General features: G+C 37.5%; 2 protein-coding genes, 1 long non-coding RNA gene and 1 other non-coding gene across 10 annotated transcripts; 1 reads left to right on the top strand and 3 right to left on the bottom strand.

The window, feature by feature from the left end:
- Positions 1-7,084: 7,084 nt before the first annotated feature.
- LOC113358201 (putative SOS response-associated peptidase YoqW) lies at positions 7,085-10,504 on the bottom strand. The gene is made up of 8 exons (XM_026601732.1): positions 10,218-10,504; positions 9,940-10,108; positions 9,245-9,330; positions 8,995-9,107; positions 8,832-8,897; positions 8,634-8,743; positions 8,339-8,404; positions 7,085-7,897 (listed from the first exon to the last, which is right to left on the bottom strand). Exons 1-8 carry the CDS (start codon positions 10,310-10,312, stop codon positions 7,496-7,498), a joined length of 1,107 nt encoding a protein of 368 aa, XP_026457517.1. The 5' UTR covers positions 10,313-10,504; the 3' UTR covers positions 7,085-7,495.
- Positions 10,505-15,325: 4,821 nt separating this feature from the next.
- LOC113360404 (uncharacterized mitochondrial protein AtMg00310-like) lies at positions 15,326-15,676 on the top strand. The gene has a single exon (XM_026603913.1). It carries the CDS (start codon positions 15,326-15,328, stop codon positions 15,674-15,676), a length of 351 nt encoding a protein of 116 aa, XP_026459698.1.
- Positions 15,677-21,416: 5,740 nt separating this feature from the next.
- On the bottom strand, positions 21,417-28,800 carry LOC113358200. 7 transcript variants are annotated; one of them, XR_003364262.1, is made up of 6 exons: positions 28,595-28,800; positions 27,361-28,032; positions 26,880-27,060; positions 26,629-26,684; positions 25,667-25,722; positions 21,417-24,819 (listed from the first exon to the last, which is right to left on the bottom strand). It is a non-coding gene; the product is annotated as an uncharacterized LOC113358200 (long non-coding RNA). The 7 variants fall into 7 exon arrangements; XR_003364258.1 differs by having other exon boundaries at positions 21,417-23,437; positions 24,702-24,819; positions 25,667-27,060; XR_003364259.1 differs by having other exon boundaries at positions 25,942-27,060.
- On the bottom strand, positions 23,380-23,452 carry TRNAQ-UUG. Its single transcript has one exon. It is a non-coding gene; the product is annotated as a tRNA-Gln (tRNA).
- Positions 28,801-72,089: the final 43,289 nt, after the last annotated feature.

The raw sequence follows: 72,089 nt of genomic DNA, 5'->3' as shown, positions 1-72,089 counted from the left end.
ATCCACATCTTGATCCTAAACTAAGGAAGTTCTTATGCAAGCTATGTATTGTTCTTTCATGGAAGACTACAATGAGTGATTTACTAACTAATATCACTAACTTACCCCTAGCATCAACTGTCTTCTTACAGCACAGCTGATCACAGGCTTGTTTGCTCAACCAGTTAACTATCAATTCTAAGGCAATTAAGCACAACCCTTCAAATGGACTGAATTCTTAACCACTATCACTAACTTCACCCCTAGCATCAGCTGTCTTCTTACAGCACAGCTGATCACAGGTGAATTAGCTCAAATGGCTAATTATCAGTCCTTCTTCAGTTTAAACATTACAAGAACAACAACATGTATATTAACTATCCTAGCATGCAATCAAGAGTTTCATCTAAGCCCTAGCAAGTGATAAATTAAAACATGATGAATATGTGAAAATAAAACTGAATTTAAAAGTGAAACAAAAACAGAACATGAACAATTGAGGAACTGGCTAGTCCAGTCCTCTTGGTGGTGCACTGGCTAGTCCAGGCATGCCCAAAAACAACACCCAAGAACCCTATTTATACATGCAAACCAAATATCCAAAAATCCCCAAAATATAAAATTTAGGGTTACACAAAAAATCCGAAATTGACCTTTACCTAATCTCTGAAGTCAATCAATGGTCTCGACCCATTCTTCTATTGCTTCTCCTCTTCCGTAATTGGTGGTTTATTTCACTAACTCCGTTTCTCTTAAACCTAGTTTCTAGGTTCACTGTTTTTGAAAAGATAAAAGGGTTGAGAGAGAAGCAGCTAGAGGGTATCATGGTGGTGTCCTTTAGTGATGGAGGGGGTGGCTGATTGATGGGGTACAGTGATGGAGGTGGTTGAGCGGAGTTGGTGGCGGACATGGTGGTGGTGATGGTCGCTGTGAAGACGAGGGGAAGAAGAAGGAAGAGAACTCGATAGAGTTTCTTTTAGGGGATGTTTGATTTAGGGTAAATAGGTTAGGGTTCTAGAGTATTGAGCGGACCCATCGTATTTTGATGATCAGATGGTGAAAGACGATGGATGAAAAGATAAGAGAATTATCCAACGGCGAGATGGAAATGGGAGTGGAGCGATCGTTGGATCTGAGATACATCAAAACTGACGGTCTGAGATGGAGTTAGGTGCTAAAGTGTTAGACAGGAATTTCAGATTTTGATGTACTGGCGATGCTGAGACCATTGGATTCAGATGTGATCCAATCTGACGGCTGACGAAGGAGACGGGTATGGATATTGGAAATGGGTTTGGGTAAGGGTTTTGGGCCTTGGGTATGCCAAGCCCATATCTTCTTTAATAACAATTCTTCCTTGTTAAGCCCATTTCTAGCCTTTTGGTCTTGTGCACAACATTCCTCGCGGCTTCCTTGCGTGATTCCTATCGGCTTCCACCACTTTTCTGCTCTTTTCGCTCCGTAATTCCATCCAAACTTTATTTAGAACCTAAAAATACAAAATTAATTAAGAAAAGTATTTATTCTTGAAAACAGTGAAAATACAGAATATGGGATAAAATGGAGAATTAGAGCACAAAAGATGAGTTAATTGCCAACAAAAAGATATAGAAATATGCACTTTTTAGCACTCATCAGTGGGAAACTAGATAATTGCGGTTTATCTTCTGTTTTCGATTGATTTGATTTACTAACGGTTGTTGAACTTTGATTGCACCTAGTTTGTTTATGCTTGAGAATCTTCTCTTCTGATATTGCTGCAGTAGGTCCATTTTTCGTTGATCCATCTAATAGTTCTCGAGATGCATGTACGAATGTGGAGCCAATTGATACAGGGCAATTAACTTGGATTGTTGATTTTAAACCACTCTCCACTTGTTTAGCCCATTTTGCAGACTCTGATGACTCTATGCTAATTGACATTGTCAATGCATTTGATCCTCCAATGGGTAATATAGGTAACTTAACAACAGAAGTTATTTCCTCGGAGTTGTTGATTTTGATGAACTTAAAACACTAGATATAAGCTTAGATCAATTTGCTGAGTTTGATGGTCCGATGCCTATTGCTATTTCAGTGAAGATAGCTTGTCCACTGAAAATATTTCAGTTGATTTTGAACCAGAATTATTGTTTGCGCTCTGATTACATACCATTGAGCAATCTGTATTTGTTGGTGTGAATAATTTACTTGTCCCGACAGAGTGTGACACGATTATTATGGACTGTTTTGAATATGGAATGGGTTTTCGCATATGCTTGGCAGATTATAGTCTTCACAGGTTCTTATTTGCAGCTAACCTGATATGTTGGGTTGATTCCCAGCTTTTCAAACTCTATTTATATGCTTGGCAGGTTGTCATTGTGTATCACCTTCACTGTGTATGAGAGTACTTGTTGCGCGCAAGCTGGGAAACAAATATCCTTCGCTTCGTGGGAGTCAACCACCAGATTTGTTCCCTTTTCTTTATCTTTTATTTTTATTTGTTTGCTTGTGAATTTTCTATCTTGACTTTTGCGTTGGACGACTCAATTACATTGAGGACAATGTAATGATTAAGTGTGGGTGAGCGGTTAACACTTTAGATTTTTGCAGGTTATTCACTTTCATGTTATGACCAGCTGTTGAGCGGGTTTATTTTAGGAATTTTCATGCACGTTATGACCAGTTGTGGAGTGGGTCTGCAAAAAAAAGTAGTTTATTTGAGACTATTGCATTTCATGGCCAGCTGTGGAACATGTCTATTTTTTGTTTTCTTATCATTTCACGACCAGTTGTGGAGCGGGTCTCTAAAAAAAATTTTTTTTTAAAATCATGATGACCAGCTGTTGAGCGGGTCTTGAAGTTTTGTATATGATCAACTGTTGAGCGGGTCTAATTTTTGTTTTGCTCGGGACTAGCAAAATGTGGGGGAATTTGATAAGCACGCAAGTGAGACACTTTTATACCTACATTTACACTAGCTAGGTCTCGTTAGTTAGCTAATGATATTGTTTTAAGCTTTTTGTAGGGAACACAAGCAACTCCATTCACCCGGAGAATAAATGACTAAACAAGGAGCTAAACTTCGTCACTCACTGCACCACCTACTTGGCTACATTTCTCCATGGCCAGGGAGTTACAAAGTTTGCCTGTGTAGACGAGCCCGGCCCACCAGCGGCTAGTTGGAAACAGTAGACGTGGCACTTACTGCACCTCATTTGTGTAGAATTATTAGGGCATCGAACAACATAACCCCTGCTTTTTCACTTCTAAATAGGTAAAACTACTAAAAAAAACTTTTTAGAGTAAATAAAATCTAGTTTAGAGATAGCAGTTGTGCTGAGTTAATCCAACAGAATTGAAGTTGCAATACTTCTGGCTCAGCTGCTTTTAGGTTTTCAAGAGGTCTTTTGGATACTAAAAATATCCTAAGGACTTGGAATTATCACCACTTTGGTAATATAAGTACTTAGATAGATAAACTAGAATCTGAATTAGCTAGTATTTCTAAAAATCATAATACACAGTATGATGTCAGGATGGATGATTTGTCTAAGTATCTGAAATTCTGGTATGATGTTGAAGAGGATTTTTGGAAACAAAGAGGAAACAATGTTGCCATGAAATTGGATGATAGTAATACTGCCTATATCCATCACAAAGCAAACTTTAGAAGAAAAAATATTGATTCTCTTCAGAATAGTATAGGTATTTGGCTTACTGAAAGAGATGACATTGAAGTTGAACTCTTGAATCATTTTATCAACATAAATAAAACCACTAATCCTCCTTGTCTTGATGTTTTTTTGACCAATATAGAGACTACTATTTTTGAAGCTGAGAATTTTGTGCTTACTGTTGTGCCTACTAATGAGGAAATCAAATATATTGTGTTTGTTATGTCTCCTTGGACTACTCAAGGGCCAGATGGTTTCCCACCTGGTTTTTACCCATTAATGTGGGATACTGTTGGAATTGATATGGTAAAAATGGTTCAAGCTTTCTTTCACTCTCATCATATGTTGAAACAATTAGACCATATTTTTACAGCCTTAATTCCAAGAGTAAATGTCCTAAAAGTTCTATTGACTTCAGACCAATTAGTCTGTGTAATGTCTCATATAAAATAATTTCTAAGTTGTCGGCCTCTAGATTAAAATTAGTTCTGCATAAGGTGATCCCCCCTTCTCAGACTGCTTTTATGTCGGGTGGATTAATTCAGGACAATATAGTTATTGCACATGAGTTGATCCACTCTATGAAGAAAACTAAAGCTAAAAGATGGTTGTGTAGTTGTTAAACTAGACATATCTAAAGCATTTGATAGGATAGAGTATTGGTATTTCCTTATAGCCACTATGAAGAAACTAGGATTCTCTGATAGTTAGTATGATATAATACAACAATGCATTGCTGTAGTTTCCACCTCCATTCTTCTAAATGGTGCTCTAGGAAAACAGTATTTTCCTTAAAGAGATATGAGAAAGGGTGATCCCCTGTCTCCATATTTGTTCATTATGTGCATGGAGTCTTTGTCTAGATCTCTCTTTTCTGCTGAGATTAATGGACTTATCATAGTTTCAAAGCTAACAAACACTTCCCTTCTGTCTCTCATCTATTTTTTTTGCAGATGACTAATTGATTTTGTAAAGTCTAGAACTAAAGATTCTAGGAATCTGGCCACTTTGATTGATCAGTTTAGCAGGTTTTCTGGCCAGGCTTTTAACTTTGCTAAATCAGCAATCCCTTTTAGTGTCAAGGTCCCAAATAAAATTAAGAATGATATCTCTAACAGTCTGCAGATTAAGAAAATGGCTTTACAGGAAAAATACTTAGGTGTGCCTCTCTTGCTTCAGAAAAATAAGTGTGTCTTTTAATCATCTTCTAGAAGATTTCAGGAGTAGACTGGTTGTGTGGAAGTCTATCTTTCTTGCCCAACCAGGTAAGACCATTTTAAATCAATCTCTGTTAGGTAGTATGCCCAGTCATCACATGTCTGTCTTTCATATTCCTAATAAACTTACAGATAAAATGGATAGGATTCAAATGAAATACTAGTGGGGAAACCAAAAAATTGACGGAGTCTTTTCTCCTGAAAGGTGGGATGACATAGCTTTCCCAAAAGAATTAGGTGGAATGAATATTAGAAGAATTGATATTCTTAATAGAGCTTTGCTTACTTAACTGGCTTGGAGAATGGTTGAAAAACCAGACTATATGTGTTCTCTTATCTTAAAAGGGAAATATTTTATGAATATTAATCCTTTGGTTGACAATGTGGATAATCAGGGATCTTGGGTCTGGAATGGGATCTACAAAGGTCTGGAGGTTATTAAAACACACTATATGTTTGAAGTAGGTAATGGGGAATCTATACCAATTTGGAAATCTAACTGGATTCCAAATTTGCATAAACCCTCATCTTCCAACTTTACTTCTACTTGTACAAATCTTGTTAGTCACTTGATTGATCAGGAGTCCAAATCTTGGAACCATAATATTATTTCAGCTATCTTTGATAAAGATACTGCTAGAGATATCTTGAGGATTAGAATTCCTAGTAAAGGTAAGGAAATGGTCATCTGGGAGCCATCTGCAAATGGCATTTTCTCTGTAAAAACTGCTTACAGAGTGATCCTAGAGGACAGCATAGACAGAAGAACCCTACTAAGAGTAACCTTGATATATACTGAAAAAGGTTTTGGAGGTTAAGATTACCTCCAATAGTGCATCACTTTCTGCGGAAGTTTATACATAATTTTCTTCCAACTAATGTTTGAATGGATAGGTTCAATAATCAAATAGACACTACATGTCATGTCGGATTTGTAGGAATGTGCCTGATGATATGCAACATATTTTATTAGGGTGCAATGTAGCTACTTCTGTCTGGAATTTAGTAGATAGCTCTCTTTATAACCAGCTGAAGGACTTGAACTTACACTCCTGGATGTGTAATCTGTTTAATAAGAATATGGATACTAATCTGATTAATATGCAGGTAATTGAAACCATAAGCTTTACCATTTGACACTTATGGAAGATGAGATGTTCACAGGTGTTTGATAATGTTCAAGGAAATGCTAATATTGTTGCTAGAAATATCTCCAATCATCTACAGGAATGGAGACTAGCAAATGTTCAGATTAGTGTTAACAGAAATGTTACAGTGCAGATTGCACATAAATGGGAACCCCCGCTCACAATTCTCTTAAAATAATTTTTGATGCTTCTTTTATTGATATGAACAATGTATCTGGAGTAGGTCTGATTTGTAGGGATTTTGCAGGTGGTTGCTATGGAGTGCGAGGAAGGTCACTACAAGCCTTAGATCCGGAGCAGGCTGAGGCACTGGCTTTACTGGAGGCAATGGTATGGGTTAAGGACAAAGGATGGACTCAAATACACTTGGAGGGTGACTACAGAAATGTGATCAGTGCTTTGACTGGACGCTTTTCTTCAGCTAAATGGACATCTTTAAACATAATAAAGGATGCCTTAGATGTTTCAAGTAATTTTCAATCTTGGAAATGTACCTATGTGCATAGAGATGTTAATCACTTGGCAGATTCTATAGCAAAGTTAGCTAGAGCACAAAATGGTGCCAAATGGTGCCTTTAATTGGTTCTTGGAATGGCCAAGTTGGGTAGTTACTCTACTGCAACTTGACATGAACAATATGTAGTATGGTATTCAATTTAACATAATTTCCTTTCCTATTAAAAGAGAAAAAAAAAAAGATTCACAACAATTTTTCATTTTCTAGACTAGAATTTCTAAGAAGAAATTTCAATAACACTGCTGACAATGACATTGCAGCTAAGTATTGTAATAACTTGAAGAGTACTGGGTGAATGGTTGGGTACAATCCTAGCCTTCCAGTCACAACACCTGCAATTTCTTTGGTTTAATGGCATTCAATTTTCTTAGCAAAAAAGAAAGAACAACGTTCTAGAGAATCCAGGCTAGAACTCCTAATGGGATACCATACCACTAAACTATGAGATGGTTTGCCCAGAGGTTTACTCCAAAAGGAATAGCCATCACTTTAAATAGCTGCAGTATTTGTACTAGCATAGACCTAAGCCCAACAATAATACCAAAAAGACGTCTCATTTTCATATCTTCCATCAAGATTTCTGAACTTCACTTCTTCTTTTCTGAAAAAAGGAAAATTCATTGATTGTACAAAGTTAGGAAAAGTAGAGCTATCTAATGATGCAGAAAGTAGATTTGCTAGAGTTAACATTCAATTGCTATACTGCAAACACCGTTCTAATCACTTCAGGAATATGTTCTCAATTCTGTTGAGACGCATACTGCCTCGCCTCCTTGGCCATAATGTCAGCTGAAGTATTTCCGGATCTGTAGATGAGAGCTGGAAACCCAAAAAGTTGCTCATTTCAGCCAACAACTTCTTAGTTTCGTACAAAACACCCTGTGCCTGCCAGTCTACTGCTACTTCTTGTCCATTTAGGTAATCAATTACCTTTTTTCAGTCCCCCTCTATAGAGAGATTAGATAGAGTGTTGCCCTAGGATTTTTTTGCAAAGTAAGAAAGTAGTGTTGGCTGTTTATCCCCTGCAGTTTTATTAGTGTTGCTTTTCTTCTTCGGAGGACTCATTTTAGTCTTTCCAATCTTGTCTGGTGGAGGCTTTGTCTCTGATTCTACTTCCTCGTAATCCCGTTTGATTCCGCACTTTTTATCCTCTTCCGGATGTAAGGGAAAACTGTCAGATTTATGGCTTCTTTTTTCTTTTGAATCACTTGGAAGGTCACTGTTCTCTTCTGGTTCAACTTTCAGGCTTCCAGATGGTGGGTGATTAGATTCTTTTAGTGAAATTTTGATTGGCTCATTGGTCTCTTCTTCACTATCAGGATTTTTCTTAGCGAAGAACTTTGAGATTAGGTTCTTCTCTTCGGTCTTCAATGCTATCTGTAATGCATCGAGTTCTTTCTTTTAGTACATATAGATTTGGACTTGACAGGAAGAATGTGGAATCTTGAGAAGAGACAAATGGGAATCAACATTCACCATCACAAGACTCACCAAACACTTCATGAATATATGCAAAATATCACGAGATGTCATAAGCACAGAGATCTTCACCAACCTTTCAAATCTTACCAGCTAAAAAAGATTTCCTAAGTCAAAAAGCTAAGTGTTAAAAGCAAACTAGGGGATAGTTCAAATCCTACTATGCCATAGATTTTGATATCACAAATCTAGTCTGGAAGATGTACCATACACCCCTAATCCTACATATTTATTTACCTCAATACCTCCTTTTGAGATGTAATCTGATTTCGGGGAGGTAATGATTCTTACATATCACCCTAAAAATAAAAGAAGTAAGGGAATCAATACTGATCTCACCTCTTTGATACACTCTGGCCCATCAAAGGAAGGTTTGCCCATTGCTGATGTAACAGGGTACCACACCTAGACAATATAGTAAGTGAAGAACCATAAGGAATTAGTTATTTGACTATTCAAAAAAATCATAAAACAATAGAAGATCATCTATGATCTATCGGATTCGGAGGAAAGAAGCATTTGAGAAGATCAGGTCATAGAGATAACTTACAGACATAACATTTGATTAGGGCAATGAGTGGCGTGAATAAGAATCTATACATACTACTTTATATATATATATATATTGTCTTACCAGATCAGGATTTTCAAATGGCTTAAGAAGAGAATCAAATCCAGATGTAGTTGAACCATCCAGCCAGACATCAATAGAGCTCTTATCACCCAAGATAACCGGCATTCTATCTAAGAGTTAGAATAGGTACACCAATCAAAACGTGATGATTGCACTAATAAGGAATAGGTGTAAAATGAAGAAAAATACGCTACTGACCATGAAGCCATTGTAAAGTTGACGAACAAGAGGTTGTCACAATTGTAAACGTGTAAATTACCTCTCCTGCAAAGTAAAATATACGCCGCATTTTTTAAATTCTCGGCTATCACTGCCAGATAGGATAAACCTCCAAGAATAGAACAAAGTTTAGAAATGTTACCCTCCGAGTTCTTCCAAGAATCATAAAGGGCGGCAAACACAAGAGGGTGATCATCCTTAAGATGAATATAGTATGGCTGCTTTTTCGACCCATCTTTTTTCCACTCATAAAACCTGCAATTATATGCATCCAAATAGCAAGATGGCTATGAAATCAGCTGAAGTAAAAAATTACGAAGTGTCCTGCCCAAACAAGATCAGATAACCAAAAAAAAACAACTAAGGGATTCAAAGCAGGAAATTATGCATACCCTTCTATGGCCACAACGCACCGGTTCTTTGGAAGTAAACGACGGAAAGATGCTTTTTCAGAAATAGACTCTGATCGAGCATTGAACTGCAAGTTCAAACCAAGATGCTTCAGTCATATAAGTACAAAATAAAAAATGATAATATTGCCAGGCATTCACCCCAACAGAATGCCCATCCAACGTGAATAGGGCATCCACGTGGGAGGCGTGCATCACGCGCACCCTAGCAAAACTTGCACAAGATGTTACAATTCCGCAATAGGTGTACGTGTGAGTAGTATTATATGAAGTTCAGTTATTTAGTCTTTCAGTTATTGTAAAACTGCCTAAGGATTTGCATCTGTAACTTGTATCCAGGAACCTATTTATTAAGGTTTCCTCTTCTGTATGGGATATATGAAGAAATACAATGTAATTTATTTAGATTGTAGTTTAGGGTTAACAAGCAAGATCATAGCACAAGATTACAGATTTTATACATTCTTCTACCAGTGATTTAGAAATATAAACATACAGCGCATCAGTCTCTGCTTTGTTAGAAATTTTGGATCAATTTCAAGTCATAAACACATCATAACCAAGTTGAAAAACACGAAATTTAGGGCATAAACCAAATCAATTAATACCTCAAAAATGAAACTGGACATTTATTAAAAGGGGGAAACGAATTTTAAGGCAATAAGATGGAAAAATACCATCCTGTAGTGATCAGGTTTCTCAGTTTTCTTAGTAAAGCTAGGAATGAGTCCCCATTTCATACAGTGAAGAACAGTTTCCGGACCATCGCCACCATTATTTCCTTGAGGTTCTCTGTAAATAACAGGAACATAAAACCCTGGAGAAACATTATAAGATGGTCTATACCTGGAAGAAGAAAGGAAAAAAAAAGAAGTGGTTTCAGTAAGGGTATACAGAATACAATTCAGGTGAATTAAGTAAGAATAAAATTAGGGCAAAGAAGAGAATAACAAACCGATCTATCTGCACACTTCGTACTGGACCATTGCTAACACCACAAGCCCTAGGGATATCGTCCACTCTAAGACTACAACGAGCTCTGCCGCACATTCTCTGTCTCTCTGAACTCTGATGATCTGCTCTTTCAGGAATAACCTAAGGCGCGGGAACCAAGACGCTCCTTGATAACTGGGTAGCGGTTGAACTCCCAAGAAAAATAAAAATGAAACTGAAAGGCAAACCGACCAAAGTAGTGTGTTCACACCCAACAGGGCATGGTTGCCAAAATCCATATAACATGGGAATTTTATATAACCGGAGGATACTTATTGCTACAGAATAATACTACCTCGCTACCACTAACATTACTAGCCGTCACTACTTGTGGAAGACCATCAAAGGTGCTCATCAATTTATCTGCAGATACAAACTGATCTCCGTTGACAAAACCAACTTCTGCAGAAAAATTACCACAAAATTAGTAATTCATTCATATACAGCGTAACATAACAATCACACAACACAAATTTAACAAAATATTATTATAAAATACTAAATTATGGTGTAATTAGATATTTCCTTCTGCAAATCGGAGAAAATTGAGTCGACTCAGTAACTTTAAAAAAAAAATTAATTCTTTCATGTTTGATTAGATTTTCTTTTCTTTCTTCTATTCATCTGTGTTTGTTTATCAGCTTTTTTAATGTTTACTTATCTTTGTATCTAACATCTTTTTCTTTTTTCTCATTAATTTTATGATTTCTCATTATTTGTTAAAACCTCTTTTTGGTTAATGGCTTTCTAATTATCTTTGTTCCTCTTGCTGCTTTTGCTAATGGATTTTTCTCTAATGGCTTTTGCCACTTTTGTTGTTGTGATCATAGCTTTTGCTGAATATATCTCCAAACTTTTGCTTAAAGGAATATATTGGATTGGATTCCATGCTTTTGCAAATGGTGCTTTTCAGAAGAAGTCTCAAATCCGTGTCGACTCACTCAAACTCCGTAGCCATCTATCCCGCCTCGAAGTCAATTCAAAAAAATTCAAATTCCTCCAATTCAGCTGGTTACAGTTAATTTGTTTCCTATTTTTCCTGCCACCTTGCTTTGGCAGCTATAAAAATATTCAACATAATTATCACATATCCGTCATTCATTCCCCAGAAATTAGGAAAGAAAATCTTCTGTTGTAGAGACATTCTTAACCTTTCTTCTTCTTATACCCTCAAAAGTGAAACCATAAACATCTCTAGCAGTTTTAGGTTATTGTCTCAAGAAATTAACTTAGTCAGTTTCAAGATGGAGAAAGAAACTTCAAGTTTTGTTGGTGATTTAGTCAATAAGTTCAAACAAGCTATGCTCGATTTAGGCATACCAGTGAAGTGGCGGTAATCAAAAGTAATGAAACTGAGAAAGATTCTGAAGCTGATTGGGAGGCTACGGCGATTGGCAAGGTTATTATTGAAGGGAGGATGAGTTATGATACTGTGGAAAAACATATACTCTATACTTGGCTTTTTTGAAGATGGAGAATTTGCGCATCATTGAAGTTGAACCTAATATCATGCTCTTCAAATTTGATCAATGGGACCTTCTCAATACGGTAATCAATGAGAGACCTTGGAGCATTAACAAACATCTTCTTGTAGTTCATGATTATATACCAGGAATAATCTACACGGAGAAGCATTGGGGCTTTCAACAATCTTGGATCCAGCTCAAATATCTTTTTCCTGAACACATGAATGTCTCTTCAGTAACAAAAATCGGTCAAGTTATGGGAGAAGTGATTGCAATTAAACCCAAGGATGCTATTCCTATTGGAAATGATCCTGTTATAGTCTGCGTAAACGTTGATCTATCAATGCCATTGAGAAGAGGTGTTAAATGTACTACCAATGCAGGAGTTACCAAGTGGCAACAATTCTTCTTTGAGCGTCAGCCTAAAGCTATTTGCACTGAATGTTATGTTATTAATCACTCTACAGGTGCTTGTGAAGAAGCTGCAAATTTTCTCAAAGCAGCTCATGAGAAACCTTATCTTGTTGGGAAAATCAATAATGTTAGTAAAAGCATCTCAGTGACAACAACTAGATCTGCTCCTGTCGTCAGAAAAGTTCAAAAAAAAGGAGGCAAAAAACATGCTTTTGTTCCTCCAAAAGATGGAGAAAGTGTCAATCTGGATTTTATTTTCATAGGGGAAAATAGCAAGGATGATGAAGAAAGTAGACTTGGAAAGCGTCATAGGGGTGATAGAGTTCCTATAGAAAATTCTAATATCAGTGAGACTTCTTCCCAAGGCACCATTGTGAATCCAATCCTATCCTCAGAGAATATTCAAATGGTCATGACTAGAGATAATCAATCTGCATCTGTTAGTAAGGGGATTCAGGTAATACTTTTATTCTTACATCTGGTATTTTTAGTTACGACTTTTTGCATCTTGAACTTAGCTTCAGTTAATTCTAGTTTTAATTATATTGTGAATTTCACTGAATTTTAGGTGATAAAAAACACTCATAAAGTGTCTCTTGCATTAAGTCTTCAAGGTATTAAATGTCCATGCGTTAATAGGTTAAACGTGTACGTAGGAAAACTAAATCTCAATTCTTCTTTTCTAGTTTTCATTAATATTTTTCTCTCTGCATTAAATCCTTATAGCATTGAATTCCCATGCAAGCTTATACCTGGTAGATACGTTGTTATATCTAAAATTATTTTCTTCATACTCTTCTTAAAAACCTGTAGTATCATGAAGGTCTTATCTTGGAATGTCCAAGGATTTAGTACTCCATCCACCAGAGATAACCTTAGAGACATTATAAGAACCCAGGACCCTGACAGTATCTTTCTATGTGAGACAAAACTTCATGAAAATAAAATGAAGAACTTGCTTGCTCCCTTTAGATATCCCAATATCAAATACCTGCAACCCATTGGCATGTCTGGTGGTTTAGTTATCATGTGAAAACAGGGTTTTGTGTGTGATATTGTTAGCTGTGAAAATAACATGATTCATGCAGCTGTTCAAAGTGATCCTAGACAACCGGAATGGCTGTTATCATGTATGTATGGAGCTTGTAATTATGCCAGGAAAAAAACTCAGTGGGAATTTATTAAAGATATTGGTCTGAATATTTCTCAACCATGGGTTTTAATGGGTGACCTCAACATCCACCTCCCTGATGGTTCTAATTCTGGTTCCTCCTCAAGTGATGGTCTAGTGCATTTTATTCTTCAAGAAGTTGGTCTAGAGGATTTGGGTTTTCTTGGTAAAGGTCATACATGGTCTAACAACAATTCTGGGGAAAAAAAAGATCTATAATAGATATGGCTTTAGTTAATGCTGAATGGAATAATGTGTTCAATGACTCCAAATTATTACATCTTAATCAACTTGGAAGTGATCATTGCCCAATATTGTTAGTCACAGATTATTCTCAGCCTAAACTCTGGAAGCCTTTCAGGTTTTTTCTTTCTTGGCTACATGACAGAACTTGTGCAATGGAGATAGCTAAAGCTTGGGAAAAGACAGTTCAAGGGTCACCAGGGTTTAAATTGGTCAAAAAACTTCAATTCACAAGAAGAGCTCTTTCTAAATGGAACAAAGATTACTTTGGAGATATAAATCAGAAGGTGGATACTCTTCAAGAACATTTGGCCGGTATCCAAGCTCTTCCTTATTCTCTAGAAAATACTCCAAAGGCTGGTGAGCTTAGCAAGGAGATAGATAAGTGGCACACTATTCAGCATGACTTCATTAAGCAAAAATCTAGAGATAATTTTGTTAAAGAGATGGATTACAAAACTAAATATTTTCATACTTTAACCAAAAGGAAGAGATCTAGAAATAATATTGATTCTCTAAAAGATGCTTCAGGGAACTGGTTACACACTAGAGAGGATATTTCTTTACTTCTTACTGAGCATTTCAAGAATATCATCACTTCTGGCAGTCCTCATATTGAAGAACAACATTACTTAAAAATTCCAACAATTATCACAGATGAAGATAAAAAAATTGCTTCTTCTTCCACCAACCAATGAGGAAATTTTCAGAACTTCAAAAAGCATGGAGAATTGGTCTGCTCCAGGTCCAGAGGGTTTTCAGGCTGGTTTTTACAAGTCTCAGTGGAACACTGTAGGTAATGATGTTTGTGACATGGTTAAGAATTTCTTCTCTTCAAAGTTTTTTCCTAAGGAGATCAACAATACCTACATCTCTTTAATCCCTAAGAAGAATAAACCTTCCTCCCCAACTGATTTTAGACCCATTGGCCTATGCAACACTTCTTACAAAATCATCTCTAAAATTCTTGTTTCTAGAATGAAACCTTTCATGGAAAAAATTATTTCACCCTATCAAGCAGCATATGTTTCAGGGAGGATGATTAATGATAATACTATCATAACTCATGAACTTATACATTCTAAGAGAAGAAAACAAGGTGAAGGGGGTTGGTTAGCACTCAAGCTAGATATGTCAAAGTCCTTTGACATGCTAGAGTGGTATTTTCTTATCAAAGTTCTACAAAGTTTTGGTTTCAATGAGGATTGGTGTCAACTTATTCACCAATGTATCAGCACTACAAATCTATCTGTCCTTCTCAATGGCTCTCATTGTGATGAATTCTCACCCTCAAGAGGCATAAGGCAAGGAGATCCATTATCTCCTTACCTCTTCATTATTGCCATGAAATGGTTTTCTAGGACTTTATTGGAATCTCATGACACAAAGGAAGTTAAAGGTATCACAATAGCAAGGGGAGCTCCACTTATTAATCACTTTCTTTTTGCAGATGGTTGTCTCATTTTCACTCAAGCAAATTTAACCAATGTGAATAATCTCCTCAAAATTTTAGAGGATTTTAGTTCACAATATGGTCAGGTCACCAATCTTGACAAATCTTCAGTGCACTATGGTAACAATCTTGATCCATCTGTGTGTACTACTCTCAGCAGCATATTGGGAGTTATTTTTATGAAGGAAAGTGAGAAATACTTGGGATGACCATTACTCATAGGTAAATCTAAAGTAAAATCCTTTGAAGAAATCAAGCTAGCTTTTGAAAGAAGACTTGGTCACTGGCAAGGTATTAATCTTTATCAAGGAGGTAGAACAACTATGGTGAAAGTTGTTCTTAATGCAGTTCCTATGTATCAAATGAGCACCTTCAAGATGCCTAAAAAATTACTTAGACAGCTTGATTCACTGCAAAGGAAGTTATGGTGGGGATTTAAAAGTAATAAAGGATTGAATTTAATTGCATGGAGTAATATGTGCATCTCTAAAGATTTAGGCGGTCTAGCTTTTAGAGACTTGGAAAAACTTAATCATGCTCTACTTGCAAAATTAGCTTGGAGAATCTGTCAACAGAGTGATCATCTACTGACTAGAATCTTAAAAGCTAAATACTTTAAAAAGGAAGATTTCTTACACCTTATTGAGGAGAGAAAGAATTCATCATGGACTTGAAAGGGCATTGAGTTGGGTTTGTCAATTCTTCAAGATAATTACTTCATGGAAGTTAACAATGGAAAAGGTACTAAAATCTGGGTAGATAGATGGATAATTGGTCTAGATATCAAAGTAGAACCTCTCCATCCTTCACATCTCCAATATGTTTTTGTTAGTGAGTTGATCTTAACTGATACCAATTCTTGGAATACTTCTCTTCTCAACATGTTATTCATACCAGAAATTGTGGAGAAAATTAAGAATATGCAATTGTCAATTCAGGAAGATGATTGTATAAAATGGTTACCTGCTAGAGATGGTAATTTCTCTGTCAAGACAGCCTACAATAAACTTATGGAAGTCAATGTACAGCAGCAGATAGAATTAAATGTGGTTCTTATTGCAGTCTGGAAATCACTCTGGAAGATGAAGCTCCCACATCGTGTCAAGCTTTTCATCTGGAAAAGTTTAAAAGGAATAGTTCCTACAAGGATGCGATTAGCTCAAGAAATGCACAGCATAGAGACACACTGTGAGATCTGTAAACATGATGAAGAGACGTTATATCATCTTCTGATTAATTGTCATCATGCAAAGGAAGTTTGGAGAATACTCAATATCAACATTGATCAGATCTCAGCTAACTGTCAGACAGTTCAAGACTGGATAATCTCTTGGTTTCAAGATGTGAAAAACACTGGAATTGAAGATATACAGAGATGGCGTGAATTACTAATGGTTGGTTGCTGGACAATTTGGAAAGAAAGATGCGACTGCGTCTTTCAGGATAAATCTTTAAACCCTGTTAATAGAGCTAATAGGATACAATATCAACTCAGTAGCTTCAGTAATTCTCTGCATACTAGCTTATCTGGTCCTACATCTTCAGATACTTGTGTTGCATCTCATGACAGGATAACTAATAATCATATGCTTAATAATCACTCTGAACATTTGGATGCTTTTCAAGTTTTTAAAGATGCATCATTTGATTGTGATACTAATGATTGTGGTATCGGTGTTGTCTTGTTCAATCTAGCAGGAGAATGCACAGGTATTAAAGGAACCTATGCAGCTGGAGTAGTTGATGCTGAAATGGGAGAATGCATGGCAATTCTGGAAGGTCTTCAATGGGTTCGTGCTATGGAGTTAGACAGTATACATATTATTGTTGATGCTGAAGTGGTGGTCAATGCTATCAATAATAATTCTTACTCAGTGAGATGGGAGAATAGAAAACTTTTGAGAGATATTAAAACTCTTTTAGGATCTTTTAAATTTGCTAAAGTTAGTTGTGTTAGGAGAACTGCCAATGTTTTAGCAGACTCCATTGCAAAGTCTATCAGAAATGACAAGTCAGTCTTTGAAGAATTTATCTGCAATTCTTTGCAGATAGATACATTGTTAGTCAGGTTCACTGACTCTGATAATGATTAATCAATAAAATCCTTGTTATAAAAAAAAAAATAATAATACTACCTCCGTCCCACTATTAGATGACCTAGTTCAAGTTTGCACAATTCTTAAGGCAAGGAATGAAAGGGAGTATTTGTTAAGTATTTTTTACAATTATACCCTTATGGATAATAATTTGTCAAATTTAGAATTGATTTATCTCTCAAACTATATCATGGATTTTCGTAATCTTTGTATCATTGAAAAGCATTTTAAAACACCTACATAACGAATATAAACATGGATATGAAATTATACATATTTCTTATACTACCGATAATCAATCAAAAGGATAATCTTAGAAATATCTCTTGTTTTATGAGATAGGTCAACTAATAGTGGGACAGAGAGAATACTAATTCAAAGGGATCAATTAGGAAATGTATCTTAGGCCAAGCACCATGACACACCGGTTCTCTTTTCCTATCTCTTATTTGTAGAGAAGGGATATGGGTCACAAGGCAACCTCACTATGGTCTATTTGTATCCCTTCCTACACTGTACGGAAACTAAGTTTCCGTGTAAATAGTATCAAATGGAAACTGAGTATCCGTTTTTCATTTTTTTTCCCGTTGGGATATTTGTATAAGTAAAAAAGATAATTTAGAGTAAAAAAAAGGAGATATAATAGGTAAAAAAAAGAGTTCAGTAAAAAAAAAAAGTGAAAAGGAAAAGTTTTAGTGCGAAACTTGGAAAACCAAAAACGGATACAAGTGCAAAAAGCTACGGGAGCTGAGTATCCATTTCAACTGCCAAACGGATATTCAGTTTGCGTAAAGCAGAATTTTACACAGAAACTGAGTTTTTGTGATCAGATCTGATCCAGTTTTAAATGTAGGGAAGGTATACCCCCTACTTAGAAGGGATATGGGATATCATAGTAGATGGATTTTGAGAAATTTCCCTACATTTAGGGGATAGGGAAGGAAAATTGTGCACCACAATGCTTAGCCTTACACCCTTATATTTCATTTCAGTAAGGAGGAAGTCGGGAGTTCGTAGAAATTTGTATTTATTATTGTAATTGTGTAACGCGATGGATCTGGGGACTTGTGGGACTGGACGAATTCCCATCAACTCTAGTAAGATGGAAACCAGGAGTTCAACCCCGAAATATGAAAGTTTGTATTTAATTATTGTAGTTGCATAATTGGATGGGTCTGGAAGTAAGCTCCAATCAGACTGGATGAATTCAGATAGAGGTGCGGGCTGTTTTTCAATGGTATTGGCCATAATTTTTAGATTCGTACACGCGACTCAAAATGTTGGAATCACTAGTTTTGGTCAACCAGAGCATGGACAAGTTAGGCAAGATAAAGAGCGGCCAAGATTTGTTGAGGGAGAAGCTAAATCAATGACTATGGTTGTTTACATCATTATTATATCATTAATTTCTCATAATAAATATTTTATTAATCTTACTAGGTATCACCGGGGCCTTACGGCCCCGGCTCAACCTTTCCTTTTAGTATTAAGTGTAAATGTTTTATTTCTTTGTAACAATACATTAAAAAGGACTACAACTAAATATTAAGTGTAAACATTTTATTTCTTTGTAATAATACGTTAAAAAGGACTACAACTTCGGGAGTCTATTCATTCGGAAGATAAGATCAGGATTGCCCAGGAAGATTTTAGATATAACCCATACAATTTGGGACTAATAATTTCAGCACGCCCTTCACGTGTAGTCTCCTTGGATCTAACATATGGACATTAAATCTGGTGATGCGGAGTAAAGGTGTTGTCAAATGACTCGTCATAAATTGCCTGTTCGGATACCATGTGAGACTAATATTCTCAACAAACTACAATAATGAAATTAAATTTGTCCTAATCAAAGATAGAAACTTTAAAACAGTAATCACAATAGGGGCGCATTTACACACACATTTCCAGTTTAAATAGCATGATTAATAACATGGACAGAATCAAAGTTGGAAGTTCAGATTTTGAGCTATAACTGGATGTTCAAGTTTTGAAAAGTAATCGGACCAAGGAAGACTTTGCAAAATCAAGTAATGCAAAAAGATGAACATATAAAAAAAAACGTGTTTGCAACATCATGTTTAACAGAGAAAAAAAAGGAGTGTAGCGAAAGATAACTCACCACCTGAAATGGCTTGACGATTTTAGGGTTGAATCATTGAAGAGATTACATATTGAGTACGCATTAAATTTAGATATACACTTGTTGTGCTAAATGTTACATTGCTCTTGCACTTATCAATACTAAGCTTTACAAAAAATATTCAATCCTATAACTCCAGCTTTTCGTAAATCAACAAAATAGGTACATTTACTATCTCATCTGTCCCTTGTTACTTACATCAAGGTAGTTCAAAGCACAAAAAAAAAGGCAAGGGAAGATCCAACAAACTATACCTAATTCTCCATAAAGATTAAAGAGTCCTGGAAAGGTTGAGCCCGTGGATGTTATTATAAATATAATTATTGGTGAATATTTATAACTGAATCTAGGTTTTCTAATGCACTTGGCACCTCGTGTTAAGTAAACCATAAAAATAACATTTTTCACATAATAAACACTTTTAGTATACATAATACCAAGCACATTTTCGCGCATGACGTGTTTCATATTTTTGGTAATATCATTAAATAAGTATACTATTTCTCACGTAGATTCGTACATGTTTTAACTTTCAAGTAATGTCATACATAGATATAGAAGTAAATATGAGATAGGAACAATATTTTCTCATAGTCTCTTATCATCATTATCTGAGCATTCATTATTTTCAGTCCTATAAAAGTTAGCCTATTCTAACTCCAGAAGATCGAGCTTTACTTGGGATAAAAACCTAGATAATGTTATTGTGAGCTTGTTTAAACCAATAGTATAACCATGCTTAACATTTGACCATTGACATGTCCTTCACCTTAATATATTTTGGGACAGGGGCGGAGCCACATGGAAGGGTGGGTGTTCACTTTCCCACCCATCCCATATGATTTCCAAGCCCAATGTTTCATATTTTAACCCAATATACTCGTTTTTACCCATTTTGCACCCCTTTAAATGTCCACCCATTTATTACTTTCCCACCCAGTTCTTAAAACCTGGCTCCGCCCTTGTTTTGGGACATTATGTATGAAAGTTATTATGATTAATTATGACTCCTGCCCTTCAATTATGACCCAAAGTGACGCCATGCATGTGCAAATAATCGAGTTAACGGCTGGTCTAGTTCATCACGGTGGAATGCAACGACAATTTATGTGTTTTAAGTTATTTCCAGCTGTTACATTGACTTCGATGAAAACCATGTAAATAAATATGTTGTTCTGCAATGAAACAAAAATAAAAGTCAAAATTGTTAACTCACTCAGAGTTGTCGTACTACAATTTATGTGTTCTAAGTTATTTCCAGGTGTTATCTTGACTTTGGTGAAAACCATGTAAATAAGTATGTTGTTCCGCAGCAAGACAAAAATAAAGCGAAAATTGTTAAGTCACTCGGAGTTATCATACTGTGAACTTTATAAATAGAAGAATCGAACAAACAATCATCTAGAAAAAAGGTAATCTAAAGAAAACCATCCCAAAAAAGTTCATGAAAATCAGGCATATCAAATGGTGTCTTTTGTCTCGAAAACTTAGTTGTTCTCATTCTTCATCCAACGCCCGTTACTATACCTTCCTAAATTGTTCTTATTTTAATGTTTTCACCAAGAACCTAGTGCTCTTTCGTACCTATTCACTTATTTTTATGGTACACAATAATACTATTGGCACTCAAATATATACTGACTATAAAATTCAACATTGGTTCCATACAACAATTACATATTTGTGCTTCCATTAAAGAGATCGAGGCTTATGAACTTCGTGGAGATGATAGTTTAATAGCATGTTTTGGTATGTTTTTCGACTTCTAGAAGTCGAAAAGTAATAAGTCGATTTGAGTACTGAATTTCGAAACTACTTTTAAATTTTGTGAAGCAAAATAGTTTTGCTTTAGCTTCCGACTTCTGGAGAAGCAGAATCACTTATACTTTTGGTATCCAAGCACGCTTTTATCATATTTTTCCTAACCAACATATAATGATATAAGCTCTTCCAATTAAGATAGTGCTTATTACTTTGTTCGATTTTTCTCTTTTTCTTAATTAAGATGTTTTGGTTCCAATTAAGAGTTTTATTTTTGCAAGTTTTCTCATCTTCGAATTTGAAACTATTTATTTATTTATTTATTTATAGTAATTTTGTAAATCTTTCAACAACCAAAATAGGTTTATTACATAAATAATTTACTCTTTCAACACCTATATGGATTCTGATTCCACACATTCTATCAAAGTCATGTATGTAATTTCACAAAACATAATTCAAAGACTAACAAACCAAACCAACAAAGAAGATAGTAATAAAGTTCAAGAATCGAAAAGGATAGAGATCCAGCATCGAGTACATCCAAAATGGTTGAAGAATAATCACTGAATAACACCCGGAAAAAAGACAGTCATTGCAGTACTAATAAAAAATCGGTAGATTCATGGCCGTATCAACAAAAAATTTCTTCCTTTCACCTTCTTAGCAGCATCTTCTTCTAGCATCTTTTCGTAAGATCGAAACAATCCCCACATCTTATTATCTCTTCGTTAGATCGAGACCATCCCCATATTCTTTCTACACAGAAGTACGATTTCGCCTACGCTGTGTAGTCAGCTATTATTTCAAGTTCCCCCAAAAACATTTCATCTATTGATATCTTGGCTTTCTCCAAGGATGTCATCACCCCAAATCCAAGCTTGTACGTATTTTGCTCTATCTTTTCCTTCTTCTGTCGATATCCAAACTTGTACGTTCTTCGCTCTATATTCTTCCTTTTTATATCTTCTTTATAGAAATCTGCCATCGCATGCTGAGACATCAATGTCAGTAATTACCTCGGGCGCTTTCTGTTCCACTGTATCATTGCTCAAGTAAATATGTTCCTCAGGCTTTGATTTGGTACCCACTCGCTCTGTTCCTTTGCTAACATACCTGAACATGTACTTCACGGCACGACCATTAGTAGAAATGTCCATAGCTTAATCATTTTCACAAAGACATATTAATTACCTAGGAAAATGCACCACACTATAACATATACACACTACTGATAAATTGAAAAACAAAGCTGCAATAACTACATACACATCTGCTAATCATAGATAGTCTCTAAACAGATTTCCTCGAAAAATCTTTTTGCATTTTAGGTTTCATACCATGGATGTGGCGAGGCAGTACAAATTTTGGAAAAAAACACCTACGATGGCCTCTTTATCAACAACTTATCAACAAATAAAACTTGAATACCAATAAAATTTCAGCTAAGTAAATTATGTGCAAAATTTAAGTTCTGGCTTGAATTTGGCAGGACATTAAAATCAGGTCTGCTAGAAATAACCAATGAGGTTAATTTCTGGACAAAAAAATAGGTAGATCAATTTTATGGCTAGTGATCGATTAAGAAATAGGTAAATCATACATGTGGTTCACTAAAATCGGGAGAAAATGCCTTTATTGCTAACAGGTAGGTTAAATTTATGGTTAGTGATCGATTAAAATATGTTATATTATGTCTGGGAAATAAAGCCTAAAAAGCATAAAGTTTTTAAGGAAACCAAGGATTATTTATTGCTAGAGAACTAATTCATGCCTGTTCTTTTAGAACACCAAACTTAACCTTCTAAGAGTAGGAAAGTCTGCTAATACCTTACTTGCATACACCCCTATTCTATAAATTGCGGCACATCCCACTTGCGAGAGACGTTTTAAGTTGCAATTGTCGTACAGTTTAAGAAACTTACACTTGGTTATACATACACTCAAGATCCTGCAAAAATACCAAGAAAAGTGATGTTAGCTTTAAAGCATAGGGTTTCCAGAACTTCTGCCATGACCCTGTCCACCTGTCTCTGAGAACCCACCGTTGACATTTCTACCTGTAAGGGAAAAAATATTAGCGTTTGGGTACATCTAAAAACAATCTAAGACGCTTCATTCAAACCTTAGACGTGTAATTAAGCACCGTGAAACTTAATATATAAAATGAACAATTTATAACCATGTAAATAAAGTATAAGGGGTCTGATGAAAAGGAATAATACTACAACAGCTGATCTGTAGAGACAATGAACTACCTCAGTTAGGCATCGGTAAGCCTATTAATTAGAAAGGTGATAAGTAATAAGCATTGGTACCGCAAAAGAACCAAGTAAGATTAGCTGCACGAAACATGTGTAACCATAGGGACCCCCGCCATCTGTGGGAATCGAACCCACAACCACATGGTTCAAACCCATGAGCTCTTCCAACTGAGCTAAGATGGCAAGTAGCAACACGTGAGGAATGGCGATCAGATTCATAATCATGTATTTGGGTTATTATACTGTAGAATTTTTACAACATCACAACAACATAGAATTAAAATAATAAAAGAGATTTTGAACTTTCTTAGTAATTGTACAATTCCATGTCAATGGGAACAGTGGTATCAGAGATCGGGTTTTAGTTCTTTGGTCCTAAGATAGATAAATTTTCCATCCCTTTCTTTGCAACTTCCAGGTTAATAGTAACCATTACTGGTTGTTGCAGCTAAACCTGCACAGATGAGTAGCTTAGCCACCATTTCCTTAAATTTTCTACAGTAATAGTAAATGGTCAACAATGATACCAATAATTTTAATTTTTTTTTTGCAAGGGTAACATTTCTATCTCAGAAGAAAGTGTTGGTTCTACTTGGTATTATCCTCTTAAGCTTATTGAGATTCTCTTGGTCAATTCCACTGATAAATCTGTTTTTTCAGAAAAATTCCCGCAACTAAGCTATAAATGGTATTTCAACTCACCCAAAATGTTTTTTCAGTGAGATTCTATGTGCTCATTAGTGCTGAATATGAATAATAATTCAAAAAAAATGATCTTTGAGAAACAACAGCAGTTTCCGATTACCCATAAATTGCTAATTGCTATAGTAGGAAAACACACAAAGGAAAGAATTGCACATAATAGCCAAAAACATAAATTATTTCTGGATAATAGCCATATTAACAACAGATCAAACTGCAAAGGAGAAGCAAGAAGAATGTTAGCGAACAATACTTCTAATAACAACATATATTATACAGGTTCATAAAATTTTTGTATTACATATGTTCAGAGAGTCACATGCTGTGGCCAAACAGAGACTTAGTGAAGACCAACATTTGTATGCCTATATACTAAAATTTTGGGCGTCAGTGAAATGCTTGGTCTACTCAATAACTAACAACATTTTTCTTTCAAAATAATGAGAGAAATTATTAGAACATACTAAAAAAAAAATAGAGCTCCTGAACAATCAGACCATAACTTCTGCTCCTCAAAATTTCAAACCATAACAAAGGTAATTATACACATTCGTAAAGAGAAGTATTAATTTCTTTTCCTCGCCATACTTAGTGCTCAGAAGTCACAAAAATTTGAATGTAAATGCATAATCTAACAATTCGGAAATAATCTAATCATGCAGTCAAATCTCTGAATATTATAGAGAATCATTTATTTCTTTGCCTCGCCATATATGGACTACAAACTTACCACTTAGGCAGTTCAACTGATTACTTGCATATGATCCCAGAGAGAGCCTTTCAACAGATGAACCTCGACTCATTTTGCAGTTCTGTCTTACCGAGCTTCAATTCTTTTAACCTAAACACTGAAGAAAAAATAAGGAGGCAAGCATTATCAACTTCATAGGATTTCGATGGCTTTGCAAATGCAAATGAATTTCTGAAACCTGAAAGGGTAACAAACTACCACATAGTAGGCCTGGTTTCACTCTGGAGTCACCATTAAATCCTTCCCTTGCCCAGTCCATGTTAATGGCCATTGTTATTAATTAAAATTTTATTACAGGTTTCGTCTGTATTATTATTGGAGTGGACACATCTCAATTCAGATAATAACAAAAAAGGTGACAGCAAGAACACAATTTTCAAGTGGTTTTCCGTAAGCACCTATACTATTTACAGAACTTAATCGTGAAACATTAGAGGAATTACCAATGTTCGGTGACAAACCACCTTGTGTAGATCGTAAACCATGTGGACTGATGTGGTCTATAGGACAGAATTCGAAAGAAGAGGATAAGGGTGGCGATGGGTATGGGTGGTGGTGCCAAGAAAGTGAAACGCTGGTATTTCACTTTTCACACTCTCCTCTATTTTAGTTTGTCCTAAAATCAAGTAAGTACTTTAATAATTGAGGTCAAGAAAGAACAGAGGAGAAACCTAGATTCTCTAAGTCACAGTCAACAATTCGAATAACTTGTAGCAATAATTTGGCTGATTTGAGAACTGCAAATCTTGTAGGTTTAATCGGAGAACTATAATTTTCCAAATTAGAGAATTACACCCCATATCTAATTGTTATCTGAAAGGCTAATTGTTCTCTGACAACCCAATCTGATTTTTATCAATCAGCCTACAACAATCAAAAGAAGCAAAAAAAAAAAAAAAAAAAAAACTTGCAGATTAAAAATTCTAGGGTTTCCACATGTCTACCTCCTTCTTCGTTTCCTCTCATCGTCTTTGTGATTCAACTTTCCCTCCTAAATTTCCTGCAAACATAAAGGAAACTGAAATCTCAAAAATAAAACCATTTAATCAAGAATCCGGGTTTCTTCGCGAGTGAGGAGAAGAATCATAGTAGCAGAAAAAGAAAAATGAAGCAGATAAATAACACACATGAAAAGACTATTTTTAGTGCTTTAGATCCTACGCTAAGGAACATTTCGGAATATCCGGACGTTTCCAGACGTCCCAGACCACCACCCTACCTTATTCCTGTTGACCCACGCACCCTTGACATTACTGAACTTTCTTGGCCGTCGAATTCAATTAAGGGTAAAACTGATGCTTATACCTATTCAAAGTATCAAATTAACTATTGAAATTAATCAAATATTGATGTCGGTCACATAAAGTGATTCTATTTTGTCAGTTTGTTGTTACACAATACAATGCAAAGGGAAACTGTTTTAAACCATGAGTAGCGCAAAGCTATTACAATACAATAAACTGTTTTAACTATTGGTATATTACAACAAAGCTACAGCAGTGGGTAGCAAGGTTGTAAGTACACTGATACCATGTAGATGAACTCTAGAAAAGTGAACATGAAAAACCAAGAAAATACAGCCAAAAAGTTTAATACAGAAACCATGTTCGAAATTCACAATCCTCATATGCTACTAATCATATGTATAAGTTGACACAATAATACAATGCTCTGGGCATAATATGTTAGAGTTTCTTAGATTATACCTCACATAGGAGTGGCCTTCTCTGATCAGATATGAGTATGGTTACTAATGCTCAACTTTCTGTTTCCTCATATTTTGGTTACTAACCTATCTCTAAACTCTTATAAAAAGAAAACACATATTTAACATCTTCAAAACTATCATAAACAGTTTGAAGAAAGTAATAATTAAAAGAGCGCTACGACATTAATAAGAGTTTACCTTTTCCTGTGCCTCGCTAGATGATGATGATAATTTACATTCCATTATACAATGGCCTATCCAATATATGTACATTAGTTTTATGATAATACCCAAAAGATTGACTTTTTGTAAGCAAATTTTGAATAACAAATTAAAACAAAACCATAAATTGGATTTTATCATTTTTCTATCAAATAATTCAAATTCTGAGCTGGGAGATGAAAGCATGAATTTCTTTCTGGAAATAAACAGTTGAAGAGGAACATTACTTGCTTGCTGGAGTGCCACCAAACTCTAGGATGTAGTGTTTCTCCTTCTCCCATTCTTTGGACGATAGTAATAAGTACTCCTTGCTATCACTTGGACCTTCGTTAGATTGCACATACAAAGCTCCTCATATGTGCTTGCATTACTTGGAAGCAAAAAAGCTCAATTCTGGTGGCCATTTATCTATAGGAAGAAATAAAAAATTGAAGATTACATTCCTAACTAATGCTCATAGCAAGACAAAATAACCAAGTCCATAATGCTGTATCAAAAGAAAAACAAAAAAAAATATCATTATGCGTTCTTATGAGGTTGTAATTAGCAGGATTTCTGTTTAAATCATAGTTTCCAAATCCATGACAATAATTAAGGCCGGATTAAAACAAATTTGCAGATATGCAAATATGGAAAACTAAGCAATTATGTGAATACTGACATGCTGAGCAACAGCATGGCAGCAAGTTCCAAGAAGATAACACAAACCATAAAAGCATTTGTTGAAAGTTGACTATTCTCTCCCAATTGGATATGTATTCCTCAACCAACCTGTTTATTTTTCTCTATTGTAGCAAAGAAAAACACGGTTAACGGAAATTAAACTAAAAATCTAAAGAAAAAAGCACAGATAATTTTCCATATAGCTGACTTTGATCAATCCTAAAATAAAATGATGACATATCTACTTATGTTAGCAAACCTGATGGATGAGCAGTGCAAGAACCATAGGTACAGCATGATCTCGAAGGATAGAAAAATGGTAGGACAAAAAATATCAGGAGTTGCGCAAACTCAGATAATCACCTTCCCCAGTCACTCAGTATTAAAAAGGGTAAACAACAGGCAGCTAAATATCATAACCTAAAAGTAAATAGCAGGGATGAACTTACCATCAGTCAATGTGGGTTGGAATTAGTTATGGTCCTTATGGAAGGTACACACTTTGTTGCTTAATAATTAAGAAGATGATACTTACCTGAAAAATCTTGAACGCTCAATATTCAAATACAAAAGGCAAACTTCATTCTCTCTCTTTGTCTCTCTGCTCTGAGTTCTCCATTGGTAAATTTAGAATACAGAATACTTACAATTCGAATAATAAACTTTCTCTTTCCTTAGCATCTCACTTCCTTCTGCAGCATAAATCCATCAAAAACCCTAATCAAACCCAGCAAAATAAGCAGATTAAACACGGAACAATTAATTCTATCAGGTGATAGAATTATTAAGTAGAATACATAAAAACAACTTCAATTGAATACCCAAACTTTTATAATTCAAAAAATCACGATGGGGAAGCCGTAATTAAGATTTAGATGGAAAATTAAACCTAAATATAAAATTCGATTCATAATTCTATCAACTTTTCACTTTTGAATGATTGAACCATATAATAGTTCTTCTGCAACAATTAATAGAAATCATTAGCCAGAAAACCTAATATCATTATCAAGCTGCTTCAATTAATAGATATGGGAGAACCTGAAAACTTTGAATTGAGTTTTTCTGATTCAAATTTGCTTCTTAAATCACAAAACAAAAAAAATCCTGTTAATCCAATTAGTATGAACTTGAAGCAAAAGGGAGGCTAGAGAGAACGAAGAATCGCACAAAAAAATAAACAGTGAAGCAAATCTAAGGGCCTAAAGGTAGAGAAAATTAGCTTTTATATCTGACATAAACACCCATTGCATCGAACGGAAAGAAGGAACAAACGAACCTTTTTAGCACAATCTTTAGGTTCTCTACAATTTGACATACATTCACTGAAATCTCCAGAACTCGTAACACCTTCCTTTGTTCCCTGTGATTCCCATCCTAATGCCATCTCATAACAAATATCTCTCTCTGGAGATTGATCGATTTAATTTCAGCTCCAAACGAATCTTCTCGGTGATGCCGACGGCTAGGTTTATTGAGAGAGATCACGGACGGTGAACATATAATCAGATTGTTCTTTCTTTTCGTGACTATATATATTGTATAACAACTACCCCTTAGCCCGGTAACGGCACCGGCCATGATGTTGGTTCATTTTTAATATATCTTATAATTTGTGTCCCGAATACTTATCAACTCCTTATGATTTAATATGGGTTTGTCATAAAAATAGTCGGGATTTTCCTCTCTTTTTTTCTTGTTTTTTTCCTTTAATATTTTACCGCAAGAAATTTGCTCAAACGAAAGAAATATAACTTCCATACAATTTTTTATTTAGGTTCATTGCTTATAATGAGATAATGCTCTATATGAACATGGATGTTTAAATATTTTTTTAGAAATATGTCGTCATCAGCGCTCATCTCAGTGAAATCAACTAATCAATATCGTCCATAAAAGTCTCCTCATGCTCCTATTTCGCTCCTGCTAACTCATTTATCATGGTCATGTTGTCGATCCTCCAAATAGGCAGAGAATAATATTTTTTTGCATGAACGGATGATACAAACTCTCCAATGTGACATGATTTTCCTGTAATTTTTCAACACCCATCAAATGACAATGTTTAAAATGTGTACCAATTACCTTTTCGAAGGGATTGTATATATGCAAACCTCTGCCATTAAATCTTCAACAAAGTATTGTGCCCAACAGTTCGTCTTAACGAAGGCTTTGGTAACTTCAAAAGTCTTGGACATTTTGTCACTTCCATATGTTCCTACCTTCAATTGGAATACAATCTGGCGACAGATTACCTCGTAAAGAACCTTGAACACATATTGTACTCCCTGATCCTATTTCAAATTTATAGTTGTCAATAGATCCTTTACCAAAAGTTGACATCTTCTACATTGAATATTTATAAAAAAAAATTATGGTATTGTGGATCGTTGCTTTCTAAGATTGTAGTTTTCAAAATTGGTCTCTTCAAGTCCCACGGCTTTCTAAGTTCATATATCCTATTTGTTTTTAACATTTTAGTTAGCCATATTATGTGTGTTACTAACTTTAAACTTGATGTCATCTTCTACTGTGAACTTTATGTGATTTCAGAATCGAAATAGTTATACCTCTTTCATTCGTATCAAGTAATTCATCGTATATCCCAACAATTCTTCTACAACAATTCCTTTCTTTTGCCGTTTCCGGACCATCGGTAGCCATTATTATCAAACGCAATCTGTCTAATTTTTGTTGATGTTATGTATTTGCAATGTTCATTTTTCTTAAATAAATAGATTATGGAAAAACTAAAAAAAAAAGAACATAAGTATTTCATCGTGTCTAAGTTACTATATCCAAAATCCTCCGGACACTGCTTCTGGTGCCTTGTTTCCTCAAATTCATCGTTGCATTCTAGAAAGTACATGCAACACCAATCAATTGCGAAGTGTGTTATTTGCGCAAGTGTGGTCAATGTATCCCTTACATGTAATAATAATAATAACACGTCAATTTTTTTCAAGGCGTCCAGTTGTAAATGGTATGAATCTAATGGATTTGAATTGTACGGGACAATCATAGTTCACAGACGTAAACACACATATCCCATAACAGTATTGCAATATATAAAACCATAAAGATTAATACTGCAAAAATCATCTTCCAAATAAATTTAGAATTTAAACCAATAAATCTAAAAACATGAAGATGAAAACGTTGGACATAGCTATGTGTAATCACAATAATGGCTATTCCAAACTATAGTTATTCTTCTAACAAAAACAAGAAAATAGAAGATTTACTAGACAAACTAAAGGAAAAATCAGAATTCATTGAGAACTTCATATCTTTCAATGAATCCGTCAAAGAAGGTGTCATTGATTTCCGTTACTCTCTTGACCGTAGATACACCATGTTCGTGAGTTAGAACACCAACTTTACGATTAACAACCCTAGCAAGCTGTCTAGCTTTGACACAATCCATGGTGTGCTTCTTTTGATTCCATATCAGAATATTCTGATTAGCAAGGATTTTGGCCTGACCATCTAGGAGTTGGTTTATTTGCAATTGAAGGTTAGCAAACTCGACCTTTGAATCGTTCTGAAAACGAGATAAATCCTTGAAGGAATCATCAATCCAGGAGTTGTGATTCTTTCTTTCAAGCATCTTCTTAAGAACCACCTCTTGAATTGATTCACGTCCTTGAATGTCTTCCTCCCTATCAATATGCACAATCTCTTGAGATGCAGAGTTCTCCATAATTTTTGTTAGGGATGGAAAGACACAATATAGAGAAATATATATGTGTATGTAAACATGAGAAGGAAACTCTTATTGTTTGGAAACCCTATGAACTCCCAAGAAGACGCGAACGTTCGTGGACCGGTGGTACAAAAACACAAAGAAAACAAATAGTGTACAACATGCTTACTTGAGCATTTCCCAACAATTATCCTTGCATCTCTCATGCTAGACACAAGAAAAAGGAGTACCTGAAATCAGGTGATAGAGTGAGAAATATTCCCACTATGATTATTGAGAAAGGAGTTGTACATATCATCTGACAACTTGATTTTTGTGTTCTTTGCCTTTCTTCGGTTGAAACTCGTCCCAGAAGGGTAAGACACAGCTTGTTTAACATATCCGTCAGAAGGATTTTTCTGAGGACTAAATCTAGGACCTCTTGCAACTGGTTCAAGAGGATCAGGATAGAGAGGAATCCATTTTCTAGACTTAGATTTTCCAGAAATAGTCTTATAAACACAGGGAATGCTTTTATCAGCAGCACAAGAATTTATACCACGAGAATGCATTTGAACCCTGTGATGACTTCTAGAAAGAAAATCATATTTATAAGGTTTCTGGTTTTATGTGGGTATGCGATTCACTGCAGTAGTCGATCGACTATTTGTTCCATTGACAGTGGAGAGAAGCAAATTATGAAGTTTAGAAATTTGTTTCCTTCTGGCAAAACAACGGATAGTATAGTGATTATTTTTCCCACAAAATGTACAGGTTCGTGGAGGAGAAGCAATAAACGACACCTGTTTTAACTTCATAGCCATATGAGGAGATTGCAAGTTATGTAAACTTTTCTTGACACAACCTTCTTCTGGAGGATCCTTCATGTACTGCAATCCAAGATAATTAGTTTGTACATAAGAATTTCTCCTTAAGACAGAGTTTTCCTTTTCCAAGGATTTGCACTGTTCATCGGTTAGCGTAAGGGATGCTTATAGTTTCTCTTTTTCGACACGAAGCCTGTTAAGCTCTGATGAATGTGTCTCGATCAAACTTTTCTCTCTAATTGATTCTTCCTTAACTATATCCTCAAGAACACTAATCTTTTCACGCTGTAGAGTAGTTTCTTGGAGTAGTTTTTCAATATTCTTAGAGAAGAACTCAATAATGCTATAGAGTTCATGTTCGCGATCAAGAGACTTTTCAAGTTCATCAATAAGCTGATCATGATCCTGAAAATCAAAGATCTCAGTAGAATTTTTTGAAATTCTGGTGAGCTTCATTTCAGCTTTTTCCATAGTGCCCAATGTCTCATCAGAGAGAGATATGTCATCACAAGATGAAACAATCTTCTTACCTCGGGATTCGGAAGAATCATCTAAGGAGTAATCCTTTGAGGTATTCTCAAGACATTTGGCACAGTCAAAAGCTTTATAAGACATCTTGGTATGCGTATATGTCAGAGATCCTGTCCTCAGACTCAGATTGCCACAAACACAGACTTGTAAGGTCTTTTAAACGTGTTTGCCTGCTCTGATACCAATTGAAAAAGTGGGGGTACAACAACCACACCCAATATTTCGCTTAGCAATCTGTATGGAAAAACACCAATATACTTTCTAGAGAATCAATTAGATAGTCAGACTCAATCTAGATAAAAAGTATATTAAAGAGTTTATATCTCAATCTCTCGATTTGATATATACTCAAGCAAATAGAAATCTGCGAGTCTTTATCAAATACTAGAGAGATAACTTGGATGGTACCAAAGACCAATATCCAAGTGTTAATCAATTTAAATCAACAACCAAAAGGTCGGATATTCTAATTGATTGAACAACGAACAACCTGTGATATTTCAATTATATAATAAAATATAATGCGGAAAATAAATAACACAAACACCAGAATTTTGTTAACGAGGAAACCGCAAATGCAGAAAAACCCCGGGACCTAGTCCAGATTGAACACACACTATATTAAGCCGCTACAGACACTAGCCTACTCCAAATTAACTTCGGTCTGGACTGTAGTTGAACCCCAATCAATCTCACACCGATCCAAGGTACAGTTACGCTCCCACGTCTCTGATCACAGCAGGATGCTACGTACTTGATTCCCTTAGCTGATCTCACCCACAAGTAAGAGTTGCTACGACCTAAAGTTGAAGACTTTAATAAACAAATCTGTATCACACAGAAAAGTCTACGGTAATAGATAAATCCGTCTCCCACGGATATACCTATGAGTTTTGTTCCGTATTTTGATAAATCAAGGTGAACATGAACCAATCGATAAACCAGACTTATATTCCCGAAGAACAACCTAGTATTATCAATCACCTCACAATAATCTTAATTAACGCAACGAAAATAGATATTGCGGAATCACAAACGATGAGACGAAGTGTTTGTGATTTCTTTTATATCTTGCCTATCAGAGATATCAATCTCAAGCCAATTATTACAATTGTACTCGTACGATAGAAACAACAAGATCAGATCACACAACTACAAGAAAGTAGTATCGGTCTGGCTTCACAATCCCAATAAAGTCTTTAAGTCGTTAACATGGTTTAGAAGAAGAAACCAAAGGTTAAAGGAGAATCGACTCTAGCTTAGAACAACTAGTATCACACATAAGGTGTGGGGATTAGGTTTACCAGTTGATAGAGCTCTCCCTTATATAGTCTTTCAAATCAGGGTTTGCAATCAATGTTAGCTTGGTAACAAAGCATTCAATATTTACCGTTAGATGAAAACCTCATTAGATTCAAGCTAATATCTTTCAACCGTTAGATCGAAAACTAGATTGTTACATACAAATGAAATGCACGTTTCTAGGCTTGTGTAACCGTACCCAAACTTGTACATTTGTTGGTCCAACAATAGTCAACCAAATGGTTAGCCATATGATCACTTTCGTATCAACCATATTCTTTTTCACCATAACTAGTTCAAGTGACTCAAATGAACTAGTTAGAGAGTTGTTCAATTGCAAGGAAATCTTACGTAACTACACAAGACACAATTGAAGCAAAAACGATTTGATTCACTCGAATCGGTTCATGAACTATATAGCCACGGTTTGCAATTTTCATTCCTTAGTTTATATAAGAATAAGTTCACAAACATCGTTTTTAGATATAACCTACTCAAGTTCGCGGACTGGATTCGCGGACTTAAGTTCCCGGACGGAGTTCACAAACTCCAGCAGAATTTCTCGAGATGAGAACTTCCGCCAACTTCGGTTCAAGGAATAAGGACTTATACATATATGTGTTTCCACAACAATGCTTATATCCTCCAATGGTTATATAATCTAAACTCTCATTTCAATCATTGAAACATTCTTAGAGGACGTTGATATTCTATAGTTGTTATTCACAAACTATTTTTCGTCAAAGTAAGCAATTTTCAGAGTGATTGAAACTTTTCATGACTTTCGTTACTAGGTAAAGACGAACTTGGTTGAAGCGAAAGCTTACCAACACATATTTCGAGAAATAGATAGGAGAAATAAACTCGACTCGAAATAGCAAATGTGCATAATCTAAGTTTATATAGCAAAACGACTTTTGTCTCAAGATAGGAGATAATGAGTGGTAGATAATTTCAAGTCTCCACATACCTTTTAGTCGATGAAGATCCACCGGTTCCTTGAGTATTCCTTCGTCTTATATGATGATTGCCATGGAGTTCTGGAGCTCAACTACACTTTCTATCCTAGTCCGAGACCTTAGCTATAGTAGACTAGAAATCAAGACTTATAGTTTTGATCACTAATATTGACAAACATGCTTGAGATAGCAACGCATACGAGTTCGACCGAGCAATGCTCTAACACTTTTGGTAATCACTCTTGGTGTAAATCCATGCGAAAAAGATTGATTCTACCTTCTAAGGACGAAGATTTATTTTTGCAGTATTAATCTTTATGGTTTTATATATTGCAATATGTTATGGGATATGTGTGTTTGCGTCTGTGAACTATGATTGTCCCATATGATGTCAAAAGTTATCTCCTTCTGTTGATGGTGGATTTTCAACAAAGGGAAAAACTGTAAAATCATGAGGCATGTTTTTGACACGGCTTTCAGGCATGCAACGATTCATATTTTACGAAGCCATGATGAATATGTTTTCGAAAAGCCCCACTAGCTGAGCGATTCGATCCCTGGCATTTCATCATGACCTCTATGCAGAATAACATAATTGGGAGGTTCCCCGTAGATTGGGAGCTTAACGCCTTCAGGACGTCGGTGACACTCACTGTTCCCTGACTGCAGGAGAGATACCCACCTTCACATAGAAGAATGATTAGGCGGTTCTCCGAAGAATGAGAGCATTAACGCCTTCAGGACGTTGGTGACACTCAATGTTCCCTGACTATGTGGAGAGACCGTGTATAGATTCAGGCGGTTCTCCGTAGATTGAGAACAATAACTCCTTCAGGTCGTAAACAACACCCGTGACTCCCTGACTATGCACCATTCATAATGGATGTGACGATTTAATTGGCTAATATATTTTCTGCAATAGATTAGTTCTGCCGTGACATTCACCACTGAATTCCCAGAATGATCTATTATTGCTCATATTCCATGGTCGAATCCACGGCCTGATCCCATGGAATGGAAATAACAATTGCTCTTATTTCATGGTCGAATCCTCGGCATGATCACATGGAATGTCAATAAACAATTGTATCATCTCATTATTCCGATTTCATGATCGAATCCACGATTGATCTCATGGAATGGTAATATTTAATTACTCTGATTCTATGGTCGAATCCACGATCCCATGGAATGGTAATATTCGACTCTATTATTCCGTATTCATGGTTGAATCCACAGCTAATCCTATGGATTGATAATAAACAACTACTCACTTTTATTACTCAGATTCATGAATCATTCTCCACTGAATTTCATAAATTAGTAATAAATACTCAACATTCGGGCATCTGGACCATCACTAAGTAAGCCCCACAAAAATGGTACAACTGTACTCGACAATGATGCACGACCGAGCACCCGGATGCACAAACGAGCATTCAAAAATATGGACAGATGAGGAATCCTACGCAAAATAGGAGAAAATAATAAATCATAATAAAATAATAAGAGGTGCCATGGGCTGCGCTCACCGGACGGCCGGCTGTGCCCTAGCCGTGGCCGGTCCCATGCCTCTTCCATTATTTTCCTTATTTTATTATTTTCATGAACTCATGAAAACTTCTTGATTTTAGCAACTTTCCTTGTTTGTGCAAAACTCATGAATTCTCCGTAACTTCATGAATTCATGAAAGATAATAATATAAAATTAGGAGAGGTGTGCGGGACCGGGCAACCTAGCCGGCCGACCATGCCCAAGTCGTGGCCGGTCCCACACCTCACAATCCCTAGCTTTTTATAATTATTATTATTCTCTAAACTCATGAAACTCCTCCGTTTAACGAAAACTCATGGATTCTCCATAACTTCACGGGTTCATGAAAAATAATATTATAAAATAGGGAAAGGTATGCGGGACCGGGCAACATAGCCGGCCAGCCATGCCCTAACAATGTCCGGTCCCACACCTTGCAATCCCTAGTCTTTTTTAATTATTATTTTCCTCAATTCATGAAACTCCTTGGTTTGAGCAAAAATCATGATTTCGTCGTAATTTCTCAAATTTCGCTCGAATCATGAAAAACCAAAAGCCAACATGGTCACACGACCGGATAGCCTCTCACGACAATTTTAAATGTTAAAATACTCTTATTTTAATATTTACAAAATATTGATCAATTGAGCATACATGCTCATTCCAACAAAAATCAAGAATTTCAGACAAGATGAAACTCTTCTGAAAATTCACAATGTTACTCGAACGCACGTCAGAAAATACTGAAACTCTCAGTATGGAGACACAGACACCACGGCAACATGTGCATTCCTTCGTGACCAACCAAAGTCATCCCTAGGGCTTGCTCAAAGCCGGTCCCACATGATTTCATAATTCTGACCTAATTTGCTCAATTGCTCATATTGGGCCCAAACTCTCTCCAACTTACCTGGGGATTGCTCAAACGACCAACAACTAGTCCCGTGACCACAAAGACCGGTCCCATGCTCTCTTGGTCAGTCCCCATCTTTCATACCTAGGTTTTATCACCTAATGTTGAACCCAACAATATTTCAGTAAATCATGAAATCGACATTAATCATCATTCCTTCACCGACTGGTCAATTCAAGACCCTGGTGCACGCTCACTCGAGCATTCAGGAACCACATGGTCGTCCATCATCCCATGTGGTCGGTCCCTCTTCACTCATGACCAATTTTCAGCAATTCGTCAATTGATGAAGGATTGATCAAAAAATTAGGGTTTCGAACAAACGCTCCACGAATCACCATTCTGAGCAAGTTCAAACACTAAATAATGTTGATCCAGCGAGCAACATCTGGATTAATTATACAATATTCAGTAATTTACCAGTATTTTAATTAATATTTTATTAGGTTACGTCACCAGTAAATAATTCGTCGAATTGAGAAATACTTGCTCAGTTGCTCGAATATTGATCCCACTATCAATATTCAGTACTTTATCAGTAATTCGTCGAATTGAGCAATACTTGCTCAGTTGCTCGAATATTGATCCCATTATCAATATTCAGTAGTTTGCTCGAATAATCCACATGTATTCAGTAAGTCATCAATATTCAACAACTCTTCGAATTTACAATATTTGCTCAGACGAGCAATATTAATATTCATGAATCGCTAAGCATTTGTCAATCATGCTCGATTCAACAAAATCTAGACTCACTGTCTAATCAGTCAACAACTGACTAACTAAGACAAGTTTGTCATACAGACTCCACGATTCGTGAGACATCAATCACGTCACAAATGGGGGGATATCACTTAGGGTTTTGGTCTGGCGGTCTACGGCACGTGGATTCATCCACGACGAGAAATGTGCGTAAGTAGTGCAAACGGTTGAAGGAGTTAGAAAAGTAGTGGGTGCACGATCAGTCAAGTCTCCACACGACATGGAACTGACTTTAACACGATCTCCCACTTTCCCACTCTTTCACTCAAGAAACCGTCACACTTACAGGGATCAATGTGTTCACCACTCTGACAATATAAATAAGTCTCTGAATCCATGATTGAAGGAAAAGATTCGAACACTCGTCTAACAAGAATTTTACGAGTAATCACTCTCAAGAATTCATCAATCTTTCAGAACTTATTCAAAAAACTTCACAGTTTACCAATTATTGCAGAAACCTTCAACACACCCACAATCCTTGATCATCATTGATTCCACACAATTCTCAGCTTCCCTCCTACAAATCAACCCATCTCTCTCTTTGTGACCGAATTGACTCTAGAACGACCATTGACTTGGTTTAATCCAGAGTCCTACAAATTGATCTCTGAATCTAAGCACTCCCTTTGCAGTGCATCTTTGTGAGGTTTAGCAGTTTGCTCGGTCGAGGAGTCTCTAAAACACGCTTGATTCTTCACTTTCTTAAAGAACCAGAAAACCGTTTTTCCCCATCCACAGATTGGCGACCATAGTGGGAGATTAATCTCTCGGTTTCAATCTCTCATTTTTCACAAAATAGTTGATCTTAGGTCAGGTTCAGTTACCAATCCTAACACAAACAACGCTAGCACTAGCAACAACAATGGAATTCCAGAAACTATTCTCGCTTCCCACAGTGGTGGTGATATTACTCCTCCACCAATGTAGAAAGTCATCCTGAGGAGCTCAGAGAAAATCCACCCACCATCGCTGATCTCATGAAAGTCCAGGAAGTTCTCGCTAAGAATCAAACTGATATGGCTGCGACTCAGAAGGAGCTATGTAACTACCTCAAAACTCTCAATGACAAGATGTCAGACAATACTCAGGAAAAGGGAAAAGACAAAGAAGCATCTCCAGATCCCGAAGTTATTCCAGTCCCTGACGATGACGAAGCCCGCAAAGCTGCAGAACCTGAACCCGCCGGTTTCATCACCCGTGAAGACTTGGAGCGTTTTATGGAGAATCGGGGTAAGTGCCATCTGTACACCGTCATCAACCTCCATATCCTGCTGCTACACAAAGAATCCCTCTCCCAAAGGGTTACACTTCTCCGACGTTCACACTCTACAATGGAATGGGGAATGCTAGAGAACACGTTTCTCGATTCTTGGAAACATTAGGAGAGCATGAACACAACCATGTCGTCCGTTTGAAGGAGTTTTCAAAATCCCTGACGGTTCGAGCATATACTTGGTACAACAACATCGCACCAAGAATCATAACTAATTGGGGAGAAATGATTAATGCTTTCTATAGGAAATACTTCTTTGTTTCTGAGCAAGTTACTCTTTCCGACCTAGGAAGGATGGCTCAGAAGAATGATGAAAATCCGAATGACTATGTGAAGAGGTTCAAAATTCATGCTTTGGATTTCCATGATCCCAACGTTACTGAACAACAATTGGTGGACTTGTGCATCAATGGGATGATCCTAGTCTACAGAGCTTTGCTGGAAAACCTTCGTTTTCAGACTTTCTCAGAACTTCATGAAGCGACCAAGCGATCAGCGACTACCGCTCCTGCCTTTCTAGAAAGAACGAAAACTGTCAAAGTAGAGGAATCGAAAGAAACTCGAAGCAACACTACCAGGCGTCTAATCAACAAGCAGTACAGTGTTGAAACTTCCATGAATGTTGCTGAAGGGAGCAAGAGAAAAGCTGACGCACAGACACATAAGAATGCTCCTCCAGCGTCCAATCCCTTAAAAGCGCAAAGGAAAGATGGTCAAGCCAGGAATGCTCAAAACCTAGCTATCACCAAGAGCTATGAGTGGTTAGTCTCACCTCAACAATTATAGGCACAGTTTCTTCTGGAACAGTATTTTCCAATACAGTTCCCTCTATTTCTGAAGCGGTCATCATTGGTGTTTCAGTATCTCCAATAATATCAACAGCAAGCGTCTCATGGCCTTGAAGTGCAAATGGTTGCCTCATTATAAACATCTCCAGGACTGCCCAATTCGTCATTGTTGGATCCATTATTCCCAACTTCGGCATTTGGCAACTAATGCGAAGATTACATGGGATTAAAGAAATAGCATAGAAGAAATCCAACACAATCATAAAATCCAACACGTAAGTGAACTAAAACTATATAAGTTCTTTATTATGCATTCAAGACATGAGCAAATAATGTAGAAGTCATGAAATACGTTTTTCAAACAAGCACATCTGAAGAAATTCTACATTATCCTGTATGAAACAATGAACTAGGAGAATTTGGTAAGGAATCTAAGGTTGAGTCATATACAATTCTCTTCGTATGAATGTCCTCTACAACATGTCAAAATTTCATAACAATCGGATGAACGAGCAAGGAGATATGGCCAAAACGTTGGACAACATACAATCTGAAAAGTTCTGAAAGTCTCCTGGAAGTTTACTGTTTCGCCTTTTTTAGGCCCTAAACATGCTCAAAACTCAAACAGCTTCTTTGAAATATCTTGGGAATTTCCTAGGCTTGAGGATACATATGCATATCGCGAAAATCCGACGTCGAATAAAGATTCTACAGCGTTTTAACTAAAAAACTGAGGTCTGAATTTTCTGGTGACGTATTTCAGCAAAATTTCTCATATACATTGGGATTCTCATTCATTCATCAAAAAATCAGCAACATTATACTTCTATGAAGATAATACAAGATAGATACTTACTTGAGGAGTTCCCAAGTCGTCCGAAGGATTGGAATGGTCGACATCAACATTAGTAGCATTGTTATCTCCATTCGTTTCCGACTCTTGAAAGGTTCTTTTTCCCTCCAATATTCGAAGATGAACAAGTAGCATGACCATGTTGGCTCTCCATGACGATTTCCTCCTGGATATGTCAATAATAATTGTCATTACTTCAATCAAGTAAAATTCATGATCAATCATACAAAGGGATACTCACATCGACCTCTTCATCAGTACTGGATTCCTGAATTGCCCGTATAGAGGAAAGATGAAGACCGTCAATAACCGATGGAGCAAAATTTTGAAATTAACAATATTCGAGATCCTGATTACATGGACAAGTAAATCGCAACGATAAAGGAAGTGCTAACAACTTACCAAAGAAGCGGCTGGAGACTGCACATCATTCGATATCATCCTATGAGATGTTTTGCTCCCACCCTCTCCGCCTTGGGGACTTTCTTGGAGTTCTGAGAAGTCTACACGGATTCGAGGTCTCACAGCACGACCATCCTATACAGAATTAACGAGTGATTAAAGTACAACTATCACATTCTTTGCAAAAATCATGAGAAAGCTTACCTGTGCGCATTCTGGAGACGTCTTCCTCTTGTCACCACAGGAAAGATATTTCAACCTTGGTCGAGCAAAAATCAAGTCGAGGGAAGGAAATCTTGTGCTGGAGATTTAACATCCGTCACAAAAGCATACAAACGCTCAAGCTATTGACTCCAGAAGTCTATGTAACCCGGAGTCACAAAATTAGCACGATCAGAGCATGGGAATAAATACTCATTCCCTCCAAAAGAGTGCAATCTAAATTAACCTTCAGATACTCGACTGATGGTTTGTTCATTAGGTGACCTGGGACACACTGGTCGACGCCCATTTGTCGAGCTGCCCTGTCGATGTTATATTCTTCTACTATGAATTCTCCATGTATTACTGATACTAAGTGGCCGGGAGTGCAACTCAATACGAAAGATCTCTCTCCATAATTAAATCAGTACCAGTCTTCCACGTGACATTTTCCTCAGCTGTATTAAAAGTGATCAGCTGCGAGAAGAGATCGGGGACCAATACCCAGGTGCGAAAGTTGAACTCAGATTCAATATCCAGAACGTCAGTGATGCATATCTTATATTGTGGTTGTTTAGTAGGCAAACGCATGATCCTGACATTTCTCGAGGAAAGCATGACGAGTATCAACCTTGGGTCTTTGCAAGACGCTACGAGGAATCAGAGCATAACTCTCAAGGTGCTCCCACATCAATGCTTGGAGGAACATAGTATTGGCATATGTTTCAATTTTCATAAATCCATTGGAGATGGTGGAGTCTATAACTAAAGAGTCTAAATTAGCGTACAGTGAACCCAAGAATAGACTACCAATTGGAAGTTTCTCGCCTTTAGCCATCTTTATGGCGAATGGAATAACAAACGGCTTCAGCATATGTCCACCATCTTCAAGAATGTCCTTGGAGAGCCACAAGCATAAGAAAGCAGCAATTGTTAAAGTACTATCAGCAGGTTATTCAGGAGTTCCATCTCTTGGTCACCAATATGACAACCATTGAGCATAGTAAAACTTGGGTGGATCGTTGAGTTCATGCATCTTAGCCTCCAATATGTTGGATATCTCCTTCTCATATGCTAAGAGCTCCTCAGGGAAATTACCGGTAACTGGATTATGCAACAAAGCGACTACATCTTCTAAAGTAACAGTGAATTCTCCCCATATGCATATGAAGGTGTGAGTAGGAACGCACCAACGAGCAAGCAAAGCCACCATACCTGGTATATCATGATTGATGATTAAATCTCCCGCAACTTGAACGGCTCGTGTCACCTGGGAACGATCCAACATAGCCCTTACACGGCTATGACCCAGCATGTGTCTCGCCCATCCAGAGAAGTGTGTCAAAGGATTTCTAGAAAGCTTGAGTTCCACATGAGAAGCCAAAAAGTGTTTCCCTTGCAAACAAAACCGAGTTATTGCTTGGGGAGACACCAACTTATTCTGAGTAGTACTCCTGGGATTTATGAGCAGCCGAAACGAGGAGCCTAAGGGACGCTTTTCGAGTCTATACAGATACACAAAGAATTTTTCCTCAGCAGTTGGAATGTTCTTAGTTTTGGGATTTTCCTCTTTCTCTTCTCCTAGAGATCTCAGAATCGTCATTTCTGGAGGAACCATCATCTCTGGAAGATTCGTCTGTGGAAATATCCTCTCTAGAAGAAACATCGTCTTCAGCAAGCGCTACGGGACTGAGTCATTTTTGCAAAGTTGTTGCGATATCCATACACGAATTTCATCAACACAATGGAATTAAAGCAACAAGACAATTATGATGCTCACATCAATGTCTACAAAAATGGTAATCCTTAACTCTTACATATTTACGATTTCACGAACTTAGTGATAACAGCGTAAAACCCCAAAACTTGCTTGTTCTTGCAAACCTGCAAAGCCGAGCAAAAAACGTATTATTTAAAGTCAACATCGGCTTTTCACGAAACTATGAATAATTCACATAACCTTCCATGTGTACATACACTATAAAATCATCAAACTCATACATACACTTCATCAACTCATAGAAACATTGTTTGCTTTTAACAATTTTTCATAAATCAAAACTTGATTTTTCTTTAATAAAAAGTCACGTATTTTAAAAAATAAAATAAAAACGTGAGCTGAATAACTCACGTAAATATAAATAAATATATATATATATATAAACTTCTTTGCTTAGTCGAGCATTCGTCTATGGAATGAGGGTCTGTTTCTGTTTTCGCAAAGGCCCACATATTCTAAATAAAATTTTGAAAGTTCATAAACAAATTTTTATCATTAACTCCAGGTCTTTTCAAAATTTCCTTTAACCCTAAGGATCATTATTTATTACTTTTATTACGAACAAACCTACGTTCCTAAAAGTATTTGCAAAGTTCATGCTTCGAAAACAAACTTGGGTTTTCATGAAACCTAATAAACAAAACTTTTACTACTGCAACTAGACCATGTCTATTCAAAATTTTGATGTATCCCTTCCATATCAGGGATTTTTGCTCGTTCGTTAGTACGGGCGGACATATACGTTTTCCAAAAATTCTTCATAAATCCTACGCATGCATGCAACCATGGGATTTTCTTGTTTTATGAGCAACTCATGAAATCATAGAACACACAGCAAAAAAAAAATCGGACTTACCCGGTCGGCGTCGGCCGGATTTTGGCCGGATGGTGATCAGCGGTGGGTGGCGTCCGACGAACTTTCTTCCTCTCCTGCTGCTTCTCACGTGAAGGTGGTGAAGAGATGAAGAAGCCTGGTCGGTCAACAAAATAAAATAAATTTTAGGGTTTCTTCCCTTTTATATCAAATTTATATCCAAAACCTAATAAAGCGTGGGTTTCGTTTTTTGGAATCGGGCCCATAAATCCTAAACCGACCATAACTAGGCTTCTGAACGCCCAAATCAGCAGTGCCTCATCTCTCCACTCTTACGAGATGACACTCAATCTTTCTACCAGGGTCCTTACCTGCGCGTTTGCTCGTACATGACACCATTAGAGAAAATCGAGGATCCTGAGACTACCTTTGTATGACTGAGTTCAACCACCGATCTCATGGACTGAAAATCACCATTTAATGCTTATTGCAGAACATGACTATCCCTCACTAAGCAGGGGAATTAATGTTGATGGTGGATTTTCAACAAAGGTCAAAACTGTAAAATCATGAGGCATGTTTTTGACACGGCTTTCAGGCATGCAACGATTCATATTTTACGAAGCCATGATGAATATGTTTTCGAAAAACCCCACTAACTGAGCGATTCGATCCCTGGCATTTCATCATGACCTCTATGCAGAATAATATAATTGCGGCTCTCTGTAGATTGAGAGCTTAACGCCTTCAGGACGTCGGTAACACTCACTGTTCCCTGACTGCAGGAGAGAGACCCACCTTCACATAGAAGAATGATTAGGCGGTTCTCCGAAGATTGAGAGCATTAACGCCTTCAGGACGTCGGTGACACTCATTGTTCCCTGACTATGTGGAGAGACCATGTATAGATTCCGGCGGTTCTCCGTAGATTGAGAACAATAACGCCTTCAGGTCATAAACAACACCCGTGACTCCCTGACTATGCACCATTCATAATGGATGTGACGCTTTAACTGGCTAATATCTTTTCTGCAATAGATTAATTCTGCCGTGACATTCACCACTGAATTCCCAGAATGATCTATTATTGCTCCTATTCCATGGTCGAATCCACGGCCTGATCCTATGGAATGGCAATAACAATTGCTCCTATTTCATGGTCGAATCCACAGCCTGATCCCATGGAATGGCAATAAACAATTGTATCATCTCATTATTCCGATTTCATGATCGAATCCACGGCTGATCTCATGGAATGGTAATATTTAATTACTCCGGTTCTATGATCGAGTCCACGATCCCATGGAATGGTAATATTCGACTCTATTATTTCGAATTCATGGTCGAATCCACGACTGATCCTATGGATTGATAATAAACAACTACTCAGTTTTATGAATCATTCTCCACTTAATTTCATAAATTAGTAATAAATACTCAATAATCGGGAATCTGGACCATCACTGAGTAAGCCCCACAAAAATGGTGCAAGTGTACTTGACAATGATGCACGACCGAGCACCCGGATGCACAAACGAGCATTCAAAAATATGGACAGATGAGGAATCCTACGCAAAATAGGAGAAAATAATAAACCATAAAAAAATAATTAGAGGCGCCATGGGTCGGCCCCATCGGACGGCCAGCCGTGCCCTTGCCGTGGCCGGTTCCATGCCTCTTCCATTATTTTCCTTATTTTATTTTCATGAACTCATGAAAACTCCTTGATATTAGCAACTTTCCTTGTTTGTGCAAAACTCATGAATTCTCCGTAACTTCACGAATTCATGAAAGATAATAATATAAAATTAGGAGAGGTGTGCGGGACCGGGCAACCTAGCCGGCCGACCATGCCCAAGCCGTGGCCGGTCCCACACCTCACAATCCCTAGCTTTTTATAATTATTATTATTCCCTAAACTCATGAAACTCCTCCGTTTAACGAAAACTCATGGATTCTCCATAACTTCACGGGTTCATGAAAAATAATATTATAAAATAGGGAAAGGTATGCGGGACCGGGCAACATAGCCGGCCAGCCATGCCCTAACAATGTCCGGTCCCACACCTTGCAATCCCTAGTCTTTTTTAATTATTATTTTCCTCAATTCATGAAACTCCTTGGTTTGAGCAAAAATCATGATTTCGTCGTAATTTCTCAAATTTCGCTCGAATCATGAAAACCAAAAGCCAACATGGTCACACGACCGGATAGCCTCTCACGACAATTTTAAATGTTAAAATACTCTTATTTTAATATTTACAAAATATTGATCAATTGAGCATACATGCTCATTCCAACAAAAATCAAGAATTTCAGACAAGATGAAACTCTTCTGAAAATTCACAATGTTACTCGAACGCACGTCAGAAAATACTGAAACTCTCAGTACGGAGACACAGACACCACGGCAACATGTGCATTCCTTCGTGACCAACCAAAGTCATCCCTAGGGCTTGCTCAAAGCCGGTCCCACATGATTTCATAATTCTGACCTAATTTGCTCAATTGCTCATATTGGGCCCAAACTCTCTCCAACTAACCTGGGGATTGCTCAAACGACCAACAACTAGTCCCGTGACCACAAAGACCGGTCCCATGCTCTCTTGGTCAGTCCCCATCTTTCATACCTAGGTTTTATCACCTAATGTTGAACCCACAATATTTCAGTAAATCATGAAATCGACATTAATCATCATTCCTTCACCGACTGGTCAATTCAAGACCCTGGTGCACGCTCACTCGAGCATTCAGGAACCACATGGTCGTCCATCATCCCATGTGGTCGGTCCCTCTTCACTCATGACCAATTTTCAGCAATTCGTCAATTGATGAAGGATTGATCAAAAAATTAGGGTTTCGACAAAAACGCTCCACGAATCACCATTCTGAGCAAGTTCAAACACTAAATAATGTTGATCCAGCGAGCAACATCTGGATTAATTATACAATATTCAGTAATTTACCAGTATTAATATTTTATTAGGTTACGTCACCAGTAAATAATTCGTCGAATTGAGAAATACTTGCTCAGTTGCTCGAATATTGATCCCACTATCAATATTCAGTACTTTATCAGTAATTCGTCGAATTGAGCAATACTTGCTCAGTTGCTCGAATATTGATCCCATTATCAATATTCAGTAGTTTGCTCGAATAATCCACATGTATTCAGTAAGTCATCAATATTCAACAACTCTTCGAATTTACAATATTTGCTCAGACGAGCAATATTAATATTCATGAATCGCTAAGCATTTGTCAATCATGCTCGATTCAACAAAATCTAGACTCACTGTCTAATCAGTCAACAACTGACTAACTAAGACAAGTTTGTCATACAGACTCCACGATTCGTGAGACATCAATCACGTCACAAATGGGGGGATATCACTTAGGGTTTTGGTCTGGCGGTCTACGGCACGTGGATTCATCCACGACGAGAAATGTGCGTAAGTAGTGCAAACGGTTGAAGGAGTTAGAAAAGTAGTGGGTGCACGATCAGTCAAGTCTCCACACGACGTGGAACTGACTTTAACACGATCTCCCACTTTCCCACTCTTTCACTCAAGAAACCGTCACACTTACAGGGATCAATGTGTTCACCACTCTGACAATATAAATAAGTCTCTGAATCCATGATTGAAGGAAAAGATTCGAACACTCGTCTAACAAGAATTTTACGAGTAATCACTCTCAAGAATTCATCAATCTTTCAGAACTTATTCAAAAAACTTCACAGTTTACCAATTATTGCAGAAACCTTCAACACACCCACAATCCTTGATCATCATTGATTCCACACAATTCTCAGCTTCCCTCCTACAAATCAACCCATCTCTCTCTTTGTGACCGAATTGACTCTAGAACGACCATTGACTTGGTTTAATCCAGAGTCCTACAAATTGATCTCTGAATCTAAGCACTCCCTTTGCAGTGCATCTTTGTGAGGTTTAGCAGTTTGCTCGGTCGAGGAGTCTCTAAAACACGCGTTCTTCACTTTCTTAAAGAACCAGAAAACCGTTTTTCCCCATCCACAGATTGGCGACCATAGTGGGAGATTAATCTCTCGGTTTCAATCTCTCATTTTTCACAAAATAGTTGATCTTAGGTCAGGTTCAGTTACCAATCCTAACACAAACAACGCTAGCACTAGCAACAACAATGGAATTCCAGAAACTATTCTCGCTTCCCACAGTGGTGGTGATATTACTCCTCCACCAATGTAGAAAGTCATCCTGAGGAGCTCAGAGAAAATCCACCCACCATCGCTGATCTCATGAAAGTCCAGGAAGTTCTCGCTAAGAATCAAACTGATATGGCTGCGACTCAGAAGGAGCTATGTAACTACCTCAAAACTCTCAATGACAAGATGTCAGACAATACTCAGGAAAAGGGAAAAGACAAAGAAGCATCTCCAGATCCCGAAGTTATTCCAGTCCCTGACGATGACGAAGCCCGCAAAGCTGCAGAACCTGAACCCGCCGGTTTCATCACCCGTGAAGACTTGGAGCGTTTTATGGAGAATCGGGGTAAGTGCCATCTGTACACCGTCATCAACCTCCATATCCTGCTGCTACACAAAGAATCCCTCTCCCAAAGGGTTACACTTCTCCGACGTTCACACTCTACAATGGAACGGGGAATGCTAGAGAACACGTTTCTCGATTCTTGGAAACATTAGGAGAGCATGAACACAACCATGTCGTCCGTTTGAAGGAGTTTTCAAAATCCCTGACGGTTCGAGCATATACTTGGTACAACAACATCGCACCAAGAATCATAACTAATTGGGGAGAAATGATTAATGCTTTCTATAGGAAATACTTCTTTGTTTCTGAGCAAGTTACTCTTTCCGACCTAGGAAGGATGGCTCAGAAGAATGATGAAAATCCGAATGACTATGTGAAGAGGTTCAAATTCATGCTTTGGATTTCCATGATCCCAACGTTACTGAACAACAATTGGTGGACTTGTGCATCAATGGGATGATCCTAGTCTACAGAGCTTTGCTGGAAAACCTTCGTTTTCAGACTTTCTCAGAACTTCATGAAGCGACCAAGCGATCAGCGACTACCGCTCCTGCCTTTCTAGAAAGAACGAAAACTGTCAAAGTAGAGGAATCGAAAGAAACTCGAAGCAACACTACCAGGCGTCTAATCAACAAGCAGTACAGTGTTGAAACTTCCATGAATGTTGCTGAAGGGAGCAAGAGAAAAGCTGACGCACAGACACATAAGAATGCTCCTCCAGCGTCCAATCCCTTAAAAGCGCAAAGGAAAGATGGTCAAGCCAGGAATGCTCAAAACCTAGCTATCACCAAGAGCTATGAGTGGTTAGTCTCACCTCAACAATTATAGGCACAGTTTCTTCTGGAACAGTATTTTCCAATACAGTTCCCTCTATTTCTGAAGCGGTCATCATTGGTGTTTCAGTATCTCCAATAATATCAACAGCAAGCGTCTCATGGCCTTGAAGTGCATAAATGGTTGCCTCATTATAAACATCTCCAGGACTGCCCAATTCGTCATTGTTGGATCCATTATTCCCAACTTCGGCATTTGGCAACTAATGCGAAGATTACATGGGATTAAAGAAATAGCATAGAAGAAATCCAACACAATCATAAAATCCAACACGTAAGTGAACTAAAACTATATAGTTCTTTATTATGCATTCAAGACATGAGCAAATAATGTAGAAGTCATGAAATACGTTTTTCAAACAAGCACATCTGAAGAAATTCTACATTATCCTGTATGAAACAATGAACTAGGAGAATTTGGTAAGGAATCTAAGGTTGAGTCATATACAATTCTCTTCGTATGAATGTCCTCTACAACATGTCAAAATTTCATAACAATCGGATGAACGAGCAAGGAGATATGGCCAAAACGTTGGACAACATACAATCTGAAAAGTTCTGAAAGTCTCCTGGAAGTTTACTGTTTCGCCTTTTTTAGGCCCTAAACATGCTCAAACTCAAACAGCTTCTTTGAAATATCTTGGGAATTTCCTAGGCTTGAGGATACATATGCATATCGCGAAAATCCGACGTCGAATAAAGATTCTACAGCGTTTTAACTAAAAAACTGAGGTCTGAATTTTCTGGTGACGTATTTCAGCAAAATTTCTCATATACATTGGGATTCTCATTCATCAAAAATCAGCAACATTATACTTCTATGAAGATAATACAAGATAGATATACTTGAGGAGTTCCCAAGTCGTCCGAAGGATTGGAATGGTCGACATCAACATAGTAGCATTGTTATCTCCATTCGTTTCCGACTCTTGAAAGGTTCTTTCCCTCCAATATTCGAAGATGAACAAGTAGCATGACCATGTTGGCTCTCCATGACGATTTCCTCCTGGATATGTCAATAATAATTGTCATTACTTCAATCAAGTAAAATTCATGATCAATCATACAAAGGGATACTCACATCGACCTCTTCATCAGTACTGGATTCCTGAATTGCCCGTATAGAGGAAAGATGAAGACCGTCAATAACCGATGGAGCAAAATTTGAAATTAACAATATTCGAGATCCTGATTACATGGACAAGTAAATCACAACGATAAAGGAAGTGCTAACAACTTACCAAAGAAGCGGCTGGAGACTGCACATCATTCGATATCATCCTATGAGATGTTTTGCTCCCACCCTCTCCGCCTTGGGGACTTTCTTGGAGTTCTGAGAAGTCTACACGGATTCGAGGTCTCACAGCACGACCATCCTATACAGAATTAACGAGTGATTAAAGTACAACTATCACATTCTTTGCAAAATCATGAGAAAGCTTACCTGTGCGCATTCTGGAGACGTCTTCCTCTTGTCACCACAGGAAAGATATTTCAACCTTGGTCGAGCAAAAATCAAGTCGAGGGAAGGAAATCTTGTGCTGGAGATTTAACATCCGTCACAAAAGCATACAAACGCTCAAGCTATGACTCCAGAAGTCTATGTAACCCGGAGTCACAAAATTAGCACGATCAGAGCATGGGAATAAATACTCATTCCCTCCAAAGAGTGCAATCTAAATTAACCTTCAGATACTCGACTGATGGTTTGTTCATTAGGTGACCTGGGACACACTGGTCGACGCCCATTTGTCGAGCCCTGTCGATGTTATATTCTTCTACTATGAATTCTCCATGTATTACTGATACTAAGTGGCCGGGAGTGCAACTCAATACGAAAGATCTCTCTCCAATTAAATCAGTACCAGTCTTCCACGTGACATTTTCCTCAGCTGTATTAAAAGTGATCAGCGCGAAGAGATCGGGACCAATACCCAGGTGCGAAAGTTGAACTCAGATTCAATATCCAGAACGTCAGTGATGCATATCTTATATTGTGGTTGTTTAGTAGGCAAACGCATGATCCTGACATTTTTCTCGAGGAAAGCATGACGAGTATCAACCTTGGGTCTTTGCAAGACGCTACGAGGAATCAGAGCATAACTCTCAAGGTGCTCCCACATCAATGCTTGGAGGAACATAGTATTGGCATATGTTTCAATTTTCATAAATCCATTGGAGGTGTGGAGTCTATAACTAAAGAGTCTAAATTAGCGTACAGTGAACCCAAGAATAGACTACCAATTGGAAGTTTCTCGCCTTTAGCCATCTTTATGGCGAATGGAATAACAAACGGCTTCAGCATATGTCCACCATCTTCAAGAATGTCCTTGGAGAGCCACAAGCATAAGAAAGCAGCAATTGTTAAAGTACTATCAGCAGGTTATTCAGGAGTTCCATCTCTTGGTCACCAATATGACAACCATTGAGCATAGTAAAACTTGGGTGGATCGTTGAGTTCATGCATCTTAGCCTCCAATATGTTGGATATCTCCTTCTCATATGCTAAGAGCTCCTCAGGGAAATTACCGGTAACTGGATTATGCAACAAAGCGACTACATCTTCTAAAGTAACAGTGAATTCTCCCCATATGCATATGAAGGTGTGAGTAGGAACGCACCAACGAGCAAGCAAAGCCACCATACCTGGTATATCATGATTGATGATTAAATCTCCCGCAACTTGAACGGCTCGTGTCACCTGGGAACGATCCAACATAGCCCTTACACGGCTATGACCCAGCATGTGTCTCGCCCATCCAGAGAAGTGTGTCAAAGGATTTCTAGAAAGCTTGAGTTCCACATGAGAAGCCAAAAAGTGTTTCCCTTGCAAACAAAACCGAGTTATTGCTTGGGGAGACACCAACTTATTCTGAGTAGTACTCCTGGGATTTATGAGCAGCCGAAACGAGGAGCCTAAGGGACGCTTTTCGAGTCTATACAGATACACAAAGAATTTTTCCTCAGCAGTTGGAATGTTCTTAGTTTTGGGATTTTCCTCTTTCTCCTTAGAGATCTCAGAATCGTCATTTCTGGAGGAACCATCATCTCTGGAAGATTCGTCTGTGGAAATATCCTCTCTAGAAGAAACATCGTCTTCAGAAGCGCTACGGGACTGAGTCATTTTTGCAAAGTTGTTGCGATATCCATACACGAATTTCATCAACACAATGGAATTAAAGCAACAAGACAATTATGATGCTCACATCAATGTCTACAAAAATGGTAATCCTTAACTCTTACATATTTACGATTTCACGAACTTAGTGATAACAGCGTAAAACCCCAAAACTTGCTTGTTCTTGCAAACCTGCAAAGCCGAGCAAAAAACGTATTATTTAAAGTCAACATCGGCTTTTCACGAAACTATGAATAATTCACATAACCTTCCATGTGTACATACACTATAAAATCATCAAACTCATACATACACTTCATCAACTCATAGAAACATTGTTTGCTTTTAACAATTTTTCATAAATCAAAACTTGATTTTTCTTTAATAAAAAGTCACGTATTTTAAAAAATAAAATAAAAACGTGAGCTGAATAACTCACGTAAATATAAATAAATAAATAAATATATATATATATATATATATATATATATATATATATAAAAACTTCTTTGCTTAGTCGAGCATTCGTCTATGGAATGAGGGTCTTTTTCTGTTTTCGCAAAGGCCCACATATTCTAAATAAAATTTTGAAAGTTCATAAACAAATTTTTATCATTAACTCCAGGTCTTTTCAAAATTTCCTTTAACCCTAAGGATCATTATTTATTACTTTTATTACGAACAAACCTACGTTCCTAAAAGTATTTGCAAAGTTCATGCTTCGAAAACAAACTTGGGTTTTCATGAAACCTAATAAACAAAACTTTTACTACTGCAACTAGACCATGTCTATTCAAAATTTTGATGTATCCCTTCCATATCAGGGATTTTTGCTCGTTCGTTAGTACGGGCGGACATATACGTTTTCCAAAAATTCTTCATAAATCCTATGCATGCATGCAACCATGGGATTTTCTTGTTTTATGAGCAACTCATGAAATCATAGAACACACAGCAAAAAAAAAATCGGACTTACCCGGTCGGCGTCGGCCGGATTTTGGCCGGATGGTGATCAGCGGTGGGTGGCGTCCGACGAACTTTCTTCCTCTCCTGCTGCTTCTCACGTGAAGGTGGTGAAGAGATGAAGAAGCCTGGTCGGTCAACAAAATAAAATAAATTTTAGGGTTTCTTCCCTTTTATATCAAATTTATATCCAAAACCTAATAAAGCGTGGGTTTCGTTTTTTGGAATCGGGCCCATAAATCCTAAACCGACCATAACTAGGCTTCTGAACGCCCAAATCAGCAGTGCCTCATCTCTCCACTCTTACGAGATGACACTCAATCTTTCTACCAGGGTCCTTACCTGCGCGTTTGCTCGTACATGACACCATTAGAGAAAATCGAGGATCCTGAGACTACCTTTGTATGACTGAGTTCAACCACCGATCTCATGGACTGAAAATCACCATTTAATGCTTATTGCAGAACATGACTATCCCTCACTAAGCAGGGGAATTAATGTTGATGGTTGATTTTCAACAAAGGTCAAAACTGTAAAATCATGAGGCATGTTTTTGACACGGCTTTCAGGCATGCAACGATTCATATTTTACGAAGCCATGATGAATATGTTTTCGAAAAACCCCACTAACTGAGCGATTCGATCCCTGGCATTTCATCATGACCTCTATGCAGAATAATATAATTGCGGTTCTCCGTAGATTGAGAGCTTAACGCCTTCAGGACGTCGGTAACACTCACTGTTCCCTGACTGCAGGAGAGAGACCCACCTTCACATAGAAGAATGATTAGGCGGTTCTCCGAAGATTGAGAGCATTAACGCCTTCAGGACGTCGGTGACACTCATTGTTCCCTGACTATGTGGAGAGACCATGTATAGATTCCGGCGGTTCTCCGTAGATTGAGAACAATAACGCCTTCAGGTCATAAACAACACCCGTGACTCCCTGACTATGCACCATTCATAATGGATGTGACGCTTTAACTGGCTAATATCTTTTCTGCAATAGATTAATTCTGCCGTGACATTCACCACTGAATTCCCAGAATGATCTATTATTGCTCCTATTCCATGGTCGAATCCACGGCCTGATCCTATGGAATGGAAATAACAATTGCTCCTATTTCATGGTCGAATCCACAGCCTGATCCCATGGAATGGCAATAAACAATTGTATCATCTCATTATTCCGATTTCATGATCGAATCCACGGCTGATCTCATGGAATGGTAATATTTAATTACTCCGGTTCTATGATCGAGTCCACGATCCCATGGAATGGTAATATTCGACTCTATTATTTCGAATTCATGGTCGAATCCACGACTGATCCTATGGATTGATAATAAACAACTACTCAGTTTTATGAATCATTCTCCACTTAATTTCATAAATTAGTAATAAATACTCAATAATCGGGAATCTGGACCATCACTGAGTAAGCCCCACAAAAATGGTGCAAGTGTACTTGACAATGATGCACGACCGAGCACCCGGATGCACAAACGAGCATTCAAAAATATGGACAGATGAGGAATCCTACGCAAAATAGGAGAAAATAATAAACCATAAAAAAATAATTAGAGGCGCCATGGGTCGGCCCCATCGGACGGCCAGCCGTGCCCTTGCCGTGGCCGGTTCCATGCCTCTTCCATTATTTTCCTTATTTTATTATTTTCATGAACTCATGAAAACTCCTTGATATTAGCAACTTTCCTTGTTTGTGCAAAACTCATGAATTCTCCGTAACTTCACGAATTCATGAAAGATAATAATATAAAATTAGGAGAGGTGTGCGGGACCGGGCAACCTAGCCGGCCGACCATGCCCAAGCCGTGGCCGGTCCCACACCTCACAATCCCTAGCTTTTTATAATTATTATTATTCCCTAAACTCATGAAACTCCTCCGTTTAACGAAAACTCATGGATTCTCCATAACTTCACGGGTTCATGAAAAATAATATTATAAAATAGGGAAAGGTATGCGGGACCGGGCAACATAGCCGGCCAGCCATGCCCTAACAATGTCCGGTCCCACACCTTGCAATCCCTAGTCTTTTTTAATTATTATTTTCCTCAATTCATGAAACTCCTTGGTTTGAGCAAAAATCATGATTTCGTCGTAATTTCTCAAATTTCGCTCGAATCATGAAAAACCAAAAGCCAACATGGTCACACGACCGGATAGCCTCTCACGACAATTTTAAATGTTAAAATACTCTTATTTTAATATTTACAAAATATTGATCAATTGAGCATACATGCTCATTCCAACAAAAATCAAGAATTTCAGACAAGATGAAACTCTTCTGAAAATTCACAATGTTACTCGAACGCACGTCAGAAAATACTGAAACTCTCAGTACGGAGACACAGACACCACGGCAACATGTGCATTCCTTCGTGACCAACCAAAGTCATCCCTAGGGCTTGCTCAAAGCCGGTCCCACATGATTTCATAATTCTGACCTAATTTGCTCAATTGCTCATATTGGGCCCAAACTCTCTCCAACTAACCTGGGGATTGCTCAAACGACCAACAACTAGTCCCGTGACCACAAAGACCGGTCCCATGCTCTCTTGGTCAGTCCCCATCTTTCATACCTAGGTTTTATCACCTAATGTTGAACCCAACAATATTTCAGTAAATCATGAAATCGACATTAATCATCATTCCTTCACCGACTGGTCAATTCAAGACCCTGGTGCACGCTCACTCGAGCATTCAGGAACCACATGGTCGTCCATCATCCCATGTGGTCGGTCCCTCTTCACTCATGACCAATTTTCAGCAATTCGTCAATTGATGAAGGATTGATCAAAAAATTAGGGTTTCGAACAAACGCTCCACGAATCACCATTCTGAGCAAGTTCAAACACTAAATAATGTTGATCCAGCGAGCAACATCTGGATTAATTATACAATATTCAGTAATTTACCAGTATTTTAATTAATATTTTATTAGGTTACGTCACCAGTAAATAATTCGTCGAATTGAGAAATACTTGCTCAGTTGCTCGAATATTGATCCCACTATCAATATTCAGTACTTTATCAGTAATTCGTCGAATTGAGCAATACTTGCTCAGTTGCTCGAATATTGATCCCATTATCAATATTCAGTAGTTTGCTCGAATAATCCACATGTATTCAGTAAGTCATCAATATTCAACAACTCTTCGAATTTACAATATTTGCTCAGACGAGCAATATTAATATTCATGAATCGCTAAGCATTTGTCAATCATGCTCGATTCAACAAAATCTAGACTCACTGTCTAATCAGTCAACAACTGACTAACTAAGACAAGTTTGTCATACAGACTCCACGATTCGTGAGACATCAATCACGTCACAAATGGGGGGATATCACTTAGGGTTTTGGTCTGGCGGTCTACGGCACGTGGATTCATCCACGACACCTTCATATGTCGATATGCATGTATTGATAAAAGATCGTTTTTCCCCATCCACACCTTCATATGTCGATATGCATGTATTGATAAAAGATCGATGAACTTTTGACAAAACAGAAATTGAACCTATTTTGTCGTTATGCAAATAGTTGATGGAAGATGACGAATTTTTGTCTACAAAGATTATGTCTATTATATGCCGTTATGCAAATAGTGATGAAAATAGAATGAATCTTTGTTCATTCCGCAGTATTGATCTTCCCTGATCCGTATTTTATGTATACATATTGTGCGGCTCCATAATTCTTCTTATGTGAGCATTTCCAACTAAACAAACCATAGATTCATTTGTGATTAATTTGGTAGTGTAATCCGATTAAATTAATCATGGGATCTCTTGTGATTAGTTTAATTGTGAATTTTTGGATACAAAATCATTTTGTGGTTTTTGGTGTCCAAGGAAATCCTTCTTTTCTTGTAAAAGTAAGGTCGCTCTTGTTGTTCTTTCGGGAATGACATCAAATGGGGGACAATTCTTTTAAACTTGCGCTTAATTTCCATATATTTGTGGGGAGTGTGGCTGTGGAATATTTTAGGGGTTATCTTGTATCTTTATAAACTCCTCGATGAATGCATTTAGCTTCGGCTTTATGATTGCATCTAAATAAGTTGATATGTACTTTTCTTTGGTCTTGAAGCATCTCCGTGGAAATTTCATTAGGATCTCGTTTTCGTACCTTTTCCAATTTTATTGACAAAAAGGGGGAGAATTAATATGTAGTTCACACTACAAATACATATGGTTTACGTATTTTACGGATCATTATGTAAGGGGGAGTGGTTTTCATGTTGAGATGAAAGTATTGACTAAGGGGGAGTGATACATATCACCATAGTATTGTTGTCGAAGTTGTGATATAAGAATTTTGATATTGTGTAATAATACTATGACACTGTATAACAATGATTGAGAGCTTTTGTTTTCTCATTGTTATGGCTACGGATCTTCAATAAATATGATGTTGAATTGAACATCTATGAAATCATTGGAGTACTTGGAAAAGATGAAGTTTTCGAGTAATATTGAAGCACCAAGGAGATCAAGCATGTGGACGAGAAGCTACAAAGTTTTATTTATTTTGTAATCCATATGTATTGATAGTTTTTCTATTAAAATTGACAAAGGGGAAGACTGTTAGAGCATTGCTCGGTCGAACTCGCATGTGTTGCTATCTCAAGCATGTTTGTCAAGTTTAGTTGTCAAAACTATATGTCTTGATTTCTAGACTACTTACAGCTAAGTCTCGGTTTAGGACAGTTTAGTGTAGTTGAGCTCCAGACTCCATGGCGATCATCTTACGAAGACGAAGAACTACTCAAGGAACTAGTGGAACTTCATCCGACTAAAAGGTATGTGGAGACTTGAACTTATTTGTCACTCAAAAGTCTATCTACTCTATCTCCTACTCTTGAGACAAAGTCGTATAAGTATGATAGTTTTCATACATACACATTTGCTATTTCAAGCCGAGTTTACTCGTCTATTTTTTTCTCAAAATATGTGTTGGTAAGCTTTCGCTTTAACCACTTTTCGTCTTAACCCGTGACGAAAGTCATGATGACGTTTCAATCATGAAAATAACTTTCATGACGATAGTTATGAATAACGATTGTTATAACATTATAAAAGAATGTTTCAATGATTGAAATATAGAGTTGAGATTACGTAACCAACTATGGATATAAGCATATATAGTGTGTTCGCACATTAGTGTATAAATCAATGTGCCGGAAACCAAGTGTATGCATATGTGTGCATACGGTATTGGTGAAGGAGACAGGTTGGGTACGCGTACCAGCGGAAGTTTTCGAACCGAAAATTTCTGCTGAGTTTGTAAGTTTGTGTTAGAGCATTGCTCGGTCGAACTCGCATGCGTTGCTATCTCAAGCATGTTTGTCAATGTTAGTGATCAAAACTATAAGTCTTGATTTCTAGCCTGCATAGCTAAAGGTCTCAGACTAGGATAAAAAGTGTAGTTGAGCTCAAGAACTCCATGGGAATCATCATACAAGACGAATGACTACTCAAGGAACTGGTGGATCTTCATCGACTAAAAGGTATGTGGAGACTTGAACATATCTGTCACTCAAAAGAGTATCTATTCTATCTCCTACTCTTGAGACAAAAGTCGTTTTGATATATAGACTTTCATTATGCACATTTGCTATTTCGAGCCGAGTTTATCTCGCCTATCTATTTCTCGAAATATGTGTTGGTAAGCTTTCGCTTTAGCCAAATTCATCTTTACCTAGTGACGAAAGTCATGTTATGTTTCAATCATTTTGAAAATTGCTCTGACGAAAAATGGTCTGTGAATAACGGCTATATCCGTCCTCTGAGAATGTTTCAATGATTGAAATGAGAGTTTAGATTACATAACCATTGGTAGGATATAAGCATTGTTGTGGAAACACATACATGTATAAGTCCTTATTCCTTGAACCAAAGTTTGCGAACTTTGTTGATCAAGAGAAATGGAAGTGGCGTGAGCCAAGTCCGCGAACTAAGTCCGCAAACTCAGTCCGCGAACTGGCGGAAGTTCTCGACCCGAGAATTTCTGCTGGAGTTTGTGAACTCCTTCCATGAGCTTAAGTCCGGGAACCCAGTCCGCGAACTTGAGCAGGTTATATCTTAAACCGGTTGTTCTTGAACTCATGTTTATTTAAACTAAGGGATGCTTTTGCTAACTGTGGCTATAAAGTTCATGAACCGATTCGAGTGAATCAAACTGTTTTTGCTTCGATGGTGTCTTGTGTAGTTACATAAGATCTAAGCAATTGAAAAACTCTCTAACTAGTTCATTTGAACTAGTTATGGTGAAGAAGAATATGGTTTATATGAAAGTAATCATATGGCTAACCATTTGGTTAACTATTGTTGTATTAGAGCATAGCTCGGTCAACCTCGCATGCGTTGCTATCTCAAGCATGTTTGTCAATGTTAGTGATCAAAACTATAAGTCTTGATTTCTAGCCTACATAGCTAAGTCTCGGACTAGGATAGAAAAGTGTAGTTGAGCTCAAGGATTTCATGGCGATTCATCATACAATGACGAAGATCTATACAAGGAACCGTGGAACTTCATCAACAAAAAGTTATGTGGAGACTTGAACTTATCTATCACTCAAAAGTCTATCTATTTTATCTCCTACTTCTTATGAGACAAAAGTCGTATGCTATATAGACTAGATCATACACATTTGACATTTCGAGCTGAGCGTTCATTGCTTATCTTTTATCTCGAAATCCTGTGTTGGTAAAGCGTTTCGCTTTGATCAATATTATCTTCACCTAGTGACGAAAGTCATGAAAAGTTTCAATCACTTTGAGAATTGCTCTGACGTGAATCGGTCTGTGAATAATGGTTATGGGTTACAACAACTCTTGGTTATCGGTGAGATCAGCTAAGGGAATCAAGTGTGCATTATCCTGCTGGGATCAGAGGCGTAGGAGTACAACTGTACCTTGTATCAGTGGGAGATTGATAGGGGTTCAACTATAGTCCAGTCCGAAGTTAGTTTGTAGTAAGCTAGTGTCTGTAGCAGCTTAATACAGTGTGTATTCAATCTGGACTAGGTCCCGGGGTTTTTCTGCATTTGCGGTTTCCTCGTTAACAAAATTTCTGGTGTCTGTGTTATTTCTTTTCCGCATTATATTTTATATAATTGAAATAATACAGGTTGTGCATTCGTGATCATCAATTAGAAATCCAACCTTTGGTTGTTGATTGATATTGATTGATCATTGGATATTGGTCTTTGGTACCGTCCAAGTATTCCTTGTATTTGATAAATGCTCGCTATTGTTTTTAGCTTGAGTAAAAATCAAATCAAGAGAGAGATATTAACTCCTTGAGATACTTTCTATCTAGATTGAGTCTGATTGTCTAGTTGATTCTCTAGCAAAGTATTTCGGAGTTAGTCCATACAGGTTGCTAATCGAAATATTGGGTGGTGTTGTTAGACCCCCCGCTTTTTCAATTGGTATCAGAGCCGGCAAACACGTTTAAGACCTAACAAGTCCGTGTTTGTAGCGATCTGACTCTATGGATAGAAGTGCTATCTCTATTAATGTACCACCAGTCCTCGATGGCTCAAAATATTTATGGTAGAAAGTTGCTATGCGCACTTTTCTTCAGTCGTGTGACTTCGAATCATGGATATGTGTTGTGAATGGCTATGAGATTCCCGTTGTTATGGAAAGAGATGTTGTTGTACCAAAAGATTTATGTATGTACAATACTGCCGAGTTAGTTGCTGCAAGGAAAAACTCCGACGGATTGAACGTCATCCTACATGTTTTTTCCTAAAACCTTAGACATCATGTGATCTCATGCACTACATCTAAAGAAGCTTGGGATACTTTAGAAAGCGTATTTGAAGGTAACCCCAGTGAAAAGGAAGCTAGGCTTCAAAACCTTAATTCTGAATGGGAAGACCTTTTTATGGCATAAAAAGATTCATTCGACGATTTTTATCACAAACTGTCTGAAATTGTTAATGCATCATGTGCATTGGGTAGGACAATTCCTGAAAAAGAAATTGTGATGAAAATTCTTCGATCGCTGCCATCCAGATAGGAATCTAAAAGACATGTCATCGTTGAAGGAAATAACATTAATACTCTTTCACGAAACATATTGGTCGGAAAAATTAGAATTTTCGATCGCGAATATATGGCAAGAGACGATCTTCATTTGCTTGGAAACCGTGTCACCTCTCCTGATCATAAATCTTGTCATCCAAAATTGACGAAAGACAAAAGTGAGAATTGGTTTCTCTCTTTGCAAAGATTATCCCAGTCCAATCTTGGATTGGAGGCCTTATGCTCAGTAATCTTGTTGAAAAAAATGATTCTTGTGTTCTCTTCCTCTTATACAAGAATCATAATATACAAGGGGACTGTAACATATTTTTTTTTTTTGTGTTTTTCAGGTCTTGTTCGTGAACGACTTCAGCTTTTTGATAACCAACTTCTGTTAGAATTTGGTAAAAAGGGTGTTTCTGGGAATTCTACACCTGTATTCCTTTTAAAAAGCTTTACCTCTTCAGCACTCTCATTTCATCCTCTCTATCATGTCCTCATCTAGTCTTTCAAGTAAAGAAAGTGATGTATGGACAATTCTATTTCCCTCAAAGAAGATTCGTTTCGATTCTTCTGACAATGAGATGTGCTATGATAAACATGTCTCTTCTTCTGATGAGAACCCTTCTGTCTCTCAGTTTGATAATCTCTCTCTAACCATGAATCTCGTTTTGGAACAAGTTCGTGCTCTGAAAAATGAACTTGAAGTGTCTTCCAAAGAAAATGAGGAGAAAATGGATAGTCTTGAATCAAGGATTGACCTAATCGAAGATGAGCTTGAAGAATATAGGGAATACGAGAAGAATATTCAAGGTAAGTGAAATGATTGATAAGAAGTATATATGCCTAGGATATCTTTCTTTTGGATTAGTTGGAAGAATAACTAGTGTGTTGAATAGCGATGATTGTGACTACACATAGCTATTTTTGTTTTAAACTAAGGGATGTGTTGATAAGAAGTATATATGCCTAGGATGTCTTTCTTTTGGATTAGTTGGAAGAATAACTAGTGTGTTGAATAGCGATGATTGTGACTACACATAGCTATCTTGGTTGTGGGTGAGATCAGCTAAGGGAATCAAGTGCGTAGTATCCTGTTGGGATCAGAGACGTAAGGAGCGCAACTGTACCTTGAATCAGTGTGATATTGATTAGGGTTCAACTACAGTCCATACCGAAGTTAGTTTGTAGTAGGCTAGTGTCTGTAGCGGCTTAATACAGTGTGGTGTTCAATCTGGACTAGGTCCCGGGGTTTTTCAGCATTTGCGGTTTCCTCGTTAACAAAATTTCTGGTGTCTGTGTTATTTCTATTCCGCATTATATTTTGTTATATAATTGAAATATCACAGATTGTGCGTTAAGATTAACCAATTAGAATATCCAACCTTTGGTTGTTGATTTAAATTTATTGACACTTGGATATTGGTCTTTGTTACCATCCAAGTTTATCTCTCTAGTATTTGATAAAGACTCGCAGATTTCCATTTGCTTGAGTATAGATCAAATCGAGAGATTGAGATATTAACTCTTTGATATACTTTTATCTAGATTGAGTCTGACTGTCTAGTTGATTCTCTAGAAAGTATATTGGAGTTAGTCCATACAGATTGCTAATCGAAATATTGGGTGAGGTTGTTAGACCCCCGCTTTTTTCAGAATCTACCTACACTTCAGTGGCTAGAAGATAAAAACTTCATGTGGATATCAAACGGCAAACCTGCATTGGGATATTCGTAGCAAAAAATACCTAAATCAGCATTTTCCAGGTCTGCAGCAGTTGGCGTACTCGAGTTTGAAGGAAGAGGTGTGGCCAGATCGTCGTCATCAACCACGGTCACGCATGTTCCAACTGGGTACCTCTACACAAAAGAAAATCTCTCTTTGTTAATTACTGATGGTGGCAATCAAATATCTATTTGTCAGTGAAAAGCATACATGAATGATCTTCTTGACTCGGATGATCCGGACGGGGGAGTTGTCACAAGACCCAGGAGTTTGCCCACTCTAAAAAAAAAGGGAAGCAGCGATGTTATGAGGAAAAAAAGAATTATCACTTCAAAATCAGGAGGTAATTAGAAACATACTCTGGAAGCGAGCCGCCTGCGTTTGACTGAGGAATCCGGCTGGCTCGAGGATGATTCAATCCTGTTCGACATGATGAAGAGATATGAATTTAACGAGAAGATTCTTTATTCTGAACTGAGAGGAACAATCTAGTTTCACCTGCATATATATTGAGGAAACCCTAATAAGAAACGGATGCCGAACAACCCCAACGGGACTTATCCGATAGCCAAGGATTCGACCTGACCGGGTAACGTTTCTCATCGAAACCCTAAGGAAGACCGGAAGGAAATAGCCAGATAGTCAAAGGACTGATGCGTTTCTCCAACTTGAAGCCCTGGAAAAAAACACATTCTGAGGATACGAGGCAACCACTTTCCTTGTAATATTTACTTACCCTAGCTTGGACTTTTAGCGCTTGTCTGTCATCATCTCATGCTTACCCCACAACAATGCCACTGTTACGTGTTAAGCAGGGGACTTAAAGTTGAGGGTGGTTTTTAGTTCAGGGTTAAAATTGTAAAACCTCGCATTTAATATGTCGTCACTCTGCAAAGAGACAGGCCCATGTAAAGTGATGAGTGTTCAACCTCTCCATTGGCGCATTTATTGAGCAACTCAATATATTCACATGAAATTTATCCAGAATGGCGCATGTAGCAACAATCCCAGATATTCTGTAAATTTTGGCACCTTGTCTGTATTATTCAGTTAATATAAGTTTCTTTGAATGCTTTTTGTGCTATGTTCCCCGGTTGAACCCTTAATATTGATATGGCATGACAATTTGTGCTCACTCGCAGCAGAGTAAAACGAATTTCCAAGTATCAAGGTTAAGGTCCTTGCATAAAAGTACTCAATCAGAAAGCATACTACTCCCTAACAATAAACTTAAAGAACTCTGTGAATTCAATCAATTTTGTGATAATTCACAAGATTCAGATATTACCCTAACTAATTTGCAAAATTAGGATTTTGCGCCCTGCGCAGTGTATTAGATCTTGCCTGTCAAAATTAAGCCTAGGCAAACTAGGCAATTAATCTGCCACGGATTAGTAGGTGCAAAATCCTACCCAAAATCATAAAACAAGGAATAAAAGGAGTCGTGGAATAGGACCAACAACGAAGGGAGGTGTGGCCATCCCATAGGCCAGCTGACGCCACTTGCAAGTGGCCACACCCCATGCTGCTCGAACCGGCCCCTATTTCTTGTCGACCAATCAGGTCGCGTTAAACCCTCCACGCACATGAGTTGTGGTTGGGCCCATACTTGTCGTCCCTATTTCCCATCGACCAATCAGGTCACTTTAAATCCGCCACACGCACACCAGAAGTGTGGCCACGCCCATGCTTGGCCGACCCATCTTTTTAATCGACCAATCAGGTCGCTCTAAACCAGCCACGGTATTAAAAGAGGAAAAATTACGCCAGATGGTCACAATGGAAAATTGGCTTTCCAAAAGACGCGCCAACATGTTAATTGGCATGCCAAATATGCCAAACGTGCATGCTAAACGTGCCATTCCGCTCCGACATGCTAGTGACATGCCAAATACGCCATGCCGCGCCAATACGTTAATTGGCATGCCAAACATGCCAAACGTGCCACTTTGCCGCAGTAACATGTCGATCGTGTCAACATGCCATAAATAGCGCGCCAACGTGCTAACCCACTTCTTGTTCGTGGCCAAACGCCATAACATATTCCAATTAGGGTATTCTAAACACGACTTTGCCTTAGTGGCATTAGTCGAAACCCTAATTACCAGTCGTGGCTCAATTACGCTACTTTGGCCCTACAACATGCCAGAGCCATGTGGGACCCGCCAAATCCTAAAAATGGCGTCATTCTATAATCACCCGTGGCCATCCTTACGCCTGTGGTTATTCTCATATTATGGCCTGCCATAATTCCTTTAATGTGGCCAAGGCACCGATTGCATAAAGCGCCACCGTGCCATGGCCATGTCGTACGCGCTAATTAGGGTTTTGATATGCCAAACCCTAATTTAGCTAAAGTTTCCACGCCAACTAAGTCAAGTAATTCTCCTAAGGCTTTAAGTTTGATATAGCAACAGGGCCAATGTTGTCAGATCCATATTTGGGTCTAACACCAATATGACAAAAATAGCTGCCACGGCTACGCCAAGCGCCACTATGCCACTGGCATGCCGCTACATGCCACTACACCATTGGCACGTGCCAATGACGCCACTGTGCTACCATCAGGCGCCAACAGAATGTGGCCATAATCAATGGCCACCCTTTCTCATGAGTTACGATCTCATCCGTCCAAATTCGTCAAAGAATTGACAGGCCTATGGCAAGTTTTTGGGCGACCAACTAAGACAAGCCAAATAGCATCACGTATTATTGTCTCATGGCAAGTCTCTTGACTTTGACTTTCCGCACATAACAACCTGCTACATGTTTTCCATGAAAACACTCGAGACATCAAACATGTAACAAACTGGGGGATGCTCATCAGGGTATTGGTCTGACGGTTTACAGCGTGCGGTGCAACACGCCCATTATAAGAAAGTGTCAGAAAGCATGGCGGTTAGTGGCAACAAGAAGTAGTGGGTGTAAACTAACCAGTTTCTTTTATAGTGGGAACATGGTTCCTGACAGTTACACATAACCCCACTTCTCTATCACTCAATCACTCATACTTTCTACGAGATCAGGGTGCGTTCAATATGACTTGTATAAATAGGTTTACCTATTTTCGACCAAACAACAAATTTTGGTCAGAACAACAACACAGTATCCAGAAAAATACCAAAGAACTAATAGCTTTCATTCCGCAAGCCAGTTCCAAATTCTGATATAAGTCATAAAATAGCCACACCTTTAGAATTAACCATTCTGGTCTCAACACCTTCTTCGATTCCCTCCCTAATACCAACCTTTCTCCTTCACTTTGTGACCGAAGCAAGACTGGAACGATCATTTCTTGGTTAGGCCAGGATTGTACAGATTGATCTCTCGAATCTAAAGTACTCCCGTGCAGTGCATTTGTTTTAGGTTTAGATTTGTTTCTCATACACACACCCAAATTTACCAAAACCAGCAGAAACAGTTTTTACCCATAAACACCAGTGAATTTCTGCTGGAGTTTGTGAACTGGAAACAAACTTATTCCGCGTACTTAAGTTCGCGTACCAGTATGCGTACTTAAGTGGGTTAGTTTCTAAAAACGATTATTCGTGAACTTGAACTTATATAAACTAAGGAATGCATACTTGCAAACTGTGGCTATAAAGTTCATGAACTGATTCGAGTGAATCAAATCGTTTTTACTTCGATTGTGTCTTATATACTTCTATGAGATCTAAGCAACTGAACAACTCTCTAACTAGTTCTCTTGAGTCATTTAAACTAGTTATGCTTAAGATGAATATGGTTGATATGAAAGTGCTCATATGGCTAACCATTTGGTTAACTACTGTTGAACCAACTAAGTGTGCATGTTTGGGTACGGTTACACAAACCTAAATAAACGTGCATTTCATTTGTGTGTAACAAGCTAAGTTCGATATAACGGTTGAAAGATATTAGCTTGAAGCTAATCAGGTTTTCATCTAACGGTGAATATTGAATGCTTTGTTACCAAGGTAACTTAGATTCCAAACCCTGAGTTGAAAGACTATATAAAGGAGAACTCTAGCAACTGGGAAACCTAATACCCACACCTTCTGCGTGATACTAGTTGTATTAGCTAGATTCGATTCTCCTTTAACCTTAGGTTTCTATCGAGACCCTATATATTAACGACTTGAAGACTTCATTGAAATTGTGAAGCCAGACCCAACTATTTTCTCTGTAGTTGTGTGATATGATCTTGTTGTTTCTATCGTATTAAGTACAATCGTAAGATTGGCTTGAGATTGATTTCTTCGATAGGCAAGATATAAAAGAAGTCACAAACATCTTCGTCTCATCGTTTGTGATTCCACAATATCTTCTTTCGCTAGTCGATTAAGATTATTGTGAGGTGATTGATAATTCTAGGTTGTTCTTCGGGAATATAAGTCCGAGTTATCAATTGGTTCCTGTACACCTTGATTTATCAAAATACGAAACAAAAACTTGTAGGTATTTCTGTGGGAGACAGATTTATCTATTACCGTAAAATTTTCTGTGTGATACAGATTTGTTTATTAAAGTCTTCAACTTTGGGTCGTAGCAACTCTTAGTTGTGGGTGAGATCAGCTAAGAGAATCAAGTGCGTAGTATCATGCTGGGATCAGAGACGTAAGGAACGCAAATGTACCTTGGATCAGTGTGAGATTGATTGGGGTTCAACTACAGTCCAGACCGAAGTTAGTTTGTAGTAGGCTAGTGTCTGTAGCGGCTTAATACAGTGTGTGTTCAATCTGGACTAGGTCCCGATTTTTTTCTGCGTTTGCGGTTTCCTCGTTAACAAAACTTCTGGTGTTTGTGTTATTTCTTTTCCGCATTATATTTGGTTATATAATTGAAATATCATAGGTTGGGCGTTGAATTGATCAATTTGGAAATCCAAACTTTGGTTGTTGATTGAAATTGATTGATCCTTGAACATTGGTCTATGGTACCGCTCAAGTGATTTCTCTTGTATTCAATTAGACTCGCATATTTCTATTTGCTTGAGTAAGTATTGAATCGAGAAAGTGAGATATAACTCTTTGATATACTTTTATTAAGATTGAATCTGACTGTCTAGTCGATTCTCTTAAAAGTATATTGGAGTTTGTCCACTCAGATTGCTAAGCGAAATATTGGGTGTGGTTGTTAGACCCCCGCTTTTTCAATTGGTATCAGAGTAGGAAAATACGTTTAAAGACCTTATAAGTCTGTGTTTGTAGCGATCTGACTCTATGAACAAGAGTACTATCTCTGATAAACGCATCACCAGAAATAAAAGTTCTGTCTCGACTGTATCTATTAAAGAGAAAGATTCGTCAATTTCAAATATAGACGAACCCAGTATTCTGAACGAGACATATAGACACTGACATGTGTTATTTCGATTACCCTTCAAAAGAGTCTATCTCTACTAATGAAAGGGAAACAGCTGAAGAGAGTAAACTGATTCAGCTGATAGATTTAATCGATTGAAAAATCATGTCAATGTTCTTCTTGGTATAGTAAGAGACTGTAAATTCAAAGAAAATATTGAAGATCATTCTTCACGTATATTACTCGAGGCAAGCCTCAAAAATGATGCTTTGGAAATTGAACATCGCTTGAGTAAACTCTCAATTCAAGGATGCTCTAAGCAGTCTAATATACCATGTACTTCTACCGCAACTGAAGAAGTTCCAGTTCCAGAAGTAAAACCAGAATCCCTTCCTATCGGAAAACATATGTTAGTCACCTTCTCTAATCAAGGATGTTCCACATCACATGGAAGGAAGAAATCTCCAAACGAGGTTGTTAAGACTGCACTATCTAATCACTCTTGTGATCAGAAAGTATGTTTCTTTTGCAAGGCAAAAGGTTCTGTTAAACAAAAGGGAAACTCTAGGTTGAATACAAATTCCTTTGTTCAACTTCAACACACCTTAGACTTAATTCTCAAAGGTGTAACCGACATTCGTATGTCTAAACCAATTGGTTTTCGTACTTACCCTGTGTATGCTACCAGGAAAGTCAGTTCAATGAGTTCCTCGAATGCTCAGAAGCAGAACATACGTCTCAACAAAAATCGTCTAAGAAGAGATCCGGAATTCTCTTCTGTCAAGAAGAGAGATATGACTACTTTTGATGTGAACAAGGTTTCAAAACAAGGGAGCAAAATGATGATATGAGAAATAACCTAAAGGTAATAATTGAAGGTTACAAGGAAATCGTCAACAGACTGTCAACTTCCTCCAGTCAAAATTCTTCTGGTAAGAACTCAAACCTTGTCTCGTATTATGATGACAATAAGTTTTATGATAGTTTCTCACATCAAAAATAATTCTTTCCTAGATTCGAAAGGAAAAAGAGACCCAACCGTAAACACAGTTCATTTAATGATCTTAGAGCTCATACTTGTGTCAATTAGTCATAAGGATTGAAAACTTACTCATAAAAATCATGTTGAGTAAGATGTGTTAATAATCCGGTATTCTGTTGGCAAAATTGCTTTATGTTTAGTTGAGCTATTTTCTTATCGTCCATAGCTAAACTATTGTTTGCAAACAACTTTGCTTAAGATTCAACCAAGGCTCGAGACTTAAAGTCTAGTCCCTCATAAAGAATGGAGACCAATCTCCACTTCTCGAGGCCATGATGAGGACACTCAAACAACAAATCATTAAATCGTTCAAAATAATGAAAAAGTGTTTCTCCATCTAACTGGACAAAACAATTAATACTTCGACGAATAGAGATGGTCCTATGATGTGGAAAGAACTTTCCGACAAATTGATTTGTGAGTTGGTCCCAAGTGGTGATTGACTGCGGTCTCAAACCGTAAAACCATGTTTTGGCCTTTTCCTTTAAAGAAAAAGTAAACAAACGCAATTTCAAAGAGTCTTCGGATATATGGTCAGGTTGTAAAGCCCGGACAATTTGTTCAAACTCTCTTACATGGTTATAGGGATTCTCAGAATCGAACCCTCGAAATATAGGAAGTATTTGTATCATGCTTGCGTTTAGTTCAAATGGGCCATCAGTCTGGGGTAAGACGATACATGATAACTGGCTTATTATGTTAGGGTACATGTATTCATGGAGACTACGGAGTTTATTCACACACTCGCCCATTTTTTTAAAAAATTTGGTTTTAATGGGTTTTGAAAATTTGGTTGAAAGGGTTTTGAAAAGAAAATTTGGTTTTGCTTGGGATAAAATTTTGGTTTTTGAAATAAGGAGCAAAGTTTTTTTTTTTTTTTTGGGTTGGGTTTTGAAGCCCAAATTTTAGTTTAAAAGAAACTACAAGCCTAACAAACAACTAAATTACAAGCCCAAATAAAGAAAGAAATAAAAATAAAACTAATTATTACAAACCCACAAAAAAAGAAAATAAAAATAAAACTAAAATTATTACAATCCCAAATAAAGAAAGAAATAAAATTAAAATAAAAAAAATTATTACAAGCCCACAGGTTGGGTTCTCTTAATGGGTTTAGGCTTACCTTTGAAGCACAGCCCAGCTGCTCAGTTTGGTTGCAAAAGCCCAGTTGGGCTTTGGATCATCCTAAGCTTTGGCTTCAATACTTAAGGCCCAGTTGGGCTTGGTTCAATTTCCTCTCCTTCTGCAGCTTACAGCCCAGTTGGGCTTTTGTTTCTTTATTGCACAGCCCAACAACAGAAGCTTGGCAGCAGGATCACTACTGCAGTTCAAACAGCAAGCCCAGCAGAATTGTTCAACAGCAAGTGGGCTTGTTCAATTGCAGCAGCTTTTGTTCTGAACCCAACAGCAAGGCAAAAGCAAGAGCAATAACAAGAGCAAGAGAAAGAAGCAAGACAATGCACTAAAGAGGTAAGACAATTCCTAACAGGAAGTGCAAGAACAGGGACTATGCTTACACTAAGCTAAGCTAAAAGATGCAACTAAGTAAGCAAGAACAACAAAGATGCTTGGTAATGCAAAACAGTATGCAAGAACAGTTAAATGCTTACACTAAGTGCACAGAAGCAAGTGAGACTAAAATGCAGTTACACAGTGATGCTTATGCAAATGGATGCAGTGCAAGAAGATATGCAAGAATATAAGATTACAAGTATGCCAAGATGATGTAAGATGCAATGCAGATGGCACAAGCTTCAGATGACAAATAAGAAAGTTACAGGACAGAATCAATGAGCTGCAAGATGAGTTGATAACTGAATATGCAGGACAAAACTAGATGCAAGCTAAAGCTAATGATGCATCCATAAAGGCTAGATGGTGCAAGTTAAGAATTCTGTGAGGCTAGATGACAGTAAATGAAAGAATGCAAGAATGCAGTTGTAATGAAACAGTAAATGCAGTGAAGATGCAACAGGATGCACTAAGGATGCAACAGCAAGGTTAAGAAAGGTCTAGCAGCAACAGGCAACAGTTAGCTAGCTAGCTAGCAAAGGCTAGCCAGCAACAAGACCTATAACAGCAAACAAATGCAGAGAACAGCAAACAAATGTAGAACAAAAACAACAACAGCGCCGCTAACCGAGTCCCCGGCAACGGCGCCAAAAACTTGGTGGGCCCGGAGATGCGTGAAAATTAAGCGAAATGAAAACGCGGGCCTACAGTAATACCGCAAGTGCACGGTCGTCGATTGTAGCTCGTGCAAGTACGGGTCGATCCACAGAGACTGGGTGTGTTTGGAGTATTTAGCTACTTTGGGCTCTAAATTGCTATTGGGCTATGAATAATCAATGGGCTTTTGAGTGCTAATGGGTTATGAATACCCTTGGAATGAGTTGGGGTGTTGTCTTAATGAAATGAACTGAGCTTGGGCTCAGTTGGTTTTGTAGTGCACTAGGCTTTGGTTTTGAATTTGGGCTTGGGCTTAGTGTAGTGAACTGAGCCTTTGTAATGACTGAGAACTGGGCTTGGTAACCTAATGATGAGCTGGGCTTGTGCTGTGAGCCAAACTCAGTTGCAGCAGCAGCAGT

This window comes from Papaver somniferum, chromosome 3 (assembly GCF_003573695.1).
Source record: "Papaver somniferum cultivar HN1 chromosome 3, ASM357369v1, whole genome shotgun sequence".
In the NCBI taxonomy this organism is placed as follows: domain Eukaryota; kingdom Viridiplantae; phylum Streptophyta; class Magnoliopsida; order Ranunculales; family Papaveraceae; genus Papaver; species Papaver somniferum.
Note: the sequence above shows the minus strand (reverse complement) of the source record. Positions and strands in the feature narration are given on the sequence as shown.

Coding starts and splice junctions, on each gene's coding strand:
- LOC113358201 (XM_026601732.1), bottom strand. CDS start 10,312: ATGTGCGGCAGAGCTCGTTGTAGTCTTAGAGTGGACGATATCCCTAGG. Junction 8,744..8,831: donor AACTTTACAATGGCTTCATG/GTCAGTAGCGTA, acceptor TCTAACTCTTAG/ATAGAATGCCGGTTATCTTG. Junction 7,898..8,338: donor GGCCAGAGTGTATCAAAGAG/GTGAGATCAGTA, acceptor GATGCATTACAG/ATAGCATTGAAGACCGAAGA.
- LOC113360404 (XM_026603913.1), top strand. CDS start 15,326: ATGGTGAAAGTTGTTCTTAATGCAGTTCCTATGTATCAAATGAGCACC.